At 54.1% G+C, this 57478-nt stretch overlaps 1 protein-coding gene and 2 long non-coding RNA genes across 5 annotated transcripts; 2 read left to right on the plus strand and 1 right to left on the minus strand.

Moving 5' to 3' along the window:
• Window positions 1–1746: 1746 nt before the first annotated feature.
• On the plus strand, window positions 1747–13019 carry LOC124502450 (uncharacterized). Of its 2 annotated transcripts, XR_006959911.1 has the most exons (4): window positions 1747–2816; window positions 3105–3251; window positions 12413–12540; window positions 12888–13019. It is a non-coding gene; the product is annotated as an uncharacterized LOC124502450 (long non-coding RNA). The 2 variants fall into 2 exon arrangements; XR_006959910.1 differs by having other exon boundaries at window positions 1749–2816; window positions 12413–13019.
• An 8502-nt stretch (window positions 13020–21521) lies between these two features.
• Window positions 21522–22239, plus strand: LOC124501673 (uncharacterized). 2 transcript variants are annotated; one of them, XR_006959798.1, is made up of 2 exons: window positions 21522–21713; window positions 21906–22239. It is a non-coding gene; the product is annotated as an uncharacterized LOC124501673 (long non-coding RNA). The 2 variants fall into 2 exon arrangements; XR_006959799.1 differs by having other exon boundaries at window positions 21924–22239.
• Window positions 22240–30027: 7788 nt separating this feature from the next.
• Window positions 30028–42390, minus strand: TXN2 (thioredoxin 2). Its single transcript, XM_047066680.1, has 5 exons — window positions 42308–42390; window positions 41069–41322; window positions 39098–39221; window positions 30748–30868; window positions 30028–30278 (listed from the first exon to the last, which is right to left on the minus strand). Exons 2-4 carry the CDS (start codon window positions 41320–41322, stop codon window positions 30755–30757), a joined length of 492 nt encoding a protein of 163 aa, XP_046922636.1. The 5' UTR covers window positions 42308–42390; the 3' UTR covers window positions 30028–30278; window positions 30748–30754.
• Between the last annotated feature and the right edge of the window lie 15088 nt (window positions 42391–57478).

Raw genomic sequence — 57478 nt, forward strand, 5'->3', positions numbered from 1 at the left:
TGATAAAATTGTGTAAAGCTCCCCACGCACCAGCACACGAGTGCACGTATCACTGGTAAAATCCAGAGAAGCTCTGTGGATCCCACTCATGTTGATTTCCTGGTTTTGATGTTGTACGATAGTTACGCAAGATGTTACCACGGGGGAAGTTAGTTCAAAAATTAAAAGTTGGGGCGCCTGGGTGGCCCAGTCGGCGGAGCGTCCGACTTCGGCTCAGGTCGTGATCTCGCAGTCCTTGAGTTCAAGACCCGCGTCGGGCTCTGTGCGGACAGCTCAGAGCCTGGAGCCTGCTTTGGGTTCTGTGTCTCCCTCTCTCTCTGTTCCTCCCCTGCTCGTACTTTGTCTCTCTCTGTCTCTCAACGATAAATAAACATTGAAAAAAAATTTTTTTTAATTACAAGTTAAGGGGCACCTGGGTGGCTCCGTCGGTTAGGCGTCCGACTCCTGATCTGGACTCAGGTCACGATCTCATGATTCATGAATTTGAGCCCTGTGTTGGGCCCTGCACTGACAGCGTGAGACCCGGCTTAGGATTCTGTCTCTTCCTCTCTCTCCATCCCTTCCCCACCCATGCTCTCTCTCTCTCTCTCAAAATAAATAAACTTAAAAAAAAAAGTAAAAAAAAAAAAAAAAAGCAGGGTGGGGGGCACCTGGCTGGCTTAGTCGGTGGAACGTGAAACTCTCGATCTCCAGGTTGTGAGTTCGAGCCCCACGTTCGGTATAGAGATTACTTAAAAAAAAAAAAAAAATGCTGGACTCCCAGCCTGGAGACCTGGATCCTGGGTTGTCGTTCTGGTTCTTTCCTTAAGTCGCCTTAAGTCGACGGCAAATCCCTGGCCACCACTAGGACTCTACCAGCCCCCCGTGAAACGGGGGTTTTGGCTTGTGTCACAGGTTTTCACAGTTTGATGTTTCACGGCGATACGTTTTGTTCCAAACATCCTGATGGAGACACGATGGGCACTGGTGCTGTGATCCCCCATGGGACTTCTGCCAGCACATGCACCATCTCATTGGAGGGCTCTCCCTGAGCTCAGGGGAGGCCGGAAGTGCCGAGAAAGGAAAGTCCTCTGACGGGAGCTGGTCGTCAAGTGTCCGGGCGCCTTCGCCCCTTGGGCAGAATGGCCGGGCTGTGTGTCTTCTGCACTGGCTCCCAGAGATCCCCAGTGGAAACCCACATGCTTTGTCCTTGTCTTGCCTTCCTTGTCTCACCGTCCCCTCTCCCTGACCTGATTTGCCGGGGAACTTTATCCAAACAAATGACTCGTATTCAAATCATCGTCTCAGAACCTCTGCGAGCCCCGTGTCGGGCTCTGTGCTGACAGCTCGGAGCCTGGAGTCTGCTTTGGGTTCTGTGTCTCCCTCTCTCTCTCTGACTCTTCCCCGTTCATGCTCTGTCTCTCTCGGTCTCAAAAACAAATTAACATTAAAAAAAAAAAAGAAAAGAAAAGGAAGGGAGTCAATAGGGCAGCACAACTAGAGAGGAAACCTCGTGAACCAAGGCCCTAGGAAGGACCCTGAGACGATAACTCGCTGTCCCCATCCTCCGCGCTGACCAAGTCACTTGGTGGCAGTTCTCTCCATATCTTGCCTTTTCACTCAAGACCACGTTCCTGTTTTGACCAAGAAAGTGACCCAAAAAGGACTGTGGTCACTCTCTTATCGGGCCTGTGGTGGGGGTGGAGGACACACGTCAGACCCTTCCCCAGCTGCTGTGGCCCCAAGCCACTTCTCCGGGGAAGACACCCCAGCCCCACTGGAGGCCACCACTGGGTGGGCTCAAACTCTGAGCCAGACGAAGGGATGTGTCCTGAGCAGTGGGCCCAACAGCACCCGGGTAGCCTGGTCCTCCTAGGAGAGAGCACTGGAGAGGGAGTCCAGCGGCCACCTCTGTATCTTTCTGAACTTAGTCTCTTCCACATCCACACACCAGGATCACAGGCAGGAGACGTGCCCGGTCTTCACAGGCCACAAACCGTAACCAGTCGTATCCTTCCAGTGGGGGCGAAGCTCTGTCCTTTTTCCACCGCGTCCCAGCCCTCGGCACAGGGCCTGGTGCGTGTGAGGGGCTCAGTAAACGCCGGCTGGATTAACGAGTTGGCGAGTGAATGAATGAGAGTCTGGGTATGTCGTCTAGTTCAACCATTCAATCCAACGCGGTATCGCGAAGGGCCTACTATGTGCCAGGAGCTGGGCAGGCGACCGAGGAAACTCACAAATAGCAAGACGGGATTTCTTACCCTTCCGAGCTCATGGTGTAAGAGCAGAGCAACCTGTCGTCAGGGCCCGTGTGTGTATTCCTGAGTATCCCCTGTCTACTGAACTTGACTCTCAACCCTGGGTCGCTGCTCAGTGTCTGCAGCAGCTGAACTCTAGGGCAGCCCCACGATCCTTCCTCCTGGCATTCACACCCTTGTGTGATCCCCTCCCCTGGAGTGCAGACAGGGCTACGATTTGCTTCTAACCAACCGACAGTGGCAAACGGGATGGGGTGTACATAGTCACGCATATGTGACTCTGTCATACACCTCCTTCTTGTGAAGAGGCTCCGTCTCCCTTGCTGGCTTTGACGAGGCAGAGAGCCATGCTGGGGAAGGAACGGAGGGAGGCTCACCCCCGACACCCAGCAGGGAGATGAGGCGCTTGGTCTGATCACAGCGAGGAACTGAATTCTGCCAGCAATTGTGGGAGCTTAGAAGTAGACTCTTCCCCGGTCAAGCCTCAGCTGAGACTACAGCTCCAGCCAATACTTTGTCACCTTGTGAGACCCCGGGCTGGTATTTAAGCCGAGCCCATATTCCCGAGCCACAGAAACTGTAAGTTCATAAATATGTGGGGTTTTTTTTTAAGAATTGTTTTTTATTCTTTTTTTTTTAATGTTTATTTTAGAGAAAGAGACAGTGCGAGGGGGGGAGGGGCAGAGAGAGAGAGACAGACAGACAGACAGACAGAATCCAAAGCAGGTTCCAGGCTCCGAGCTGTCAGCACAGAGCCCGACGTGGGGCTCGAACTCAGGAAGCGCGAGATCGTGACCTGAGCCGAGGTCGGTGCTTAACTGACTGAGCCACCCAGGTGCCCCATAAATGCGCGTTGTCACTGTGCAGAAAAAAACCCACTTCGGAATGGAGCCAATGGGAGGAAAGCAGAGGTAGATGTGGACGGAGACAAAGCCTTCGTGATACTGCTCACTTGAGCACCCGGATCCAGCCATGCCTGAAACTGGTCATCTACCCCCTGGACGTTCCACTCATGTGAGTCAATAAATTTTATCTTATTATTTCTCTAAGCCAATTGAGTCCCTTGCAAAAGAGAAAGTCTCGATTAAGACACTCATCTTTACAGGTAAAATTCAGTAACTTCTCTCCTCAAGGAAGCCTTCCCTACCCACACCGGATGGCTTCTGCCCGCTACACCACTCTCCCAACTTACCCTTTGGTTTTATCCTCTTCCGGCGTTCTTTAGCGTCTTGAATGTGAGTTGTGATCCTCGAGCACGGTTTGACGCACTTTATTTATTTATAAAACGTTTAAGTTTATTTATTGAGAGAGAGAGAGAGAGAGAGAGAGGCAGAGACAGAAGGAGGGAGGGAGAATCCCAAGCCTGCTCTGCACTGTCAGTGACACGGGGCTCAAACTCACGAACCATGAGATCATGACCTGGGCCTGCTTGGGGCGCCCCAAGAGAAAGGTTTTTAAAAAGTGCTTCAGGGGTGCCTGGGTGGCTCAGTCGGTCAAGCACGAGTCTCTTGATTTCGGCTCAGGTCATGATACGGCGTGTGTGTTCGAGCCCCACATTGGGCTCTACGCTGCCAGTGTGGAAGCCTGCTTGGAACTCTGTCTTCCTCTCTCTGCTCCTCATGCATTCTCTCTCTCTCTCTCTCTCTCTCTCTCTGTGTCTCAAAATAAGTAAATAAACTAAAAAATAAAAATAAAACAAAACACCTCTCTCTTGTTGGCACATAGTATACACTAAACAAAACTGATCCAAACAAACAAACAAAAAAACGCTTTTAGATCAAAATACAAGGTTGTCAAGAGGCGGATAAAAGGAATGAGGTTCACGACCCTGTACTGGCCCCCACGGTACGCCAGGAACTTTCAAACAGGCTGTCCCAGTAATTCTCCAGAGCTTTACGGCTTCCGGGCACAGACACACAGAAAACCCAGAGAAAGTCTACGAGGTCCAGGTATCCCAGGTGGCCTTTCTGGGCCTTGCCTGCCCGGTCTGTTTCCGTTTGTCTGGGCCTCTTTCTCGAACTCTCATACTTACTGTTTTGTCTCTGGGTGTCTAACTTGCTCTCCCTCTCCTGTTTCTCTCTTTTTCTCTTGCTTCTTTCTCTCTGCATCTGACCCTCTCGCTTCTGTTACTTTCTGTCTCTGGCTCTCTCTCTCTCCACTCCCTCTGCCTCTCTCCCCTCTGCCCTGTCCTTCCTCCTCTCCCTGCCTCCCTCCTCCTTTCCCTGCCCTCTCTCCTCCGGGAGTTCAGGCAAGGACCCAGCTGGCCTCTAGGAGACACAAGACTCCCCGGGGGCCCAGCAGGAAGTGCAGTTTCCCCTCTGACCCGTCAGCTGGCCGCGGGGGACCCAGCTTCCCTCCCACTCTGTCCACTCAGACAGCCTGTGCGGGGATAGAGTATCTCCCTTTTGAGGAGCTCTGAGGACAGCCTTTCCCGGGAGGGTAGAGGGTAGGGGGCTGGGCTGCGGCCTGGTGAGCAGGAAAGGAGAACCCCATGTTCACTGTTCCTGGGTGTTAGCACTGCAAAGGTTGGGGGCCGATGGAGAGAAGTGTCAAAGGCCACAGTCCAGTTCCAGAAAGACAGAAGGACACAGGGCAAGGAGCTGGGGGACGGGGGTTGGCAAGAACTGAAGTTCGGGGGGAAAGAGAGAGGTCTCTGCAGAGGCAGGGGCTTCTGGCCAGCCAGGGAGGATAAGGAACCACCCCCGTGGATTTGCACAGCCATTAATATATTTTTACATCCCCTGGGCGACCCTTAGGAGAGGCCCTGTGGTTCACCAGCATCCAGGGGTCAGAGTCAGAGGCCTGGTTTCTGATTCCATTTCCACCCTGCCGCACGCGTGACCTTGGACATGTCACGTGACCCCTCCCAGCCCGTCTCATCATGTATGAAATAGGGGTAAAAGGCCTGCTTATTGCAGGGGTGCAGAAAGGATGGGGGACTAAAGGCCCTGGAGACAGGAGAGGAGCCAGCACAGGACCAGGAGCCTGGCTTCAAACCGCGCACGCGGATTATCTCACAGCTGCGGGGGCCGGAAGTCGAGCACTGACCTCACTGCACAACATCAAGGTGTCAGCAGGGCTCTGTTCCTACGGAGGCTCTGAGGGGGGGACGGCACTTTCCAGCTTCTGGAGGCTGCTCACACTCCTTGGCTCACGGCCCCTCCCTCCGTTTCTCCGACCATCCTCTGTTGCAGCCGCTTCTCCCTCTCCCCCTCCGTTAAGGGATTACACCGGGTAATCCAGGATAATCTCCCTGTTTTAAGGTCAACTAATGCGACTTGAATGCCCCTTTGCAGGAAGCCTAACTATTTACAGGTTCCAGGGATTAGGTCATCTGGATGACCATCTTCGGGGGGCCATTTGGCTGTTTACCATGGGCTTTAACATGCCCCATCTCATTTTAATCTCCCCAACAACCCAGGGCGGGGAGGGGGGGGGGAGTAGTGTTGTGAACCCGTTTTACAGATAAAGAGATTGAGGTCAAGACCACACCAACATGAAGTTAGTGCTCTGGAGGGACATGCAGAGGGTTTAGATGTGAGCTCTACCTTCTTGGGGATTTTTAATCTAGGGGAGTGGAGGGGGCAGGGTGCACCGCACCCAAAAGCAGAGAAGGGAGTGCGGGAGAGACAGGGGAAGGGGTGGGAGGAATGGCTTCTTGGTGGCCCATTAGGATCTCGCCCCCCTTGACCTGTCCTGCTCTCCCTCCCTCAACAATAAATTCATATGGAGAGCCTCCTCAGTGCCAGGCTGGGCTGGGCATCGGGCGGAGACTCACAGGAATTAGGCAGGGCCCTCCTCTGGGCAGCTCTGAAGACAGGAGCCCAGCCTCCAGGGCGGGAAGCCCCAGGAATTTGTTCTCCCACATTCCTGCCCCAGGGCCTAAGGACTGGGTCTCAGCTCACCAGCCCCCAGATGGCTCTGTGCGGACTTGAGTGGCCGTGGGACAGCACATCAGAGGGCGCTGGCAGAAGGAGCTGGGAGCCCGGGAGGGGTGTCTGGGTTCAGACTTCATTTTGCTCCTCTGGGTCTGCCCCTGTGCTAAGGGAGAAGAATGGCCCCTGGCCTCTCGACTCAGGAATGCGGAGCATTTCTTAGCACCACTAAGAAGGAAGGGGTCAAGGCCTCCTATCCCAGGCTCTAGAAGGATCCAAATTGTTTGCTAAAACCACAGCCCAGGAGAGGTCTGAGGGGAGATGGAAGTCTGAACTGGGGGCAGATATCCTGGCTCTGATTACCCTATGGGGAGGAGGGGCCTGCTCTTAAAAAGGAAAGTTACCCAAGGGGTGGATGGAGGGAGGGAGGCAGGAACAGAACTCTCCCTCCCACGGCCCCCCTGCAGCGGCTCCCAAGGGGTGTGAACCAGGCATGTGGGTGGGCTTCCCCCCTCCCCCCAGGCACCCACCTCCCGGCCCTGCCCCCCTTCCCTCCTGTTCTGTGTTCTCAGATGTTGTCAAATGCCTGTTGGCGAGGCCTGGTCTCCTCTGATTTGTTCAGTGACTATTAGGTGCCAGACAGCTCGCCAGCATCCCCAGGGAGGGACAGAGTGCCCCAGGAGGGGTGGGCCTCCTGCTGTGTCCCCAGGCCCGGGGTGTGATCTCACAGCCTGGCCTTTCTCTTCCAGGCCCTGTAGGCCTGCTTTCTCCCCATCCCCCCGGAAACCTCACCCTCCTCCCAGCCGCGTTCCAGGCCTTGTTCTTCCCCGCAGCCCCTCCCTAGCTCTGCCGCCCGCCCCCCAACTCCTGTGGGGACCGCACCCTATCTCCACCCATCCCTGGAGACCTGGGCCCGACAGACCCCAGCTGAGGGGCACCCGACCTTCTAGACGCTTTCTGAGCTGGCTCTCCTCTGCCCACCATGACCCCATTCTGAGTGGTCTCCCACATACAGACCCCAGAGGTCAATCTCCCTTGGGTCCTGTTGGCCTCGGGGCTCAACCAGAGGAAGGGAACCAGTAGGGCACATATATCCTGAACGATTGGTTGACTGATTGTAAGGAACTCACGACTGATTGACTGTAAGGCAAGGCAAGTCGGAAATCTGCAAGGCAGGCCTTCAGGAAGGGCAGGCAGAACTTCCCCCAGCTCCCCGGCCTGAACTCACCCACACCTGGAAAGTTCCTTTTGCCCATTTAAGGTAATGTATTCACAGGTGTCCGGGATTAGGATGTGGCCTTCACTGGGAGGCCAGTATTCTGCCCACCACAGCCCCTCCACACACACACACACACACACACACATGGCCACCACCCTGCCCATTCCTTCATGAGCTGTTTTCTAGGTGGTCAACAGACCGGCCCGAGCCTGGGGGGGGCCTGGGGACACAGAGGCCGCTGTCTAAGCTGAGGCAGCCACAGAAACAGATGGATGGGATATAGTGACTTGATCGGGGTCAGATCTGAGAAGGGACGAAGGGAAGGCGGTACTCAGGGATAAGAGTGTCCTGTGGGGGGCCATCCCCACAGGGATCGGTGGGGACACTGCTGGGCCATGGTTAGGAATGGCATGCTCTCTGCAGTCAGATTTACTGTGACCTTCATGGCAGGAAGAGAGGGAATCATGATTTTATATACATATATAAAATCCTCCCGGGGCGGGGGTGGGGGTGGGGGGTGGAATCACGTTATATTAAAACAAACACAGATCTGCTAGGGAGTGGAATGCAAAATTCACAAGGTTCCTTAAGAAAACAATGGAGGCTTGAAGGAACCGTTGGGCGGGCCTCCGGTTCAGTTCTCGGAGCCGCCTTCCAGCTTCCCGCTTCGGCTCCCGGAGGGTGGCGGCTGTGCCGGGCGCTGTGGCGGGTTTGAGAAGCTGGCAGGGCGGAGCTCGGGTCGGACCAGCTACCGGGGATGTGTACCCGGACCCGGGAGGAGAGAGGCCCAGCCAGCTTCTCCCCGGCCAGGCTGGCGCACACCTGAGCATGGGCGGAGCCAAGTGGAGGCCTAGGCCCCGCCTCCCCCCTTCTCTCCCCCACCCTCCCCCACCTCCCGCCTTCTCCAAGTGTCCCAGTCTCGGTCTCTCTCCGACAGCTAGGTGCTAGGGACACAAGGGAGAGCCAGGTGGCCTGGAAAAGCAGACCCTGGGGGCGAAGCCAGGCTCTGACCATTGAAGCCGAGTGGACCGGGGGCAAGTCAGATTAGGGTAACTCCGTGCCCTGGTTCCTGGTCAAAGGGCATAGGCTTGGGGAAAATCCTGCCCTAAGTGACAAAGCCCCAGTTACTTAACCTCCTGCTGCAATTAACCACATCCGCAGCCCTTCGAGAAAGATCTCCAGGAAAGCAGCTACTGGGCCGGCCCATTCACCAGGGTCCCCAGTGTCACCTACAGGGTCTAGCATACGGTGGGAACACCAGAAGTACCCCCTTTCTTCCTTCCTCCCAACGATGCATATTAATTAGTCTCCAGTGAGGTGGGCAGGCACCAGGCTGAGACTTAGACGTGACTTCACTTTACAGCTGAGGAAAGGGAGACTCAGAGAGGTTAAGTGACTTGCCCAAGGTCACACAGCAGGTAACTACTTGTCCCTGGAGTCCCTAGTTCTTCCGCCTGACTTTTTCCACTTGACCGCAGCGTCGAAGCGTGGAAGTTTGGAGGCAAGGAAGGGGAGGTGCCCAGAGGCAGGGGACAAGCCTGGAGAAACAGGCGGGGCAGGCTCATGGCCATCATCAAAGGTCAAGGAAGGGACCAGTGAGAGTTTGGCCTTCATCCTGTGGACCACAGGGATCAGAAGTCTGTTCCCGCTTTGGGACCTTGTAAAACCAAAGTGGGCTCAGGGAGAGGGCTCATCACAAGTACTCCGCTTTCTCACCTGAAAAAACTGGCACAAATATATCGATAAGTGTTCATAATCCCGGTGCAAAGGATTTGAGCCTTAGCGTCAGACACATCTGGGTTGGGGCGCCCGGGTGGCTCAGTCGGTTAAGCATCAGACTTCGACTCAGGTCATGATCTCGCGGTTCGTGGGTTCGAGCCCCGCGTCGGGCTCTGTGCTGACAGCCCAGAGCCTGGAGCCTGTTTCGGATTCTGTGTCTCCCTCTCTCTCTGCGCCTCCCCCGCTCACACTCTGTCTCTTTCTCAAAAATAAATAAAACATAAAAAAAATTAAAAAACAAGCAACAACAACAACAAAACATATCTGGGTTAAAACCCCAGCATTGTCACTTCACGGTTGGGGGATCTTGGCGAATGATGAGATTAGTTACCTTTTCCGGGCCTTAGTGTCCAGCTGTGGGGACAGGACTGCTCTGACTCATCATGCAGGACCACTATAGGACTCAAAAGGGACAAGTTGGTTGAACACCCAACACAGTGTAGGTACCCGACAGTGACAGCTATTATTATTATTATTATTATTATTGTTACGATTAGCCAGGTGTTGTGGAGATTGGACCCATACTGGCAACCCCCCTGCCAGGGAGCAGGGCTCCCCAGGGTTTTGTGGGCCCCCCTCTCCCCACAGAACTTGGAGCCCTTGGTTTCTGGCTTCCCAAGTGTCTGTGCATGTTCCAAAAGCTTAGGCTTACAACTCATGACCCCCGTGAGTATGTCACGCTAAGCAGCCTGAGAAAAAAAACCGTCTGGAGACGGGAGACGGAAATGGCCTAGCCCCATGCTGCCCCGACTGGCTGTGTGATCTTGTGTGAGTCATTTCCCTCTCTGGGCCTCAGACAAGGGGAGGTGGATCAGATGACTCAGAGAGGCTTTCATTTCTCATCTTGGCAATGGGGGCCTGGGGATGGAAATCTAGTGCTGGACCTTCAAATTCCAGGGGGTGGATGCCCACCAGGTCCCAGGTGTCCGATTCCTGAAGCTTTCAAAGACTTTAAAAAAAATTTTTTTTTAACGTTTATTTGTTATTGAGAGACAGAGAGACACAGAGCATGAGCAGGGGAGGGGTTGAGAGAGGGGCAGACACAGAATCCAAAGCAGGCTCCAGGCTCTGAGCTGTCCGCACACAGCCCGACGCGGGGTTCGAACTCACGAACTGCGAGATCATGACCTGGGCCGGAGTCGGTCGCTTAACCAACTGAGCCACCCAGGTGCCCCCCAAAGACTTAATTATAAGGAATCCCCATGAAATACTGCAAGATTGGGCAAACGAAACCACGGGATGCCTGGTTAAATGTGAATTTCAGATTAGAAAACAAGTAGGGTTTTGGTTTTTGTGTTTTAGGATAAGTATGTCCCAAATGTTGCATGAGACAAACTTCTACTAAAAAGTTAATTTTTCTTGATCGGAAGTTCAAATAATTCAAGTTCAACCGAGAGTCCTGTACTTTATCTGGCAACCCTAAACACAGACAAATTAAAAAAAAAAAAAAAAAGAGGAAGCTTTTTAGGTGCCGATATGACATGCTCTCAAGGACACGTGAAGGGAAAAAGGAAAGTGAGGAAAAGTGTGGCTACTATGCGTCCCTGTATGAGAAAGGGAAGAAAAGAAAAGAATGCAGAAGCCCCTGGAAACACAGGCCTTCTGGGGAGAGGAACTGGATGGCAGGAAGGGGAAGAGGAAAGACTTTTCACTGTGTCCCCTTGGCACCTTTTGAATTTTGTGCCATGTGAATTTTTTATCCAGGAAAAAAAAAAACCCCACATAATAATAATAAATAAATAAGTAACATAATCCGGCAGTTTTGCTCCGACCCTGCTCCCCGCACCCTTGACCTCCTGCATTCTAGAAATACTCTAGGGCTTGTGTTACCCTTATCAAAATTCCTTTAGGCCTTTGGACTCGTCTCAGCCTGTCGTCAGCATCCCCCAGCCTGCAGGGGTGGGGTGAGTCACAGCCACCCCCAGCCAGCTGTTTGCCATCTGCCTTCCTGAGGCAGAGCCCCTTCCAGATGTGTCTCCTCCCCCCCCATCCCTGCAAAGACTGGCCTCTCTCTTCATCTCTCTCTTTCTTCTGTCTCTCCCCTTAGACCATAATCCCAGCGGATTCAACCCCCCCATTGGGTGTGCCAGTCACTGTTCTAAGAACGAATCTGAAAGGGAGGGATGGCTGGAGCCAGGGGAGAAGGGTGGGAGGACCAGTTGTAGGTGTGTTGCAAGGAGGTGGCGTCTGGGAAGGCTTCCTGGAGGAGATGGCACCTTGAAAGAAAAATACTCTCCTGGGGGCAGCCGGGTGGCTCGGGTCGATTAGGTGTCTGACTCTCGATTTCGGCTCAGGTCATCATCTCACGGCTCATGGGTTCGAGCCCCACGTGGGGTTCTGTGATGACAGTGCGGAGCCTGCTTGGGGTTCTCTCTCTCCCTCTCTCCCTGCCCCTCCCCTGCTTGCTGTCTGTCTCTCTCTCTCTCTCGAAATAACCTGGGCAAAGCCAAGGTCGCTGGAAATGTATCAGCAGGTCTTTCTTGAGCACAACAGTACGTAGAGCTCAGTGCTTGGTGCGAGGCTGAAGGCAGGGCGAGGAGGCACAAACACAGGGCCCTTCCCTCATGCGGGGGAGAACATGGCACATCTCATAGGAGGCTGTGGGAACAAGTCAGCGGGATGCCTTCGCTGCCACATCCAGGAGGACAGGCAGGGCAGCCAAGGGATCCAGGGGAGGGTTACCAAGCTGGGGTGGGAAGGGCCTTTGCACATCTCACTCATCCTCCAGGCAAGGCCACAGGCCCAGAGAGGGACAGGGAACCGGGCAGGTCACACAGTAAGTCAGCTGCAAAGCCAGGACCAGACCCCGGGCTCCTGACTGCCAGTCCGGGGCTCTCTACACAACCAGAGCTCAGGGCTCAGGCTCGCATCAGAGAAGCCTTCCAGAAGCAGGGATGCTAGGCACTCTGACCCCGGTCATCCCCTCTGGCAGGTGGTCCCAGGAAGGGACCTGCCTACTTTGTAAGGTGGGGCGACTCTGCCCGGTTGGGCTCAGCTCACGGCAACCTGCCAGAGAAATCTAGAGAGCAAAGGGCCACCTGCTCAAGGTTATCGCAGTGGAACCCTGTGCAGGCATCATCCCCGTTTCCAGGAAAGAAAATGATGGCTTAGGGAAATGAAATGATTTACCCAAGGTCGCTAGGCAGCGAGGATCATGACCTAGCCATAGCAGCGCCCCGTACTGTTTCCACAACCATTCTGCCTGCATTTGGGAAGTCCGTAGCCCTCCCACCCAAACGCGCACATGATGCCTGACCAGGTGAAATCCCACCGTGAACTCTCTTCCTTCCTGTTTACCACAGGCACCCCCCGAAAAGGAGCACGTAACCCCCGACGGCGCTATCGGCCATGTCTACTCGAGTATAAGTTGGTTATCAGAGCCTCAGACTGGGGCTGAACGCAGGGCCCTGCCCAGAATGACACACGACAGGTGAAGAGAGAGAGGTCCCCGGGCTTGGGCTGTGCCCTGGGAGTGGCTGGGGAGAGCTTCCCCCGGAGCGCTTGGGCGCCGGGCCCCCGTGTCCAGGTGGCATTGTGGGGGCGGTGCCCAAGGGTGGAGGTGCACGGTGATGTAGAAAGAACACCAGCCCCGCTCAGGTTCCGACCTGCGCTCTACCTTCTCCTACCTGCACGGGCTGAGCCTCCCACTCACCTCCCTGAGCCTCACAACCACGCCTGTGCCTCAGGGCCACCTTGTGTCCACGGGGCAGGTGCGGGTGCTTGAGATGCTCCATCCCAGGGTTCTCATGCTTAAGGGGGCATTGGCATCCTTTGCAGGGCCCCCGAAAACTCAGACTGCACGGCCCCACCCCAGACCTTCTGCTTTCGTTTGGGGGAAACTAACTACTAACTAACTAACTACTAACTAACTACTAACTACCTACTAACTACCTACTAACTACTAACTAACTACTAACTATGAACTAACTACTAACTAACTAACCACTAACTACTAACTACTAACTAACTAACTACTACTAACTAACTACTAACTACTAACTACTAACTAACTACTAACTACTAACTAACTACTAACTAACTACTAACTAACTGCCCTGACAAGTTCCGTGGTTCTGCTGCTGCTTGTGCTGGTACCGCTTCTCTATAAAAAGCAGGTGATCGTGGGGCGCCTGGGGGGGCTCAGTCGGTTAAGCGGCCGACTTCGGCTCGGGTCACGATCTCGCGGTCCGTGAGTTCGAGCCCCGCGTCGGGCTCTGTGCTGACCTCTCGGAGCCTGGAGCCTGTTTCAGATTCTGTGTCTCCCTCTCTCTCTCTCTGACCCTCCCCCGTCCAGGCTCTGTCTCTCTCTGTCTCAAAAATAAATAAACGTTAAAAAAAAATTAAAAAAAAAAAAGCAGGTGATCGCTATGAAAGCCTAGAGATGGGGGCGGGGGGGCGGTGATACAGAGCAGAGCCTCGGAAAGACAAGTACAAACTTGACATTTTGCAGGGATTTCACGCCCCCGTCGTCAGGGTTGGACAGAGGGTGCCCGGAAGGATGAGAAGAGGGGGGATATAGGGCCAAGGTCAGGGAGCGGGATGCTGGGCTCTCTGCAACGACTGCTTCTGGGAATGTCAAAGTCTTCCTCTAAGCGCCCCGTGGCAACTGCTGGGCACTGTGCCCAACGCCTCTCACGAATTGTCTCACATAATAGGTCTCCCCACAGGTCTCTGAGGTGGGTTATCGACACCCCATGTTACGGGTACAGGAACCTGTGGCAGACGGAATAACGGCCCCCAGGGGTGTCCACATTCCAAGCCCCAGAAGCTATGACCATTCCCTAACATGGCAGGAGGGACTTTGTAGATGTGGTTTTGATATGGCTCTCCAGGTGGGGACACTATCCTGGATTATCCAAGTTAGCCCGGAGTAATCACAAAGGCCCCAATAACAGAGAAGTAGAAGGTCAAGGTCTCCATCTAGTCAGGCTGCTAAAACCAAACCCCACACACTGTGTGGCTTGTAAACGACAGGAATTTTTTTTTTCCCCCTCACAGTTCTGAAGGCAGGAAGTCTAAGATCAAGGTGCTGGCACTTTCACTTTCTGCTACGGTTCCTCTTCCGCATTCACAGCTGACACTTTCTCCAGGTGTCCTCACCTGGTGGGAGGGACGGAGCCAGGGAGCTCTCCGGAGCCTCTTTTATAAGGGCTCTGATCCGGTTAGTGAGGGCTCTGCCTTCCTGACCTAAGCGCCTTGCAAAGGCCCCGCCTCCAGAAGCCGTCATCTTTGGGGGTTGGTATTACAACGTATGATTTTGAGGGGGACAGAAACTGCAGACCACAGCAGAGAGTCAGAAAGGAGGTGGGACAGAAGCAGAGATCGGGGTGATGAGGGTGGGACTGCCAGCCAGGTGTGGGGATGGCCTCCAGGAGCCTGAAAAAGGCAAGGAAATTGATTCACTCGGAGCCTCCAGAGAGACTACAACTCTGCTGATGCTTTGATTTTCGCTTTTTTTTTTTCCCTTTCATGTTTGTTTATTTTTGAGAGCCAGAGAGAGAGGGAACGAGCAGGGGAGGGGCCGAGAGACAGGGAATAGAGGATCCGAAGCGGGCTCTAGCTAACAGCCCACTGTTTGATGCGGGACTCGAACTCACGCACCATGAGATCATGACCTGAGCCGAAGTCAGACACAACGGGCCGAGCCACCCAGGCGCCCCCAACGCTTAGATGTTAGCTCCATCAGATGCATTGTGAATTTCTGACCTCCGTGAGTGCGAGATAACAAATTTGGCCTATTTTAGGCCACAAACTTTGTGGTCACTGGTTATGGGAGTCATAGAAAATTCGAACCAGAGGCTCAGAAGGGTACAGTGATAAGATCGAAACGTAGTCTTTCTGTCTACAGGAACTGTGCTCAGACTCCTAACCACAAAGTTGACTCAACAGCCAACTGGGGTCGGGAACTGAAGACACCAATACCATTCTCTCCCCCTCCCACCCCACCCCCACCATGGCGAAGAAATGACCCTGGGAGTGAGCAGAGGGGAATTCTGCTGGTTTTAAGTGTTGGAATTGTTATGGGAAAGGGGTGGGGTTGGGGCCGGGCACAGCAAAAGGTTTCCCTATCATGGGACTCCAGTTGATGAGAATTGGCTGCCCCGAGCTCTGTGCATCCTGAGGCTGAGCCCAGGCTCCCGGGGGAAAGTGTGCTGTGGTCGATTGGTAATGCCTGACGTGGCCTTGCCGTGGCTAATTAGCAGTGTATGCTGATCAGGATTAGATCGGTTCCCTAGGGCTGGCCCTGGGTCTGACTTATCTTTTTATTCCCAGGGCCTAGCAATGTGCCCGAAACAAAGCAAACACTCAGTCAGTGTTTGAAGGAGGGAGGGAAAGCGGGAAGAAGCGGGGAGGGGAAGCAGGGGAAGAGGAATTTATTCTCAGGAGGCCAGAATGAGGGCCGGTGGGTAGAATCCAGGGTGGAGAGCTTCTGACTCCCCTCCTTGTTCTGTTCATAGCAATCCCTTCCTTTGGGGGGATCCACCCCTGCCTCGTTCCACCTGGTGATGGCAGAACGGCCCGTCACAAGGTCCTGCCCCTCCTCTCCAGGGGCAGGCCTGTGACTCAAACCAGGCAAGACAATCTGAACCCCAATGAGAAACACGGGGGCAGGGGTGCGGGGGAGAGAGCGTCTGATGGCCACATCCTGGAAAGGTGGTCCACGAACTCAACCCGTGGAGAGGAAGTGGGCCAGAACCCTGGTCTGAGACTCCCGGGGCTGAGCTCAGACGCTCCTAACCTTAAAGTCATCTCTTTCAAGACGGCCAGCCAGAAGGCCCAGAAGCCACCGGGCAAGAAACACCCCCAGGAGATGCGGGCACCCGGCCTTTCCGGCTTTGCAGAGGCGTGGCCAATGTGTCTCAATAACCACCTCCACCTCCATTTTTATTCTGCTGAGTTATGCAGAGTCAGTTTCTGTGGCTTGAAACTGAAGAATCCCAGCCTCGTACAGTCTTTCTAGAAGGAAGAGCCGGCCAAGAACCATTGCTGTCCTGCTAGGGAAAGTCTCTTTAGTTGGAGACTTGAGAAAAGAGAAGTTGGTGTTCCCCCAGATTCCTGTGTTGAAGCCCGCATGGGATGGGATGGGATGGGATGGGACGGGATGGGAGGTGGGGCCTTCGGGAGGCGAGCCCCCATGATGGGATTAGTGTCCCCTGAACAAGAGGGGGAACGCTAATGATGATACGAGAAGACAGCCATGTGTAAACCAGGAAGAGGGCCTCAGCAAGGCCCCAAAATTGCTGGCACCTTGATCTTGGACTTCCAGCCCTCCAGTCTGTGGAATTCTGTACAGCAGCCTGCCCTAAGGCACAGGGGCTGGGAGGCTGTCCGGTGGGGACGTTGTGGAGGCAGTTGGGGAGTGAATGGGAGGGAGGGTCCAGAGACCTGTCGCCTCAGTGAGCGTGAGTTAGATTCCTTCCCTTCAGGCGTGGCGCCTGACTGAGTCCCTTTGCTCCCTGAGCCTCAGGGAGGTCATGAATATTATTTATCTGATAGGTTCCCCATGGGGCACATAGAGATAATGCAGATGAAGCCCAAGGTTACCCAAGCAGGCCAGCAGGGCACTGGGGCTTGAACCCAGGCACTTTCCTTTGAGAACCCCAGATCTTACCCAGTACTCATGCTGCCTCCCCTAGGGAGAGAAGTCCAAATCCCTCCCACTGTAAGCTCTCTTGATCGCAGATACAGGGTCTGAAATCCCGCCCTAAGAAGCATGTGGGTCCAGTTAGGAGACGCCCACATGGAAAAGGAGAGTGAACTGAGAAGGCAAATCATGTGTATGCACGAGCCCAAGGAGCCAGCAAGCCCAGGGGAAGGAGGGCCCCTCTGCCTGGATTTCAGACCATATCCAATGTCTCCAGAAAGAAAGGACTCGAAGCCACTATCCTAATCCTGAGGCCCCCAGGGGGGGAAACAGCAAGTTCCAGGAAGAAGACAGGTTCCCACAGGCTTTATCCTCCCCTGTCACTGCTCTAGGCAGCTCAGGCTTGGGGACAGGAGGGAGAGAGGGTGTTCTCTTATCTCATGCTGGGGGAGGGAGGGCCCTCCTCCAACACACGAGAGGAGAAGGCAGGCAGCTCAGGCTCAGAGCAGGAAGGGCTCTGAGACCCCCTGTGGTCCTGTCCCCTCCTTATAGGGCAGTGCCTCGGCCGGGGTCCACAGAAAGAGGGTGGCAGGATCACAGCAAGGACGCAGGTCCCCCAGGCGGGGGGCCTTGCAAGCACACAGCCCAGCTTCTCCCAGGCAGGACATTTCCCCCAAGCCCCTTCCCCAGCCCCCCTCCCCCTTCCACAGACTCTCCACCTGCAACAGTGAAAAGAAAGAGCCCTGGATTTGGAGCCCGGAGACCCGAATCTCAGTACTCACTCTGACACTGACTCCTATGGAGGAAACTCAGCTGAGTCTCCTCCCCGCTCTGGGCCTCAGTTTCCAGAAAAATAAAACTAGAGGGTTGGACTCCATCTCGAAGGTCTCCTCTGGCTCTAGTGTCCTGAGGGCCAAGGATCTTGAGTTGGGGCCACGCCCCTGCCCCAGGGGAACTAGATGCCAAGTGGAGACTTCTGTCTTTTTTTTTTTTTAAGTTTATTTTATTTATTTTGGGGGGGGCATGAGTGGGGGAGGGGCAGCGAGAAGGGAGAGAGAGAATCCCAAGCAGGCTCCATGCTGTCAGCGCAGAGCCCCGATGCGGGGCTCGAACTCGCACACCGTGGGATCATGACCTGGGCTGAAACCACGAGTCGGACGCTTAACTGACTGAGTCACCCGGGGTGCCCTGCCAAGTGGAGACTTCTGAGGGTAGGGGTACGGGTCGGGGTTTGGGGGACCCACCCCACCCTCTTGGGCTGCTTTACAAGTGAAAAGAGCCGTGTTGGGGTGCCTGGGTGGCTCCGTCGGCTAAGTGACTGACTTCAGCTCAGGTCATGATCTCGCGGTCCGTGAGTTCGAGCCCCGCATCGGGCCCTGTGCTGACGGCTCGGAACCTGGAGCCTGCTTCGGATTCTGTGTCTCCCTCTCTCTCTGCCCCTCCTCTGCTCTCACGCGCTCTCAAAAATAAATAAGCATTTAAAAAAAAAAGGGGGAAGAGAGAACAAAGAAAGTGGCTGTGGAATGGACTCAGGATGCTGAGCGTTTAAGTTCTTTGTGCATCAACAAGGGCCTCCCAGCCACTGCCAGGCCCTTTGGAAGGACGCTTGGGTCAATGGGTTTCAACGCGCAGGTCAAAGTGCAGGGAGCTCTTGAAATTAATTTGGTGAGTCAGACTCAGAATTTCATAATGGGGACGAGGATAAGAACGATGGGAAAAGAGCAGAGTGAGTGTCGGGTAGTAAACGGTCTCGTGAAATGCTTGCTCGGATTTTGTGTTTTGTGCCAGGTCGCGATGTAATGTGTGCCTTCGTGCTGGTCGCAGTCAGAAAACCTTGAAAAGCCGCTGCCTCAGACGACGTGCCCTTTGTTCGCCAGCAGGGGCAAGACAGCTGGCAGGGAAGGAGCTTCCTGTCTGCCTGGGCTCCCTGCTCACACACCCGGACCAAAGGCTCGGGCCACACCCAGCTGGGGGCCCCCACCCCAGCAACCGCACAGCGCCCGTCACACCTCTCCGTCCTCCAGGTTCCCTCTTCTTTCAGCCTCACGCCCAACCCTGCCTTCACTCCGGGAGGCCCTGTCGAAATGACACTTCCTCTGGCCATCAACCCACAGGGGGCCAGGCAGGCTGTCCCCTTCCGCTGTCGGCCGTCCCACAGTCTGCTGGAGCGCAGCGCTCTCACCCTGTCAGTCAACTGCTCCACCATCAGCGGCTTGGCACACTCTGATTCACTGGGCGGATGGAACTGTTCGCTTAAAATGAATGAACGAATGATTGATTGAAGGTTGACTTGCTCTGGGGCGGGGGTCCTGGTGCGGAGGCTCGCTGCTTTAATCGTCATCCAAGGATTGCTGTGTACCTACTAGGCATCACGCACGCAAGCGACCGGGGACACTAGACCGACCAGAATAGGATGGCTTCCCTCGAGGAGCTCACGGTCCGGTGAAAGAGACAGGCATGTGAATTACCACCTAGATAAGAGCCCCAGATGAAGACATTGGCGAGAGGACCCCACCTTGCTGGGAACACTGTATCACAACTCCCCCACTAGCCAGTGAACTCCAGGAGAGATGGCTGGACCCTGCCTGCATTGCACATCACCACTGTGGAGCTCTCTTTCTGGTGTCGCATACTAACGCATTCAATATTTACTTAATGAATATTCAGGAAGCTGCAAATGGTGCATGTTGACCTGAGAGGAAAGTGGGAGGAAAGTGCTAGGAAGAGGTGCTGAGCAGTCTGTGGGGCCCCGGACCGCGGAAGGCACGTCAGCCCTGCTAAGGTCTGGGTCTTTCTCCTGCAGGCACTGGGGAAGCCAGGGAGGAGTTTCAGCGGTCTAGAAAATTCCTTTGGCTCTGGTGTGCCGGGTGGGTGCCTGTGGCCCAGGAGGGCAGCTGAGAAAGCAAATGCAGAAGTAACCCAGGCGAGGAGACTTGAGTCTAGGGGCAGCCGGCTGGGGCGCGCTGGCGTGGAGGCATTTGCGTGCTGCAGATGCGTGCTACGACGCGAGGACACTGGCCAGTCAGGCTCTGAGATCCCACCTCCTCCGGCCACACCGTCCCCTGCTGGGGCAGGGTCCAGTCCCCAGGAGGTTCCTGCCAAACGTCAGCCACTGCTAGCAAACTCAAGAGCTTTGCCTTGGCGCTCTTTGTACCCTTATCTTATTCTTCTCGTTAAAAATCAGCTCCTGTTTTGGGTGCCTGGGTGGCTCGGTTGGTTAGGCGACCGACATCGGCTCAGGTCATGATCTCCCGGTTTGTGAGTTCGAGCCCCGCGTCGGGCTCTGTGCTGACAGCTCGGAGCCTGGAGCCTGCTTCGGATTCTGTGTCTCCCCCTCCCCCCCGCCCCCCGTCGTGCAGCTCACACTCTTGTCTCTCAACGATAAATAAACGTTAAAAAAATTTATAAAATTTTTTTAAAAAATCAGCTCCTGTTTCAACGCACTTATTTACGAACATTACATGAATCTATGAAGGGTCTATGCCCTTGTGTGTATTTCTGCACATTTTCATACTAAAAAACATTAAAGTGAATATTATGTCACCACCATGTATGGAAAGCCAAGTGCCATAAACAGTAATTCTACACTCTCAATGGAAACTCTGAAGTCCCCAAAACAAAGCCATGTTATGAAACTTACCCAGCTCCTATCTCCCGCTCCTGTCTTCCAGTCTCAGGCCTGTCTCTCCTTTGCTAAGGGGTGTGAGAGACATTCTAACCAAAGGCATTCTCCTTGCCCCTAACCAGGATTCAGGAAATGTGAGAAATAAGAATCTCAGGGTTTAAGGTTTATCTATTCATTTTGGGACAGAGACAGCGTGTGTGAACAGGGGAGGGGAGAGAGAGAGACAGAGAGAGAGAGAGGGAGGGAAAATCCCACGCAGGCTCAGTGCTGTCAGGGAAGAGCCCTACACAGGCCTGGACCCCACAAACCATGAGATCACGACCGAAGCTGAAATCAAGTCGTAGGCGCACCCAAATGACCCACCCAGACGCCCCAATACCTGCGTGTTTTTAAAAACTGCTCCTAAGCCCCCTAACACTGGCAAAAAAAAAGACCAGGACCGAGGCTGAACTTCTGGCCGTTTGGGTCTCAACATCTGAGAAGCAGCCCTTTGGGGTGTTATCACCTCCCCCAAAACCTGCTGAAAACTGCTCACTTATATGAACACATTTGATGCTCAACCCCAACCCCGAGCAAGCAGCCATTATATATCCCCACTTTACAGATGAGAAAACCGAGGCACAGGAGAACTGCTGAACTTGCCCACAGCCCACCAAGGCCAGTATGCAACCTAGTAAATGGAATCTGAGTCCTGTGGTTGCTGTCTTAGCTCTTACTAAGCCACACCGCGCAGGTTGACTGGGCGGTTAACTTTGTCAGAGTTGAGTTCAATGCCAGGCGTTTAGCAGGCGCCCGGCGGGCTGGGGAGTCCCGAAGAGGGGCCGATTTTCCTCCCACCCCCACCCCGGCTTGCGCCTAGCCCAGCGCCGCCTCCCCCCACCCCAACTTTCCGGGCCCCCCAACCCGGGGCGCCTCGCCGCGCGGGGACTCGGTTCCGGCACGGCTGGCTGGGAACCGCGCAGGTGCGCGGGCAGGGCGACGCTTCTGGGTACGAAGGCGCAGGCTGGCGCGGCCTTGGACGAGTGCCCCCGGCGGGCGGGCCTAGGCGCGGAGCGGGCGGACGCAGGTGACGACAAGCGGCCCAGACGGGAGCGCGGCGCCGCTCTCACCTTATAAGGCCAGGCTCCGCGCGGCGGGGCGGGGCCGGGCGCGGCAGGGGCGGGGCGTCCCATCCTGCCGGCCCCGCCCAGAGGCCCGACTACCTCGGGGTAGACTTTTCTTGCTCGGGCGAGGTCCCTCCAGGGATGCCCCTAGGTCCCCCGAGGCCCTTTGGGGTTCCCCGCCGCGCACCTCTCGGCTGAGACCCGCCCTACAGGGGCTGAACTTGACCGCCTCGCCTTGTGGCTGTGGGCGGGTTTCCATCTTCCCTCCACTGGCGGCAGGTGTGCAGGAGGTAGGCAGCTGGGGGAGGAGGACCTTTAGCGACTGCGATCTGGAGCGCTCAGACCTTGCGCTCAGATAAGTCAGCCCACTGGTCACCTGGCCTCCACTCTTGTCTCCCTACAGACGTCCTCTCTACTCCACAGCCCCTGCAGGGTAAGTATGAACCTGCAGGGTAAGTATGAACCCTTCACTCAATACGCAGGCCTCGGTGAACTTGCAGGTACCTGGAGGCATCATGCTGGTCCCTGCTTCCCAACGTTTGCACCTGCTGCTCTCTCCTGGAAAGCTGTTTCCCTCGGCACACACAGAGACATGAACCCTTCCTTCAAGAAGATTCCTCTTAATGTCCTCTCCCTGGCTTCTCTACCTTCCTGAGCCTCAATTTCTTCACGTACAAAACGGGGATAGAATCATCTTCACCTCACCGGGTTATTGCGGGGGGTCCAATGAGCTCATAATGTTCAAGGCGATGCTTGGCACATAGTAGCTGCTCATGAAAAGTTGTTGCCGAACAAATTCCTCTTTCTGCGTTTCAATTAACGCCTGCATGCGCTCTGAGTTCCGTGAGGGCTGGGCTCTTCTTTTCCACCCTTGCACATCCAGTGCCTGGCACGTAGTAGGTGCTGATTAGCGTGGGGCAGGGAACGGGTGAATAATAGGCAGCGGGAGGTGGGGGAGGGAGGAGGAGATCCCTCACGGGGGGGGGGCACCGCTAACAGTGAGAAAATAACTCCACATCTGCTGGGAGGTAACACATTCCACCTTTTCCTCCACAATCTTCTGGGAGCTTCATGAGAGGGATGTTGGTTGGCTATTGACCTCACTTCCCAGCTAAACTTCCGAGGCATGCAGAGGGGAAGTGACTTAGCCACGGTGACACAATGAGTGGCAGAGTCGAGATGTGACCCACTTTTAGCCCTCACTTCGGATCAAATTCCAAACCCAGGTCTCTGAGGACCACCCCCCCCTTCTCGTGGGACATCCCATTGTCCCCCAAGCTTTTTAGTGAATCTCCTGAGGAGACAACGCTCTCCAGCCGGAAGTTCCGGGCAGCTAAAAAAGAAAAAAAAAAAATGACTCTCTTTCTTACTTCCCAAAAGCCAGACCCCCAGCACAAGGGGGGTGGGGGACGAGAGCATCAGAAGGGCACCGATCCGGGGCTAGGAGTTCAGTTCGCTTTGACACAGGCTCATGGCCACGCCTGTGCCCGGAGATGGAGAAGGCCAACCCCGCCCTCTAGCGCTCCTGCTCCTGGGGGATGACAGGATGCTCACACACAGCGACAGGCTGGTTGACGGACAGCTGGAGAAGGGAGGGATGACTCAGTGGGGGTTCTGAAGGACCTCCTCCTGATTCAGCCACTCCTCGCCGGCCCCTACCTCCTCCCCTTGCCGGGCCTGGCTTCCTCTCTGAACCCGGGGGTGGAAACTGGTCTCTGGGGGCTTCTGGCCCTGAGGTTCATGACATGGGGAGAGCAGAGTTCTGGGAAACGCGGCCTCCAGAGAGGAGGCAGCAGAGGCCAAGCCCGCCTGAGTGATGAGGGCGGGAGCCTGGGCCTCATGTGCACAAACAGCTTCACCTTCCCAGGCTGCCCGGCCCTGCCGGCCTCATCCTCCTGGGCCGCTGTCCAGAGAAGCCAGTTCTCTGCCTGGTCCCCCGAGTCCGTGGGGGCTAAACCAGGAGAGGGGGTGCCCGGGCCTGCCCCCCACCCCCAGCGTCCCCCAGGCCTTTGCTGGGGAAGAGACTTGCTCTTGTGGCCTGAGCCCTGCAGCCCTGAATTTGGCCTGGCTGTGCCTCAGCGGTCAGGGCCAGCACTGAGCAAACACCAGGCCCTCTGGGCAGCCGGGCCCACCGCGGCCACTGTTCTGTGTAGTCATTCCTGAGCTGGCCGTGGAAGGAAGGAGGGTCTCTCCTGGGTCCAGGGACTGAGCAGGGGGAAGGGACCCCTGGGGGACTATTTCCTGCCTTCATCACCTCTTTTAGAAATAGTTGACCCCCAGGCAAGGGCCTCTGCCCTCTCTGGGCTTTCATTTTCCTCTCCCCATCCAGATGCGATGGCCCTTCCTCCCTTCTCTCAACACCACCAGGCCCCCATTAGATGGAAAAGCGAATATGGGAAAGAACACGGGAGTCATGAATATGCTTGCTTCGTGGGGAGGGAGGGCGCGGGTGGCTCAGAGACTCAGTGATGCCTCCGGTGACAGAGGTGCTGAGGCCCCGCCAGGCCTCCTTGGTGTGGAGAGGGGGACCCTGGCAATGGGGTCTGGGCCGTGGAATAAGGATGGGGACCAGACCAGGAACAGGGCCTTGGCATAGAACAACTCCTTGGTAAGGTTATATACTTCATTCATTCATTCATTCATTCACGTTGCAGATTCCTGTGCTCCTCCTCTGTGCCTGGCCCCGTGGGAAGGGGGACATGGAAGGGACATAGAAGGGACATGGAAGGGACATGGAAGGCTGCTCAAGGAAGAGGTGCAGTAGAATGGGTTGGACAGGGCTCTGGTCACAGGAAGGACATTCTCCTTTTTCTTTCTTTCTTCCTTTCTTTTTATTTTATTTTTTTTAATGCTTCTTTTAGAGAGAGAGAGACAGAGACGGAGAGAGAGAGAGACAGAGTGTGAGCCAGGGAGGTGCAGAGAAAGAGAGACACACACACAGAATCCAGAAGCAGGCTCTAGGCTCTGGGCTGTCCACACGGAGCCCCACAAGGAGCTCGAACTCAGGGACTGTGACATCATGACCTGAGCCGAAGTCAGACACTTAACCGACTGAGCCAGCCAGGCGCCCAGCAAGGGCATTTTCTTAAAGTCCAGGATCGGCTGCATCCAAATCACTAGGGCTTTAAAAATGCACATCCCCAGGTCCCACCCCAGACCCAGGACCCGTCCTAGATGCATAACCACAACCTGATCCTCATATGAAGGGCTCACGTTCTCAGGAACGCCAGAATTGGGGGCCTAGAAATTTCTGTATAATAATAATAATAATAATAATTATTATTATTATTTTTCTTGGAGTATAACTGGTGCCAGAAACTTTCTAAGGCAGATGTGGCTGGACAAAAAGGGGGCTGGAGGTGGGGCAGGTCTGCTGACATTTCTGTGGCTCAGTCTCCCCTCCCCCAAAGTAAACCGGCAGGTAGGAGGTGCGGGTGCACGGAGGGAACCCGGCTCACGTTTCAGCCCTGGGGACAGGCCTCCCAGGCCCTCAGCAACAGCAAGAGGCTCCCTCTGCCCTGGGGATCCCGCACCTATAAAATTGAAAACAAGAGAGAAGCTCTACACTCAAACTCGTTCATTCCAGTCTCGTTAATAATGGACGGAAATTCTAGCCGGAAAATAGCTAAGTGTGGGACAGTGGGGGAAAGGCTAATGATGTGACTTGAGCTGAGGGACTTCCGGGGGTCTGGGTTGCAGGAATGCAGTGAGTTGCCGCTCTGAGGTCCTGGTAAGGATCTAGGGGACAGTGAAGAGTGGGGCGCCCAGTCAGACTGTGGGGTCCACATCCTGGCTCTGCACCCTCCTAGCTGTGTGACCTGGGATCGTAACTAAAGCCCTCTGTGCCTCAATTTCCCCCTTACAAACTGGAACCTACCCCCTAGGGTTATGTGAGCATTGAAGGAGTTAATAGCTGTGTTTAGGACAGGGCCTGGAACCTCCATGCTGTCCATTATTATTAAACTATGTAATGGGCTTTTATGGGCTGAGTGTGTCCCCTCCAAAGGTCACCTGTTGAAGCTCTAACCCCCAGGACCTTAGGATGTGACTATATTTGGAGATGGGTCTTTACAGAGGTGATAAAGTTCAAATGAGGCCGTTAGGGCGGGCCGCAGCCCATTTGGACTGGTGTCCTTACAAGAAAGGGAAATTTGGACAAAGAGACCCGAGGAATCTATGGGCACAAAGACGACGTGAGGGCACAGCGGGAAGGTGGCCATCTGCAAGGCCCCACCCGGCCCCGTGCATCCCAGCCTCCCTCCTTGGACCGATCAGGTACCTTCCCACCTCCGTACCTTTGCACATGCTACCCCCTCTGCTCCTCCCACTGCTCTCTCTTCAGGCTAACTTCTCTTCCGTTCTTCCAGACAAAACCTGTCTGAATGTCCCCTCCTCCCCACGAGGATGTGCAGTCAGTCCACACCTTGTCTTCCTGACATGCATGTTCTGGGGCCTCCACACCAGGCCGAGCGAGGCGCTCACAGACGCCAGCGGGCTGAGGTCGGAGCGGGGGAGGCTGGGACTGGAGAGACTATTCCGGCCTCAGGAGTAGATCCTGAGGAAAGGGAATCTTCTGCCTCTGGCCAGGGGTTGGTGGTGGTGGTGGGGGGGGGGGGGAGGCAGATAAAAGAGAGAGGCTCAAAATCCCACTCTCGGCATAAGACGAGGGATCCTTTGGTCCTCCTGGGGACAGCGGTGTGGCAGAGGGGGAGGATGGGGATTAGGCCAGGCCACCCCGGGGCCCATTTCCTAGGGTATGTCTCTGGGTCTCAGTTTCCTTCTATGTGAAATGGGAACAACCGTAAGGATCAGTGCTGGACTGCCTCCTTGCTGGGAGGTTGAGGAAGGCTGTGGAGGAGAGAGAGCCAGCTCCTTGCCTGGGGCTACTCAGAAGGCAGGCGGCGGCGGGGGACCAGCTCACCCCCAATTAATAGTTGGCAGCCGCGTGCAGTGGGGGGTGGGGGTGGGGGCTGCTTAGAGGCAGGAGCCAGAGGGGAGGCCCGGAGCGCAGGGGACCAGACTCAGGGCGAATTCCAGTGGGCATTCTCCGAGGGTGAGGTCACCACCTCCAGCTCCTCGGGGCTGCCCGAGCCACAGGCACCGCTGAGCCAGCGCTGGAGCAGGAGGGGGGTGGCGGCAGGGTGGGGGCCAGGACAGGGAGCCAAATGCCCACAGCCTAATGCGAGGACGGGCCCCACCCACGGTGAGGTGCTGGGTCCTTATCTCAGGAAACCTGGTGCTTCCTGTTTAAGATGGAACTGGGGGTGGGGGGTGGGGGGGTGCGCGGCAGGGGTGGGGCAGGGGTGGGGCGGGGGGAGTGGGAAGGCAAAGCCACGGACACTTTCTGGGCTCCAGCTAGGGACTTCTACATGCCTCACTCACCGTGACCTCATTCTGGAGTGGTGGTTACCGGCCCAGCTTGCAGATGGCGCCACTGAGGCTCAAAACGGTGCCGCACCTTGTCCCCAAGGGAAAGCAGTAGAGCCAATGGCTAAGGACCCAGAGACTTGGGGATCAGACACGCCCGAGTTCAGAGCCGAGCCCCGACACCTGTTGAGGCTCAAGTGCTCTGGGCCTCGCCTTCCTCGTCGGTAAAGTGGTGACAGAAGACCGGGCGTCCCGGGGTCGTGGAGAAGGGCTCAGTGACGTGACGCACGCTAATGTGCCCTCAGAGAGAGCCAGCCACCGTCGCCTCACTGTACTGATGTCACAGCTGGGCATCAGAACGGGGCGGCGAGGCGCCCCAGGCCACGCGACTAGTAGGTGGGCAGGGTCAGGACTTGAACCCAGATCTGATTCTTCCTGCCCTCCTTACACCCCTGCGGGGTGGCCGCTGCCAGCCCTCGGCTCCCAAGGTGGCTGGAGAGGTGAAGCGCCTTGGAACCACCCGTGGTCCCGGCTTCCGGCGGAGCCACGGAAGCCAGCGCCAGCGCCCGGGGTTCAGGGTCAGGCCTGCGGCCGGTGTTCTAGGCCGCGGAGAGGAACCGGGGCAGCGTGCCTGGAGGCATCCTGCCGGCCACCAAGGCCCCAACATTGTTCTCTGGGCCCTTCCAGGTCAGGGCCCACACATCAGGGATTTCCGGCGGCCTGGCCAGAACTGCCTTCACCTTCCGGAGAAACTTTCCCCGGGGGGTCTGGGGCAGGGGCTGAGCCCCTCGCCCCGGGCAGGGACTGCCGGGAAGGGCAGCGGCAGCACGGCCAACATCCCCTTGACCCGACTGGTCCCGGCCCCAGAGACTGGCCTCCTCAGAGCCACGGCGTGCTCCCCACCTCTCCCGAAGCCGAGGCAAGGGAAGGCTGTGACTCATTTTCATGTTAGGGCTGGCCGAGGTCGGGGCCCTTGGCCTCACGTCCCTATCGCAAATGGGCTGTGACCTGGGTAAGTCACCCTCCCGGTGCCCCTCTGAGGGAGACTTCCGGGGTGGCCCGCAGCCCCTTGCTCTGCGAGCTTCTGGAGGGCACGGTCGGTTTCCTTCCCCATCCAAATGCTTCCGAGACCCGCTGGCGCGCTCTGATGGCGCGCCCTCCTGCTGGCTCAGCCATTCCACGGCCATCACTCCGGCCTCAGTCTCCTCCTCTGAGAAATGGGGAGAACTCCGGCCTGGCAGGGAGCGCAGGGGATCGTAGCGGAGAACACGTGGACAGCACGACAAACGAGCTTCCGTCCCTGACTTCAGGCATCGGGAGGATGCGTGTATAGATGCCGCCCCTGGGATGTCTGGGGGGCCCCAAATGCACGTGGCCGTGCCCGCCTTCCCGGAGGGCGTGTGTGCTTCTGAGGGCGGGCGCCGGTCCCCCCTGCCCCGCAGCGGGACCACCGGGCCCTGTAGCTGCACCGCCAATCCCCGGAGCCCGGGAGCCCGAGGAGGCGCCCAGAAGGGCAAGAGCGGGGCCATGATGCAAAGCCAGCAGCGTCCCGGTGAGGTCAGCGCTGTGGAATGAGTCAAATGGGATCACCCTGAGGGTTCTGTGCTCGCAGCCAGTGACTCATGGCCTGAACAGCCGCACCGGCACAGCCTGCCAGCCTGGGATGGCCGAGGCCACCGGCTCACCTCCCGCCGCTGCACACCTTTTAAGGAGAGGGAGCTCGGGGCAGCGCAGAGGCCTTGCCCCCAGGCCCCGAGGCCTTCGCCAGCCTTTCACACCTGCCGGGGGTGGAGAGGCCGGACCCCCACCCGGGTTCACAAGTGGCATCATCACTTTTTAGACATGACCTTGGGTAAGTCAATTTCTCTGAATTGGCTTTTGCACTTGTAATTTGGGAATAATGCTTGCCTCACAAGAGAGGAATGGAGTGAGGTAACGAGTGTGGAAACTGCTTGGCAGAGGGCGCCTTTTAAGGAGTGGCAGCGGGGCACGCGGGGAGGGGCCCGGGCGCGGGAGTCACGGCGCCCCGACCCTGAACTCCGAGCCCTGCCTGCCCCCACCTTACTCACCGGGCGTCTGTGCAAGTTATTCAGTGTCTGCATCAGCGCCTCTTCTGTAAAGTGAGCCGCCGCCCGGCCCGTCTGCCCCGTGGGCTGTGCGACTCAGATCATACGCTACATTCTGGAGGATGACAGGAGAGGTACAGGTGCAGCCTGCCCTGCCTCGATCCCTGGCCCAGGGGCCCGTGGGCTTCGTGATCTTGGACAAGGGCCTCAACCTCTGAGTCGGTCCCACGTGTAAAAGGGAATGTTGACGAGGACGCTAACCCTGTGCGGCCACCGTGGGGTCAGGAGCCCAGAACGAGGCCCGGCGCCCCGTGAGCGCCCTCCGGGCACTGGCTGCTACTGCCCATTGCCCCGCGGCCCTTGGCCTCCCTCCGCTACCGCCAGGTGCTGGTTTATCTGGCCTCCGCACGCCTGTGACAGGTCCCGGTCTGTGGTTTTGGCCGCTCCCGGGGCGGCCCGGCTCTCCTGCCTCCGCCACAGCGGCCTTCCCCAGGCGGTGCTCAGGCGGTTTCGATAGGAACACGAGAGCCATCGAGGGCAAAGCACACAGGAGTGGTCACGGCACCCCAGGGCCGAGGGCAAGGGTATCCCCGGTGTTGAGTGCCCACGGCTCCCAGGATGCCGGCACCTTGGCTGGGCAACTGAGCCTAAGGGCTGTTTGGCCCCAGAAGGGAGATAGAGGGCGGGCGTTCTGGGCTGGCACCTTGCTCCGCGGGCCAAGGGGAGCCGGGAACAGGAAGGGGCGGAGAGGCTGGCCGAGGCGGAGGAGGTCCTGTGGCACACGCAGGGAACAGCCAGCCCAGCTCCCTCAGGGGGCCAGGCTTGCCGCGGGAGTGGCCCTGTGCCCGCTGGCAGAGAAGGAAGCGCTAGAAGCATCCAGGGGATCGGCTGTAAGAGCCCAGGCTTCAGAGGCAACCACGCCTGGGTACAAACCCGGGCTCTGCGCCCTACGAGCCCGTGTCCTTATCTGCATAACGGGACAGGAAGCGCCCTCTTGCCTTGTGTGTGAAGGTGGCACCGGGACAGCGGCCACGACTGACAGCACTGTTAGTAACAGGAGAGGCTGGCCAAGGGCAAGAGGGTGGCGGAGAGTCAGAGGAAGCAGGGACAGCAGGCCAGCCTGGGAAGGGGACATAAGTGCTCCTGGAGCCCAGACAGAACAGAAGCTGTCGACAGAGCAAACCCTGGCTTTATTGGTCCGGTTTGTTCACAGTGAGGCTTCCAGAGGCAGGGGCCTGACTCTCCCCTCCCTCTGCCCAGTGCATGTTCTCCGCCCTCGTGCCTGGGAAGGAAGGAAGGTGGCTCTTTGGTGGGGGGGGGGGGGGGGGGGGCGGTGGCTACAGGGTAATTTAGTGTGGGGCCCAGGGTCTGTTCTTCACAGCAGGAGGTAGAAGGGATCACATAAAGTTCTTTATTACAGACCTACAAAAAATGAGAGAATTGTATATTACTCTCACTTGTTTGGGTTTCTTTTTTCCTTCTATTTTACAAAACAGCAGCAGGGAAGAAAAACTGCAGGAGGCAGATGGGCCGGGCACCGGGGTGCAGATCGGAAGGGGCCAGGGACACGCGGCCGCCATTGGCCCGGTGCACCGCGGGCTGGCTGGCCTGGGGCTCTCTCCAGCATCCTGGGGGAACTGAGGCGAGCCCTGGTGGGAGCAGACAAGAGAGAGTGGGTGGGAAGACGGCTGTCCCCAGGTCAGTGGCAGTCGGCCGGCCCGGAAGCCCCGGAGGCTCCCAGGGTTTGGGGGCCTGGTCTCCAAAGCACGGGTCCACAGGGGCTGGACAGAAGGGAGGAGGCAGGAAGGGCCAGCACAGAAGGTCTGAGCTGTAGCGGGGGCCCTCCTGGAACCCCGGGGCCCAGGTGGGCAAGGGCCACCAGGATTCTTCCCTGCGTGTCAGCCAATCAGCTTCTTCAGGAAGGCCTCCAGCTGGTCCTCGTCCTTGATGCCCACGAACTTGTCCACCACATCCCCGTTCTTGATGGCCAGCACGGTCGGCACGGCGGACACCTGGGTGCAGGAGACAAGGGGAGGTGAACTCCTCTCGACCGCCACTCCCAAGCCTTTGTGGAGAAGGCCGGTGGCTCCCGCGGGGCACTGACGGCCCAGGCGGCGGGCGCGGCCCCTCCTCTTGGTGCAGGGGTCCTGACGGGCCTGGAGGTCCACCCGCCGGGGAGACTTTTCCACTGCGGGCTCCCCGCGGTCCCTTTCCTCCCCCAACCGCACGACTGACTCACTGGCCCAGTGGTTTGGCTGCAATGACAGGAGAGATGAAAATAACCCGTCCGTGCAGCTGCAGGCCGGGGCTGGGGGCGGGGCGTGGCTGAGGAGCCCGGAGAAGCTTCCCGAGGAGGGAAGACCCAGAGACTGGGGTCCGTGGCCTGGCTTGGCCCCTCGCGGGTAGGCCGCGCCACCTCCACGGCCCCGGTGCCCCCTTCTGTCAAACGGGGACCAAAGGATCTCCCTTGAAGGTTTAGGACAAACGATCCAGATGCAAAGCTGAGTGGTCAGGAGCTCAGGCTCTGGATGCGGCCACTCTGGGGGAGCCACTTCATCACTGTCTCCGTGTCCTCATTGGCAAAACGGAGCCACCGGCGGCACTCGTGCTGGGCTTGGGGGCTGCGTGGGATCATGCACATGGCGCCCTGCGCCTGGCAGGCACATCGAGTGTTAGGACCTGGCAGAGGGCCTGGTATGCAGTGGCGCTCAACAAACGGTGGCTGCAGAGAGCATGGCAGAAAAGTCTAACGCAGGAGCCACGTCGGCTCGCTGCCGTGGCCGGTTAGCAGGGTCTAGAAACTCACGGACTCCTACTGGACGGCGTGGGAGGAGGGGCTCGGCTACACACGATCCGATGTTTACTTATTAGGGGGGTCGGGGGCAACATTCTTGGCCTGTGAAGCATTTTCTCAAGTTCCCTCGGGGGACCTGTGCAGATTACACGGCATGTCAATGAGGCCCGCTGCACTCTGGCATCTAGCATTTTCTGCCGCCTGGGCTCCCTGCCTGACGTTTGTAGACGTTTTTTTAAAAAATGGATACACAGAACAAGATAAACAGACTTTTCTTACACATGTTAACTACAAAGTAACAACAGCAATTTACACAAACACACCCCGTCTTCGGGATTCTGAGCGCATCCTGCCCGTGAGTCATCTCGGGAAACCAGACTTCGGGGTTAGAACGTTCACACCGTGCGCGGGTCGCTTACAACAGAACCGCAGGCCACGGCGGCCCGAGCTCATACCTCGGGCGGTGCTACCACTCGCTCCCGACTGTGTGGCAGGCCCTGACCTCCGCTAACTGGCTCTGGGTGGACAAACGCGGCAGGTAATACGACAAAGTCCCTGTTCCGGTTAGTCCCTCCCGGCCCTTTTGAGGGCTGTCCTGGGGCTGATGCGGTGGCAGCTGATATGCTCCTCAGACCCATCCGGCAGGGGGCTGACCACGTGTGCCACTGCCCGTGGCCCGACCACTGGCTCCCGTCCTTGTCGTTCACGACTGTGGCAGGGGAGGCGGCACGAAGTACAAAGGTCCGGAATGTGGCTCTTATGGTCTCCAGGCACAGGCAGGGCCCAGAGAAACTTGCTCCGGCCGGGCCGCACAACCAGTCGTTTGGGGTGTGCACGCATGGAACACGTAGGCTCCATCCCCAGACTGGAGCCTAACGCAGGGCCTCCAGTCACGACCCTGGGATCAACACCTGAGCGGAGATCAAGAGTCAGATGCTTAACCGACTGAGCCGCCCAGGTGCCCCAAACGATTTAATTTTAACTTAATTTAATTTAAAATATATATTTCTAAACGTTTGCTTATTTTTGAGAGAGGGTGAGCAGGAGAGGGACAGAGAGAGGGGGACAGAGGAGGATCTGAAGTGGGCTCCGTGCGGACAGCAAAGAGCCTGACGGCGGGGCTCAAACTCACGAACTGCTGGATCGTGACCTGAGCTGAGGTCGGAACGCTCAATGACTGAGCCACCCAGGCGCCCCAAGATTTTATCTTAAGTAATCTCTACACCCAACGTGGGGGCTTGAACTCATAACCCCAGAGACCAAAAGTTCCACACTACACCGACTGAGCCAGCCACGCACCCCCAGAGCTGTGGTCTTATGCGCCCTCTAGTGGCCTGTGAGGGCAGCTAGGGTGCCTCAAATCCAGCCATTCAACTGAGGCACCAGGCTCAAGCACTCACTAACTGGATCCCCTCCCCTCCCGTTTCTCCAACCGATACAAAAGCTGTGTGTCAGGGGCTAAGTGTGGCTCAGTGGGCTAAGCATCTGACTCCTCGTTTCGGCTTAGGTCATGATCTCTCGGTTTGAGCGTTCAAGCCCCGCATCGGGCTCTGTGCTGGCAGCTCAGAGCCTGCTTAGGATTCTGTCTCCTGCTCGCTGCCTCTCCCCTGCCCGCGTGTACCCTCTCACTCTCTAAATAAACAAATAAGCTGTGTGTCATTGTACGAGAAGTAGTCTGATTGCTTTCGCGTGTCCTCTCGGGACGACGCTCACTGTGGGGCCTGGAGGGGGACTCAGTTTTCAAGAACTTCACGAGTCCCACCACGATCACACCTGTGTGTTCACACGCGTGCACGCACGCGCACAGCCACACTGCGGTCAGGCGTACCGCAGACAGTCCGAGGCCTGGTCATTACTGACCAAGGGCATTCTTCCAAGCGTGAGTCCAAATCGCACAGGCGCGCAGAGCAACGGGCTTGCGGGAAGCCGGTTTTTCCGGGACACTGCTGTGGTACCTGGGGTGTGATGGGACTTCCCTCCCCTGAGGTGGCTTTGCGGATCCGGAGTTTGGCTCACAAATCAGGAGGGGCTGGTGCTTGTAAACCCGGCCTTACATGGAAGTGCACAGGTCCTTGGCACACGCCTGTAGAATGTGATCCAAGTGCAAGAGGGGCCGTGGCGGACCAAGAATGCTGCTTCCCTCCCAACTCTGGCAGCTCTGAAGGGACCGAGGGGCCAGGAGAGAGATGAACAGACGTGCGAAGACGCACTGCTTCTCCTCCTGCTCTGTGACACCACCGGGAGCCTTCCAGGCTGGACCCGATGCCCTGAGAATTCAGGGTAGGGTGGGGTGTGTGTGTGTGTGTGTGTGTGTGTGTGTGTGTGTGTGTGGTGCATCCCCACCAACCTGCAGCCTAGTGGCTCGCCCTGTGCGACTGAGCTCAGTGTCCCTGCTCAGTCTCCCCCTTCTCCCCCCCAACCTCCTCCATCTGTGAGGACCTATTGAGGGACAGACACAGCGCTAGATGTCACAGGAGGCTGGCCACCTCCTCCTCAGCTAACTGCGGAACTGACGCAAAGGAAAAGACCACTGTCACCGAGGCTGCTACCTACTGGGGGCTCCTTTAAGGGTCAGGAATGACACCAACCGCTTGCGTAGGCTACCTCTTAAGTTCTTGCCTCGAGGTGGGGTCGCTTTGAAGAGGAGAAGACAGAGGCACAAGCGATGAATGAGGAAGGGCGGGAGCTGGGATCTGTCGCGGGATCTGACTTTGCTGTCTGTGATCAAGATGAGCCATCCCTTGGCCTAAGAGCTACCGGGTCCCAGCAGGGCGAGGATGAACGGGCAGCTGGGCAGCCTCCAGCCTGGGAAGCTCCCGGTGGTGTCACACTCTACGTTTCAAATGAGAAGCCTTTGGACACGGGAGGGTTCTGGGACAAAGCTATTATTGAAAAACTCAAATCCAACTCTATGACGTTCTGGAAAAGGCAAAACTATGGGGACAGTAAAAAAGATCAGTGGTTGTCAGGGGCACCAGGGGAGGAGGAAAAAAAAGGAAAAGGTGGAACCCAAGGGGATTTGTAAGACGGTGACGCTATTCCACACACAACTGTAATGGCGGATGCGAGTACATTGTCAAGACCCACGAGATGGACACCATCTGGTGGGACCCCTGCATGCCCCTAGAAGGTCAGCACAGGACTTTCCAACTTTTGCGTCTCGATGTTTGTTTCCACGCTGCTGGCAGTGCTCACCTAGAAGCTGGTCGGAAGAGCAGAATCTTGGGCTCTTCCTACACCTACTGAATCAGAATCTGCTTTTTTTTTTTTCTTTTTTTTTTTTAATTTTTTTTTTCAACGTTTATTTATTTTTGGGACAGAGAGAGACAGAGCATGAACGGGGGAGGGGCAGAGAGAGAGGGAGACACAGAATCGGAAACAGGCTCCAGGCTCTGAGCCATCAGCCCAGAGCCCGACGCGGGGCTCGAACTCACGGACCGTGAGATCGTGACCTGGCTGAAGTCGGACGCTTAACCGACTGCGCCACCCAGGCGCCCCAAGAATCAGAATCTGCTTTTAAGCAACATCCCAGATCGTATTCATGTTTGCGAAGCACTGATTTAGAAGACTTGCAAAGCGGGGAGACACGGTAACGATCGCTTCTAGCTACATATTCGTAATAATGTGAAATAGCAATACTCAGTGAACTATGAGGTTATACGAAACATTAAAAGGAAAAATAATTCAAATGAAACCTTCGAGTTTAAAACACCACCCAAAATGGTGGCAGTGGTTGTATCTGGGGCAGTAAGACGACAGCTGACTTTCCCCGATTAACTACTTGGCTGTTTTCCTAATGCTTTTAAAGGGCCTTCTCCATACGAGGAGAAAATAAAAGAACAACAGCTCCAAGTGTGAAGCCAGAGGAAAGCATAACTCTCTGCCCCCAGTAGCTGGCAAGGTCTGTACGGAATGCCCAGCCAGGCAGCAGGGACGAGGAGACGGAGAGCAGAGGGCTTTTCGTCTGGCCAAGCCAGGGCAGTGCACGATCGGGTGGTGGTGGTGTGGGGGGGTACCCTAAAACTACCGAAGCCCCGAGTCTTTCCCTTCCCTGTCCTTTGGGAGACCGTGGGGGTCCAGGGTGGTCAGCTGAGCGAAGCAGAAGTGTGGTGCCTGAGGGAGGAGACTTGCCCCGAGGGCATGTGCTGGGCACGAGGGGAGGTTCAGGAAAGCCTGGAGAGAGGGACCAAATTCCCTGAAAACAATTCTTTTCCCCTTTTTTTTAAATTTTTTTTTTCAACGTTTTATTTATTTTTGGGACAGAGAGAGACAGAGCATGAACAGGGGAGGCGCAGAGAGAGAGGGAGACACAGAATCGGAAGCAGGCTCCAGGCTCTGAGCCATCAGCCCAGAGCCCGACGCGGGGCTCGAACTCACAGACCGCGAGATCGTGACCTGGCTGAGGTCGGACGCTTAACCGACTGCGCCACCCAGGCGCCCCTCCCCTTTTTTTTAAAGTAGGCTCCAAGCCTGACGTGGAACTTGAACTCAGGACCCTGAGATTAAGAGCCACATGCTCTGTGGACTGAGCAGCCAGGCGCCCCTCCCTGAACACCATTTAAAGCAGTTTCTACCACATGTTCATCCAACACTCGGAAAAGGAGGAAGCTGTCCCAGGAGGTACCCTGGATCTCTCAGCTGAAACGTCTTCGTCCTCTGGCTCTCCTCCAAAAGAACAGGTGTGAAGGAAGGAAGGAAAGGGGGTCAGGAAAGTCCCTGTTGGAGCTTCCTCAGCCCTGCAGTGACCTCTGCCCAGGGCTTGGCAAAACAAGGAGGCTGGGACCAGCTGATGTGACCCACGAGATCTGGGCAGTGGACAGAGGGAGGAGCGAGAAGGTCCTACAAGAGGACCCAAGTCCACATACACTTTCCAGGCTTGACCACAGGACCTCAGTGCCCAGCCCTAACCACCAGGCTCCTTGGAATGCAGGTGGGGGTGGTCTTGGGAACCTCACCACCCGGGGGGGCCCCCTGTTGGCGGGAACCGGATTATTCTTCTTCACATCTGTACCGGTTAACCACGGTTCCTGGAACATGGCTGGCGCTCAGGGCATGTCTGCTAAAAAGTCCTACTGGCTGAGGCTGATTGGCATGGCGGCAGGAGTTAGCCGAAGACATCTTATGCCCCCCCCCTCGCCCTGGGAACGTCCTGGGAGCTCCAGCCCTCAGCTCACCCCCACAGCTGCCACGGGCCTTGGGGGAGGGATGGACAAGTAGGAGAAAGGTAGGGGCATCTGAATGGCCAGTAAGTACCCCCTTGACTGAACGCTCAGTGACAGAGCTTTCAAACACAGCAACTTGGGATGCCTGGCTGGCTCGGTCAGTAGAGCATGCCACTCTTGATCTCAGGGTTGGGAGTTCGGGCCCCAAATAGGGATGTCGTTTACTTAAAAAAAAAAAAAAAAAAAAGACAAAACAGAACATCAAAGTAGTAACTCATCCCTCTCCCCTGCGCCAGCCCTCGTAAGGCACCCTCAGTCACTCAGCACCACAGGCAGTCCTACACCCCCTCACTCATCTGCAGTGACCATCGGTGGCTTTGCCTGCCCGGCATCTATTTCCTTTCCCTCTGGTTGGGGCAGCCTGATTTCCTGGTGGGGGGATCACTGCCACCCCAGTGCAGCAGGCAGCCAGCCTATGCGCACCCCCGTCCCCTTGGGGACTGGCTGGAGGCGGCATCTCTACTTGAGCTGGGCTCGGGTGGGGGTGGGGGGCCGCTGAGCCTGGACTTACAAACTCGATCAGCACCCCTTCCCGTCTGGCCACAGTCAACTCCCCCAGTGGCCTGTGCTCTCACTCTCTGCTCAGTTCCCCACGCTGGCCATCCAGCCGCAGTACATCTCTCCCCTTTCTCCAGCTGTTGTGGTCTCCGAGGCCCAGAAGATGCCCCCACACCCCACTCATTTCCTGCTCCGGGCACACAGGCACTGCTATTCTGTGAGCAAACTGTGCTCACCCTGACCCCAGGGCCTTTGCATTTGATGTCTGCTCTGCCTCAGATTACTCTTCCAAAGAGCTGCTTGCTTCATTTCCTTCCTCCCTCCAGGTCTTTGCTCGGATGTCAGCTTCTCAGAGACCTTCCCTAACCCACCCTTTTATTTACTTATTTCTATTTTTATTTATTTTTTAAAAAGTAAGCTCCACACCTGACATGGGGCTTGGACTCATGACCCTAGGATCAAGGGTCACATATTCTATCGAGCCAGGTGCCCCCACACCCTTTCAAAAATGAAACCCTCCCATGGGGCGCCTGGGTGGCTCAGCCGGTTAAGCGTCCGACTTCAGCTCAGGTCATGATCTCACAGCTTGTGGGTTCGAGCCCCGCGTTGGGCTCTGTGCTGATAGATGGCAGCCTGGAGCCTGCTTTGGATTTTGTGTCTCCCTCTCTCCCTGCCCCTCCCCCACTCACACTCTGTCTCAGATGAGTAAACATTAAAAAAAAGAGAAACCCTCCCCAGCCCCATGTTCAGCCCCACCTCATTTTCTTGATTTGTTTCCACAGCACTTATTACCTAAAGCAGGGTGACCATAGGCCAGACCCAGCCTGCTGCCTGTTTGTGTAAATAAAGTTTTACTGGCCTACAAGTATGCCCATTTGTTTATACACTGTCCCTGGCTGCTTTCAATGGCAGTTGAGTTTTTGCAATAGAGGCCAATGCCCTGTAAAGCCTCAAGTATGTTCCACCTGGTCCTTTAGAGAAAAAGTGTGCCGATCCTGTTTTTTTTGGGGGGGAGGGGGTTAGCTTTGTTCATTGTCATATCGACAACCAAGTAACAGCACCTGGCATTTAAGAGACTCTGAACACACATCTGTTAAATGCACACAGAGACCAACCAAATGCATTAGACTACCCTGTCTCAGTGTGTGCTGTGCTCTTGGCCTTTCTTCTCTGTGCATCCTTCATGGCCCCAGTCAGAGGTCCCCCAAAACGGAAGCATTCCCTCCCCCGACCGCAACAATCAGTCCCTTCTTCCTTTGTGCACCTCTGCTGTCAGCACCTCTCACCGTATGCTGAAATGACCTGTCTACCTGTTGTTCTCTTGCCAGACTAGACTAGGGGTGCTGGACACAAGGTGTTCATCTTCTTTGTGCCAGAATCACGGATGCCCGGCTCACTGCGGGGCTCCCGAATGACGGCTGACGGAATATGTGCGTGGATGAAAACATGAACGAAGGAGTGCGTCAGTGCCCCAAGACTCAGACAATAACCTGGTGTTTTGGATCATACACTCCGCTTCCTAAAGGTGGGCTAGACAGACAAGCGGCTCAGAGGGTCAACAGAGTCACATCTGCAAAGGGCTCTGAATTCCCGAGAGCTCTAGGAAAAACCGAGACACTTCTTCCTGGCTGCCTGGTGGTCCCCAAGATGTGTCCCGCACCTGCTATCCTAGGGCCCAAGCACCCCTCACACCAGCTGCACTGTGGCAATCCCCTGCCGATTCATACCTCATATTCTAGGGCGAGGTCTGTGTGGTCGTCAATATCCACCTTGGCCATCACCACTTTTCCATGCTGCTTGGCCACCACCTTCTCTAACCTTGGCCCCAGGATCTTGCACGGGCCACACCACCTCAGAAGGGGAGAAAGGAAGCATCCAGTCACAACAGTGCTCAGCAATCGATTTACTGCCTCCCCAGAAACTTCCCTTGACCCACATCTTTCTGAGAGGCCTTTTGCCCTTATTAGCTCTGTTTACAGTGTTTGAACATTAACTTGTAATGTCAACAGGTCAAATGATAAAGCCAGAACTCTGCAGCGGGGGAATTTCCAGGGGTCCCGGGCTTCTAAATCACAGTCTTCATCGGAAGACTCTTATAAGGGTTATTTCAATAGATATAAGAGAATTGCACTGTCACAGAAAAAAATATGAGATGTGAAGTTAAAAGGTTTGGGTTCCAACAAAGACTCCTCACCTATCAGCTCACTGTTCTGGGGCCTCGGTTTCCTCTTTTGAGAAAGAGAGATCATGTCTCTCCAAGCAGCGACGAGAAATCTACTAAGGCAACATGAATAAACATACTCTATAAGCTGCAGGGTTACTCTAGATGCTTCACAGACCCACAACTACAGGGAGGACAGACCAGTGGCTGGGGAGCTTCTACAACATGCTAGTCACTGCGCCAGGGCGTTCTCAGCTTTTACCGCCCAGAACCCTCAGCCCCACAAAGGAAAAGAACACGTCTTCCAAGAAACTGAGGAGCACACAAGTTAAGGAACATGTGCGTGGTCCCAGATCTGGCAAGCGGGACACAGGAACTGCAACCCGAGGTTGTGTTCCAAATGTCTTCCTTCAGCCCTGGTTATCCTGGGATCCCTCAGGCCCCGTGTCAAGTGCTAGCACGGTACCGATCACAGCTCTTCCCCTTTGGGTGGTGAGCTCTTCGGGAACAGGCTGTCATCTCCGGAGCACTACGGACAGTGCCAGGCGCTGAATGAACAAGCTCACTGTCTTACTTCCTCGTCGAAGGAAATGAGGCATCATCCCATTTATCACTCATTTGGGAAGTCCTCTCTGGAATGCTCACTATACAGGGGAGGTAGAAAGCTCCGCCTTCCACGAACCCCTGGCTGATGACCCCTATTTTATGCTCAGCCTTGAAAACGCTTTCCCTTCGGGGATTTCAATTAAGGAACTCACAACACCTAAAAACCCAGTCTGCAAGAGCTTATCTCCTATTGTAAGAAGAAAGGGAGGCACAAGGAGGTCACACGGCCTGACCAAGGCAATGTGGTGAGTCGTCCAAGGCCATGTGGTGAGTCAGAGAGAGTGGGAAAGAAGGCAAAACAATCTGTCTGACGTTTGTCCGGAAGGCCTCCCAGCTTGTAACTCAGGCTATGCCAGGTCTGTCCAGTTCTTTGGTAGCCAGGTGGCTGCTTAGGACCCAAAGTCTGGAAATGAGAAGGCCAAGCTAACAATTAGAAGGCTAGAGGCATTTAAGGATCCCTAAAACACACTTGTACAGCACTGAAAAGAAAACCCTGCCCATCCCCTGCGTGCTGGGATATCACTGTGGGGACACTGATAACTTTTTGCCAGCCCTTCCCAGTTTGGGCGGCAAGATGTTAAACATCAACCTATCCGCAGGGCCAGGAATTGATATACACCACAAACCAGATGATGTGATGGTCCCTATTTTTCCTGCTTTGGTCCAAGCTGAAGGGGACTCAGCCATTTGGGCAGCGAGATACAGAACATGAGTGTTTCTCAGCACCAATGACAGGGAGCTTTGAAGACTGTTTACTAGTGTGTGTCTTACCAGACTGCACTCAATCTTTGATGGCAGGGACTGGGTCTTACCAGCCTTTGTAAGGAGACTACATCTGAGAAGCATCGAACGTGGCACTGAGACACAGCAGATACTCAGTAAATACCTGACCGAGCAACACCCCAGTCTTCTGCCAACCCCTGGGACTCACTGTGCGTGAAAATCCACAACCACTGGTGTTTCACTGTTGACAACTCGGTCTTGAAAGTCAGGTCCATCCTGGATATTAAAGGTCGTTGTGCAGACTCTGGTGGTGTATATTGACCGGGCTTGGCTGGGTGTTACTGTGAGGTCACCAGGACTGCACTGCACGGCCCTGGAGGTGAGGGGTGCCCACCGACCCTGAGGCGGTTTCCTGGAGATGATGGAGGCCAGGAACCTCCTCAGGAGAAGTCGCTGAGCCATCTGTGAGGGAAAGAGGCAGGAACAGTTCGAGAAGTCAACACCGCAGGAAAAGAAAGGTATTTGGGGAGAATGGGGGGGGGGGGGCTCAACATTCAGGGCCGGAAGAATTCCAGGAAATGATATGTAAGATTTCTAGAGGAGGGGGTGCCTGGGTGGCTCAGTGTTTAAGTGACCAACTCTCTTGGTTGCCACTCAGGTCATGATCTCATGGTTCATGGGTTCAAGCTCTGACAGGTTCCAGGCTGACAGTGCTGAGCCTGCTTGGGATTCTTTTTCTCTGCCCCTTCCCTGCTCGCGCGCGCACGCGCGCTCTCTCTCTCAAAATAAATAAACTTAAAAAAAAAAGATTTCTAGAATAGAGGTTAAGTGAAGAATGAGAATCAAAAAGCAGGAGTCACATAACGCAACTCGGAAATTGGGCTGATGACAAAAGAGAAATCAGGATATTCAGAATTATAACAGAAGGGAGGGAGGAACATATATTCGTGGAGAACCTGCCAAGGGCCAAGGGGGCCTTAGTTCTCCCAGATCACCCAGGAGGAAGTTTCTACAGTACTGCTCACACTACAGATAGGGAGTCCGAAGCTCAGGTAAATTGTGACACGCCCAAAGTAACCTATTAAATGAGAGTCAACACTGGAACCCAAGGCCGTCTGCAGATTCTTTATTACTCATTTTAATGAGTGTTCTAACGGGAAATTAAGGCACAAGGGAGTTATCAAAGGATCAGAAAAGAGGAATCGCAACAATTCAAGGTGGGGGGAACCAAGAGGTTCCGGACCCGGAGTGTGTCGGGGGGAATAAAAAAGAAGGGACATGCGTTGAGGGACTGGGGAATCGGACGCCGCCGGGGATTCCGGCCCTCCGGAGGACAGGTCCCCCCGCCCGGGGCCTTCGCCCGGTCGGCCGCCGGCCAGCGCAGGAACAGACCCGGAGCTTGCCTCCGCCGCGACACCACCTAGAGCCACCCCCACGAGCCTCCTACCTCCCTGCAGCGCGAGCGGAGGGATGCACGGCCCGGCCCTCCCCGTCAGTCAAGGGCACTCCTGCCGTCACTTCCTCGGGGGAGGGCCTTTCGAGCATCACTTCCGGCGACAGACAACCTGGAGGACTGCTCTCCGCAACTCGAGGGCGGCTTGGATTTTCCACCAATGGGGATGACGGACGACGGCACAGCGGAAGGGGTGGAGCCTCAGTTAGGGACCGGAAGAGATGTGTTCTCGGGGAGAGACAACGGAAGAGGGGGCTGGTCCTTGGGAGGGAAAACCGGGAGAAGGGGCGGGCCCTCGGGGGAGTGACCGGAAGAGAGGGCGGGTCCTTGAGGAAAGACCGGAAGAGGGGTGGCCCTCGGGGAGGGGCCGGAAAAAGGCAGGCGGGCCCTCGAGGAGGGTCCGGAAGAAGAGGAAGAGGAAGGAGGTGGGAGCTTGAGGGAGTTACCCAAGGGCGAAAGGGCGGGAGGGAGGTGTGGTTCCGGGTTTTGCAGACTCCTCCACCCGCCACCCCTTTGCCTCAGTGTCTTCCGAAAATTACAGGTGCGGGAGATTCTTTTCCTCCTTTTTACAGATGAGGCAGCTAAGCTCCTTGAAGGCGGAAGTGCCGGTTAGGGGCAAAAGACCCCGACTGGGAGTAAAGAGGACGCTTTGTGGCCCTTGTCTGTCACACGCAACTGTACCCGCTTGTGGTTTTGGACAAGTCACCCTGGCCCGGGGGGCTTCGGTTTCCCAGTACGTGACATGAAAGGCTGGCGTGGTTCAAGCCTGTCTCCGGAGTTGCTGGGGAACTGGGCTTGGACAAGATGTCAGGTGGTGGTGGTACTCGGCCTGCTTTTGAGGCCCCGGGTAAGGTGTGGGGACCCGTGAACTTGTTTGAGCCTGGGCCTACCTTTCGCACCCACCGTCGCTGGCCTGGACAACAGGCGCTAAGTATCTGTGTGGCCCAGGCTGGAGTCACAGCCATCTCTTGTCTCCCCCCGCCCCCTCTCCCTTACATTACAACCACTCGTGGCCTGGCGGGTCTATGAATACATCACTGCCTTTTCCCTCCTCCTTGCCTTATGCTTAATTTAAATGCTCTTTTCTCTCTCCCCTTGGCGGAACACCTACTCATCACTTCTCTGAGCAGCAGTAATTGTTTCCTTCTCTGTAGTGCTTTGTTCGAAACTCTTATGTAACACATTGTGGGTGTCTGCCTCTCCCCCTAGACTTTATGCTTCCTGAGAGTAGGAATTTGTAGCTTTTATTTGACTCCATATGCCCACCAATCTGATACAGTGCCTGACTCCGAGGATGTTCGATAGATGTTTATTAAACACTGTCTTTGGATATCTCAGGGAGCGGTTTATAGAAAGGTTACGTGACTTGTCCAAGGTCACAAGGCAGGTAAATTGGCACAGCCCCTTCTTACACCTCCGTTTCAGTCTAGTCCAGCCACTGGGAATCCCATACAGCTCCAGACTGTGCTTAAATGTCACTCCCGTCCCTGGATTTTGTAGTTGCTCTATGACCGGAAGGCGCTGTCCTCTACTCTCCAAGGGAGAGACTAGGCATCATCTCTGGAGATCCCTTCCTGAGCTTCCTCTAGCGGGGGAGATGCCCTTCTTCGACCTTCCACAGCCCCTGTGCCTCTGTACATCAGCCACCACACTCAGCACTCTGTATTGTTACTGTTTTGTCTCCACTGCATTTATTACTAGTACAGAAAGATGTTAAAAAGAAAAAAAAAATTCGGGACACCCTGCTGGCTCAGCTGGAGGAGCAGGTGACTCTAGATCACAGGGTTGTGAGATAGAGATGGGTATAGAGATTACTTAAAAATAAAAAATCTAAAACAAAATTCATTCTTAGTTTTCCAATGGCTCTCAGCCTTCCCTCTTGCCCACACAGCTCCTGACCCATTTCCTCAGGGCCAGTTCAAAGCCGAACGTGTTCACTCCCAGTTTCACAGAAAACAGCCAGTGCCCGGGATGTGGGGGGAGATGACAGGAGGGTGACAGTACCGTCCAGGTTCCACCCACAGGCAGGCCGGGTGGAGATTCACAGAATTCAGACTGTGAAAGGGTCTGAATTCACAGAATTCAGAAAGGGCTGGTGGCCTCACAGTGATGCAGTCTAACTAAAGTGGGCTGGAGAGGAGATGGGTAGACCGTCAGAGGCTTTGGAGGACATCTCGTGGGCTTGTGTCAAACCCAGAAAAACCAACACCAGAAGGATGGAGAGGCCAGGGAAGCAGTCTTGTGGAAAGTTTCACAATCCTCCCACGTTGGGAGGTGTGGAAAGTCTAGAAGGCACCAAGAACCTCTGATTTTGGCAGAAAAACTTACTCTGGTGTTGGGAAGTCCGCAAAGATACCATGGACACTGAGCAAAGCTACGAGGGGGATGCACAGTTCCCCAAAGTGCAGCGATCACAGACCAGAGCGGTGGGGATCGGGCTGCTGGTGCGGAAACTACAAAATATTGTCTGTTCTTTGTTCCTCACTCCTCACTGTACTGTCAGCTCCCAGAGGGTCCATCTGTCTCTCCATGGCTTATCTCCGGGCCTGGTGCATGATAGCAGGTGCTCCGTGATTATCTGTCCCATGAACAGACAGCAGGAGCACAAATCACACCTTCTTACCCCAAATCCCATTGTCTCCACCATATCACGTGGCTCCATTATACCCTTCCCAAATCGCTGCCATGTTTTTTTTGTGTGTTTCCCCTTCGTCTTGGCCATAGTACGCTGTTTGTTCTCTGTGCAGTTGACAGGTTCGCTCCCTCACTCCCCTGGCGTGCACGTCCTCTGGGGTGGGTGAGGGAATCTTTGGAATAGGCCTACAACCCCTGGCCATCACCAGCTGTGTCAGCCTTCCACTTTAAATAGATTGTCCACCACAGGCAGGGGGCCAGGTGAGAGCCACGGGCAGGCGTGGCCCTCCCTGCCCTGTCTGATCTCTCGCTTTTGCCTCTGCCCGTGCCCAGGGCTGGAGCCAACAGTGGTAATCCACGGTGGGAGCACCTGAGGTCAGCATCCCTTGGTGCAGCTGTGTTTGCTAGTTCCAGATGCCGTCTGGCTGGGGAGCTTCCCCCTTGTCCGTTTTCACTTCTGTTGTTTCTGTAGCTCCAGCACTTTCTCTTCCAGTCGCCTGCTAATCCTATTCCTCCTTTCCGCTGCATTTTCTGAAAGGCCAATGTCCCTGCTCAGTTCACATTTTGAATTCCGAAGGAAGACCAGTCCTGTTTATCCTCATCCCACAGTGTCTTCACCTCTTGGCCTCAGGCTTCTCATCTGAGAAATGGGAAGAATTATGCCTTCCCCATAGGGGGCCGGGAGATTGCAGGAAAGACTGGAACAGTTGTTGGTGTTAGGTCTAGGTCTGTGTGTCCTAGGGTTGTGATATACAATGTGTTTCTTACTGTGGGTCATGGTCAGAGGGTTTGAAAGCTGTTGATATACTGAAGAGTTACCCAACACCTGATGCTGTTCTAAGCACCTTACACGTATCAACTCAATCCTACAACCCTGTGAGCCCCCGTCTGTGTCCCCTAATGAGGCACATGGGGGCTAAGTGGTTTGTCTAGGGTCCACCAAACAATAGGAGATAGATAGAAGCTTACAAGTGCTATATTGCCCCTAGCAAGGATCTGATCTGACTCAAGACTGCTTCTTCTTCCCACCCACCAATCCCTACAGACCAGCCAGTTAGTCTAGACCATCGAAATGCAACATGGGGCTCTAACCCAGCTGGTGGCCGAGCGGGGCAGCAACGGTTCTCAGCAGCCGTTGTCAGCAGAAGTGTCCACACGGTGGCAGTGTGGTTCACACAGTCTCCTCAGCGGACCAGGCAAGCTGGGCACGGCCCTGACGCACCAGCTCCCTCGGGTCCACTGGGCAGGGGACAGGTGTGGGAGACAGGTGCATCTCAGTGACCACATGTCCGAGGATTTCATAGCTGGAGGGAGGCACTTAAGAAAAAAGTCAACGAAGAGAGAGGTAGCGGGCCACAGTCTAAGCTCATAGAGTTTTCAAGAGGTGTTTCTCCTTGAGTATCTTTGTTTTCAGTTTCCATCTTGATGATAATTTGTGTGTTTTTTATTCAAAAAATTTTTAAACGTTTATTCATTTTCGAGAGACAGACAGAGCATGAGCGGGGGAGGGGCAGAGAGAAAGAGAGGGAGACACAGAATCCAAAGCAGGTTCCAGGCTCTGGGCTGTTAGCACAGAGCCTGACGCGGGGCTCGAACTCATGAACCATGAAATCATGAACTTAGCAGAAGCCGTATGCCTAACCGACTGAGCCACCCAGGTGCCCCCATTTTACAGGTATTCTAGAGTCCAGGGCCTGGTCCAGTTGTTCTCAGCCACCACAAGAGTCCACTGATGTGTATGTAAAGCAGAGAGCCCACCGTTGCGGGCTGAACGTTTGTGTCCTCCCCGAATTCATATGTTGAAGCCTTAACCCCCAGTGTGATGGTGTTTGGAGGTGGGGCCTTTGAGGGATAATTAAATTTAGATCAAGTCATGAGAGTCGGGTCCCCATGATGGGACCTGTGTCCTTACACTTACAAGAAGAGGAAGAGAGACCGGAGCTCGCTCACTCTCTGTCTCTCTCTCTGCCATGTGAGAACATGAGTAGGTAGCAAGAAGGTGGCCATGTACAAGTCAGAAAGAGGGCTTCCCCCAGGAACTGAATCCACCGGCCCCTTGGTCTTGGATTTCCAGCCTCCATAACTATGAGACCTAAATGTCTGTTGTGTAAGCCACTCAGTCTGTGGTATTTTGTTATGGCACCAGAGCTGACTGAGACACCCGCCAAGAGTAAGAAGATACATATTTTTTTCTTCTTTTGAGCCAGGATACGATGCTATAAAAATAGTCTTTGGATTTAATAAAAATCCTAACTCTATGATACTTATATATATATTTTTAAAATTTTTAAACATTTATTTTTTTTGAGAGAGACAAAGACAGTGAGTGGGGGAGGGGCAGAGAGAGGGAGACACAGAATCGGAAGCAGGCTCCAGGCTCTGAGCTGTCAGCACAGAGCCTGACATGGGGCTCGAACCCACGGACCACGAGGTCATAATAACGTGAGCTGAAGTCGGGCGCTTAACCAACTGAGCTACCCAGGCGCCCCTAGACCTTGTTTCTTTAAATGTGTAGAATGAGTATAAAATTGAAATCTTATACAATTGTAAGCATTAAAATGCCAACATTGTTGGGGCGCCTGGGTGGCTCAGTCAGTTGAGTGTCTAACTTTAGCTCAGGTCATGATCTTGCGGTTCGTGGGTTTCAGCCTGCGTGGGGCTCTATGCTGACAGCTTGGAGCCTGGAGCCTGCTTCGGATTCTGTGTCTCCCTCTCCTTCTACCCCTCAATCGCTTTCTCTCTCTCTCTCTCTCTCTCTCTCTCTCAAAAATAAACAAACGTTAAAAAAACCCTGAATCATTGTTTTAAAACAATGCCAATATTCTTGGCACATAGTAGGCCCACACTGTGTGCATAGTAGGCACGCACACTAAAGGACATTTCAGAGAGGATGCGTTTGGCTGTAAGAAACAGAATGCTTACCCAAAAGTGGCTTAAATGGTAGGGATTTATTACCCTATAAAATGAGAAGTCTGAATGTAGGTAGTTTCAGGTGATTAATTCAGGATTCAGTGATGTTAGGGCACCGGGTCAGCTTTTCTGCAACTTTCTTGGCCTTCTCCCACCTCCAGCGTGGTTCTCCTGACTGCAAGCGTCATATCCTTCCATCAAATCCTCCCAAAGCAAGTGGGTTTCTCATCCCCCGTGATGTGGCTTTTAAAAATCAGGCAGGACAATCTTTCCCTGAAACCCTCCTTACTTCTGCCTGACCAGTAGTGGATGACACGGCCTCTTCTAAACCAGTAACTGGCCAAGGGATATGGATTAGACTCATGGCAGGGTTCACTCTCTGGAGCTGGGCCCACCTTCCCTGAGCTCTTCTAGCTGTATACACTCCGAACAAAATCAGGAAGCTGCTAGCCTGCAAGCAGTGAGGGAATGGCTACTGGGAAGGTAGCTGGTGTTATCATAATTAGCTGAAGTTGCTGGAAACTTCTAGAAAGCAGTAAAATAAAGTACACCTAGTATCAGCAAATGAGTTCAGACCACTCAGTGGTTCAGGTGATGGGAAGGTCAGGAGAGAGGAAAGCCGGGGGCAGAACTTTATGGAAGGGTAGGGTGGTGGAGACTGTGGTCTTACACAGTAATAAAATTTTACATCGAGCCCCGGCTTTTTAGCTGTAGACTGCATTTCCCAACCTCTCTGGCCGTGTAACTAGGTTGGGGGAATGGAAGTCATTTGTTCAACTTCCAGGCTGTTCCTTTAAAGTAAGGGTCAGCACACTTTTTCTTTAAATGTCCAGATGATAAATACTTTAGGCTTTGCAGGCCCTAAGGTCTCTGCTGCAACGCCTCAGCTCTGTTGTTGAAAACGCAAAAGCAGAAACGGGCAAATGCGTAGATGAATAAGCATGTCTGGGTCTCAATACAACTTTATTTACACAAACAGGCAGTAGGCCAGATTTGGCCCATGGGTTACTACCAACCTCTGCTTTGCCAGCCTCTGCTTTAAAAGGATGGGGCATGGGGCCACCTGGCTGGCTCAGCCAGGGGAGTGTGCGACTCCTGATTTGGGGGTCGTGAGTTCAAGCTCCATGTTGGGTGTAGAGATTACTTAAAATAAATAAGTAACTAAAAAACAATAAATAAAAGGATGGGGGCACGCCATCCCTTTCTCTCTAGTTGGAATGTGGGTGTGTCGGCTGGAGCTGGAGTAACTACTTTGGATCACGGTGTTCAAGTCCTTTGTTGAAATGGTGGAGAAAAATGGTAGGAGTTTGAGACCCTCACTCTGTGGAGCCACGTACCCGCTCTGCACTGCTCATGGTGACTGTTGCGTTAGGGGAGGACTAAGCGCATCCTTTGTCCGTCACTCGTGGTTTGGGTCTTGCAATGGCCACCATATTAATAGCTTACTTAGCTCCCTTATTTCAGAGGCCCTAAGGGGCCATCAGATACACATTGCGCAATCATTTCACGTGTCACTAAGAAACAAGACCACCGCTGTGCCTCCTATTAAGCTTTGTTTCTCCACTCCAGATCCACTCTGCCATATTGTGCTTTGTGATGACAGCACTGGAGACCTGTGAACTACACCGCGCCTTTGCCTGCTGGCCAGCTTCCGCCACTCAGGGTCATTGGAGGGAAACAAGAAGGCGGGAGGAGGGAGAAGGGACTTGCTCCTTCCTCTTTGCTTCCCGTTCTTACTACTGTCCGGAGCACTGGCTCCTCTCCCAGGCGGCAGCCCTTGGTTCCAGCCTCCAGCTTTCCTCGGGACCTCAGAACTGGATTCATCATATGCCTCGAGAGGTACCGACACTGGGCAAGTCGTGCCTCCTTTTCAGAGGTCTGGGTTCCGGCCCGAGGTGGCAGGGATGGTGCTGGGTTTGCACATATTATCCCTGAGTTATCTCTGTGTTCCCTTTGCCTTTTTGGTCCTCAATGCCTATATTATAAATTATCTCTCTCTCTCCATATATATACATATATATATACATATATATGTATATATATAAAGTTTTATTTATTTTTGAGAGAGAGAGAGAGAGCAAGCATGAGCAGGGGAGGGGCAGAGAGAGAGGGAGACACAGAATCCGAAGCAGGCTCTAGGCTCTGAAGCTGTCAGCACAGAGCCCGACGCAGGGCTCGAACCCATGAACCGTGAGATCTTGACCTGAGCCAAAGCCGGATGCTTAACCAGCTGAGCCACCCAGGTGTCCCCAACAAATTCTCTATATTAATTGTCCTCATCTGAAATGCATTGTGTAGCTTGTTTTTCTGATTGCCCCCGGAATACTGAAACAATTTTTCTCATCACTTACAGTCCTTAGTTTATGCTTATTGAAAGAGTTCTTTTTGACTGATTGATTGATTTTTAAAGATCTTATTTATTTTTTTAAGTTTACTTATTGATTTTGAGAGAAAGAGAGAGAGTGCACAGAAGGGGCAGAGAGAGGGAGAGAAAGAGAATCTCAAGCAGGCTCCATGCTGTCAACGCAGAGCCCGATGTGGGGACTCTAACCCACAAACCGTGGGATAATGCCCTGAGCCAAAGTTAGATGCTTAACTGACTGAGCCACCCAGGTGCCCCTTTAAAGATTTTATTTTTAAGTAATCTCTACATGCAACCTGGGACTTGAACTTACTACCCCAAGATCAAGAGTCCCATGCTTTACCTACTGAGCCAGCCAGATGCCCCTCCTTTTGATTTATTTAAAGAAAATTTAATATATGTCTTGTGTACACATAAAAAAAAAACTAGTGAATATATTTGATAAGAAATTTCTTTTTAAAAAATGTTTGTTTTTTTATTTATGAGAGAGAGAGAGAGTGAGTGCATGAGAAGGGCAGGGAGAGGGAGACAAAGAGTCCCAAGCAGGCTCCACCCGCTGTCACGAACTGTGAGATCATGACCTGGGCCGAGACCAAGAGTCTGGCCGCTCAACTGACTGAGCCACCCAGGCACCCCAATGGAACTTTCAGTACAAAGATATGATGGATGAAATCACTGGTTACTGGTGGTTGTACTCAATCTCCAGCCCCTCTCTCCTTCCCCGGAGGTGAGAGGGTGGGGCTAAAAGTTCCAGTCCTCCGATCACCTGGATGGTTCCCCCAGCAACCAGCTCCCATCCTTAGGGGTTTTCCAAAAGTCCCCACATAAACAGAAACTCCAGGGTGGCTCATAGGGCCTTGGTTTGAATAGCAAAAGATACCTTTATCGCTCCTGTCACTTAGGAAATTCCAAGGGTTTTAGGAGCTCTGTGCCAGAAATGGAGATGAAAACCAAATATATTTTTCTTATTTTAAGTCACAGTATCACAGGTGGAAATGGAAGTAGATCAGGGCAAGGAGTTTACGTAATCCCTCAGCCCCGCTCTACTTTCTGTGTCCTGAGGACTCTTACTGCTTAAGTGTATGGTCTGTTTTCTCTGTTGGACTATGAACGCCATGAGGAAAGGGATTCTGATTCTTTTATTCTCCATTTTAGCCCTAGATGCCCAGTAAAAGTTTTTTTTTTTAAAGATTTTATTACTTTATTGCTTAAAAAAAATATTTTATTTGTAAGTAATCCCTACACCCAATATGGGGCTGGAACTCACAACCCTGAGATCAAGAGTTGCATGCTCCGCTTAGCCCTGAGCCTGAACATGGTTGGCACTCAGCAGATGTGTGTTAAAAGACAGAGAGAGAAAGAAGAATGGAGTGAGAGGTCCTTCAGTTTTGGTGTATGAATGGAAGTCCCTTAACCCTGTCCCCAAGAATGGCCCTCTTTGAGGCTTGGGTTAGTCAGGATTCTTCCGCGTTACAGTGGGCAGTTAGGTTCAAACAAGATACCTGGAGGCCAGCAAGGAGGAAGTTGTGGCCAGCTGTCAGGGCCCTGTCCCGGCAGCATGCCGCAAGAAGCCAGATCAAACCAGACAGGCCCAAGATGGCGGGCGGGCGCCATAACAGGAAACCTCTGACCATATTAGGAAGAAGAAGTGCGAAACCCTGTTTCTCTGCTGCAAGTAATGAATATTTTGCCCCCTGGTTCCCAACTGCCGACAAAAGATAGGAACCCAAACCCCAGGGACACAGCTGCCTTTCTCTCTCTTGAGCTTGCTGGAGCTCACATCTCAATAGCGTACTTTTCCTTTTAATAAACCTTCCTGCTTGTGTTGCGTGTCCGTTGTGCTGCGTGTCTGTCTTTGAATTCTTCTTGTGACAAGACCAAGAACCTTTGGCGACTTTTGGGAGGGGCTGGGTCGAGGCCCCATGGCCGCTCGGTCTCCACAGTTCACCCAGCAAGGTCAGGAACCAACTCAAACCAGCTCACGAAAAGGGACTTATTAGCTCACATAACTGGCATGTTCAGGGATGCAGCTAGCTTAGGTACAGTGGGATCAGTACCCAAATAATGTTGCAGAGCTCTGTGGGCTTTCCATTGCTTGTTTTGATTTCCTCATCATGTTGATTTCATTCTCCATGTCGTGGGAGAGATGCCTACTACCAGTCACAAGAAGTCCAGCTTTGGGTTGACAGTCTGAAAATAGGAAAGTCCCTCTTCCTCCCAGTGTCCATCCCTCAGGTCTCAGGAAAGACTCTGATTGGACCTGTTTGGGTCACATGTCCGACTGTAGGGCAGTCTCCGATTGGCCAGCCTGCATTATGTGTCTGACTACCCCTCACCCCCACTCCCTGACTCCACTGTGATGGGTGGTCCCATAGAGTTGGGTGGACATTGAGTGGGTTCTCCAAAGGAAGGCGTGTGGATCACAAACGTGCAGGTAGTGAGGGCTCTTTGACTCAAGTCCAATAATCCTTCCATTTGCCATATCCCTTCTTGATCAATTCATGCCTGACAAAGTTGGGAAGACTTTGATGCTGGAGGAGAGTCCTTTGATCAAAAAAAGTTGTGCTGGGCCAGTTTTGTTTTGCCTAGGTGAAAGTCCCTTTCAAGTGCAGAGCGTTTGATCTCAGTGGAATACTGGGTTGTCTTGCTGATGCACACAAATGTACGCTAGTTAGCAGGCTACCTGTGGTTTTACTGAGGCAAAGACGGACATCAGACTCCTGAGTTTCCACCAGTTAGTTTCAGGCAACCACATAACAAGGGCTGAGTCTCCATGGACTCGCTTCCTTTATTTAACTGGCTCGTGCTTCTCTTTCTTTCACTTTTATTTATTTTCTTACAATTATTTTTTAAAGTATTTATTTATTTACTTATTTTTATTTATTTAATCTCTACACCCAATGTGGGGCTCGAACTCGTGACCTTGTGATCAAGAGTTGCATGCTCTTCTGCCTGAGCCAGCCGGGCGCCCTTCACTTTTCTTTTTCATTGATCCCTCAGCATATGCATATTAAATGGTGCAATACCATAGCTATATTTTACCAAGAGTTTTTCGATGAGTGTGCTTTGTAATTATCTTTGTAATTACAAAAAGCTTATTAACAATTGCTATTACAGGGGCGCCTGGGTGGCTCAGTCGGTTGAGCGTCCGACTTTGGCTCAGGTCGTGATCTCACAGCTCGTGAGATCGAGCCCTGCATTGGGCTCTGTGCTGACGGCTCGGAGCCTGGAGCCTGCTTCGGATTCCGTGTCTCCCTCTCTCTCTGCCCCAAACCCACTCGCATTCTGTCTCTGTCTCTCTCAAAAATAAATAAACAAACCACAGTTGCTATTACAAATATCGTATCTGCTCTTATAATTGTACCTTCACTGCAGCCACCTTATAGCCACCCTGGGGTGACTATCCCTGTTATCTATTGCTGTGCAACAAACCACCCCAAAACTTAGTGGCGTAGCACAGGGATCATTTTCCTCCCAAGTATGACATTTGGGTGGGGCTCGGCAGGGATAGCTCATCTCCGCTCCACATGGGGAGCCCAGCTGGGACTGGAGGATCTATTTCCAAGATGGCGCACCCATATGGCACAAGTTGGTCCTGGCTATTAGCTGGAAGCTCGGCTAGATGCTTCAATTCGTCTTTACGTGGGCCTCTCTCAGTATGCTGGCTGGGTTCCTAGAGAAGTAGTGGAGGTTGCCAGTCTCCGAGGGCCTGTGCCCAGAAATTGGTGGGGCATCACTGCCACCATGTTCTTTTGGTCCAAAAAGTCCCAGAAGCCACCCTAGTTCAAGGGGAGGGAGCAGAGACCTCACATCTTGATAGGAATTGTCATAAAGTCTTTGGCCATCTTTAACCTACCACAGTGCTTCATAGCACAGGCTTCTGGGCACCTTTTCCTTTCCTGATAGACTGACTTATTTAAAACTTAAACATGGCTGGTGTTAAGGAGCTCATCTCATACATTTTTGTAGTTTCTTTCTTTCTTCTTTCTTTCTTTCTTTCTTTCTTTCTTTCTTTCTTTCTTTCTTTAGTTTATTCATTTTTGAGAGAGAGAGAGAAAGAGCAGGGCAGGGGGAACAGACAGAGAGGGGGACAGAGGATCCGAAGCGGGCTCTGCGCTGACAGCAGAGACCCTGGTGAGGGACTTGAACTCAAGAATCGCGACATCATGACTGAAGTCGGAAGCCTAACCAACTGAGCCACCCAGGTGCCTCCGTAGTTGCTTCATTTTTAAACTACAACGACAGACTACCACACACTGAAATTTCAAGATAGATTGCATTGCCATTAATTTTTTTCTGGTGGCGAGACTCTTCTGCGTCTAATGAATGTATAATAATTTGGAACGACCCGAGAGACTGGTCTGAGACGGTGACATCTCAAAGAGAATGAAAAAAACAAACAAACAGGTGACAGACTTCTGAAACATTTTGCACGGAGCACTAAACTCGGGGCCTTCTCCAGAAGAGCAGGCGAATCAGTTTTACTTATGCAGAACTGAGAAAGGAGCGAGACAGGATATTCTGCTGGTCTTTTCTTCCCTGCTTAAATACATCTGTTACATGCTGTTTTTTTATTTCAGGGTTGATGGATTGGTCGTGTGATGTACTTGGATTAAATACTTGGGCTAAAGCATCTCATACATTTGCCCATCAGCTTCACTCTGTGGCAGATTTACATCCCGTCTGGGGTGCCAGATTGAATTAAATGCTTCTTTAAAGCCTGCAGTCTGACAGAAGCCTTGCCCCAGTCAGCATTTTTACTGTATTAAAAAAATAAGCATCTGCAGGGAAATGATGCAGCCTACGGTTTCTTTTCTCGGGAAGAATCCAATTTGGCTCTTGGGGATGATGTTGTAGTTGGCCAGAGAACTGAGGATCCTAACTGAGGTTGAAGCCTGGAGAAAGGTGGACAGTCTAGACTCCAGGTTCCCATCTGAACCATCCCGCCCCGCCTGTATCACGGGACGTCTGGTTGATGGAGTGGCTGAATACTGTTTTCGAGGGTATGTTTTGTGCAACCGGCACTTTGACACTTCTCTGCCATCCCGTGGGACCACACACCCTTCACCGTGTCTTAGGTTTGAAGGATTGTTTGCTCTCTTAATGTCTTGTCACCCAGTGTTCATGAGAAGGAAGCCCGCAGGTGATGAGATGGCTGCTTTCATGACAATATTTAGAGGACGGCTGGAAGGAGGTGGATTTTCGAAGCAAATCACCTGTGTAATTGTTCTCAGCCTGAGAATGGAGGCTAGGATAGGAATATCTACCCCTTAGGGTTGTGGCAACAGTTAACGCAGGTAAAAGCTGGTTAGTGCATGTGTTAGTTATCTATCGCTGTGTAACAAAACGCCCCCCTCACAAAACCCCCCACAAAAACTTAGCAGCTTAAAACAACAGGCATTACGTCAAAGTTTCTGTGGGTCAGGAATCTGGGAGTGGTTTAGGTGGGGGGTTCTGACTCAGGGTGTCTCATGAGGCTGCGTTCAAGGTGGTGGCCAGCACTGTGGTCATCCAAGGGCTGGGTGGGAGTAGGTCTGCTTCTAGGCTTACGCACATGGCTCTTGGCAGATCTCAGTTCCTTACGTGGACCTCTCCATCCGTGCCTGGATGGCCTGAGCCAGCGACTCGAGAGGGAGAGAGAGAGAGAGAGAAGAGCCTCTTGGCGGGTGAATGCTCTAGTCTTTTTATAACCTGAGCAAGTGACGAAACAGAGAGAGAGAGAGAGAGAGAGAGAGAGCGCACGAGAGAGAAAGAAAAGTCTCTTGGTGGGTGAATGCTACAGTCTTTTTATAACGTAACCTTGAAAATTACATCCTGTCACTTCTTTTTCTAAATGTATTTATTTTGAGAGAGAGAGAGAGAAAGAGCGAGCGCACGAGCAGGGGAGGGGCAGAGAGAGAATCCCAAGCAGGCCCCGAGCTATCATTGCAGAGTCCGATGCTGGGCTCGGTCTCACGAACCCAGAGATCATGACCTGAGCCAAGATCAAGAGTCGGAGGCTTAACCGACTGAGCCACCCAGGTGTCCCAACGTCCTGTCACCTCTGCTCTATTTGCTGGAAGTGAATCACTCAGTTCCACTCACACTCAGCAGGAGGGGAATTAGTCCATCTCTCTGAGGATGTATCAAAGAGTTTGTGAACCTGTCTTTGAAACCACCACGGCACAGTTTTGGGGACGCAGTCAGTACTCAATAAATGACTAGAAGTTGGAATTGGTTTAGCAGACAAAGTCACGTCTTGGTGACTCAATTGGCTACGCCCTCACTTTCATCAGACCAAAGGACTTGGGGGCTCTACAGTGGATTGGAGATTACACCCAGGGAACCTCCACAAGAAAACGAGGATTTTTCTCTTTCCTTTTCTATCGCTTGGGGAGGGAGGATGCTCCCAGAGATCTTCTCTCTTGTGCTGGGTCAGTCAGTCCAAACACTGAAGGACAGGAATACACATCACTTAAAATTCCCTTCTCTAGACTGGGCATGTCTAGTCCCTTGACACTGGGTGCAGGGGCTTCTCAACTTGGAAGAGGGATAAAACCATGGGCACCCCCGGGACCAGGGGCAGAGCATGTCCCCTGGGAGGGTCACCACCGCCCCCCCCCATCTTCTCACCCCTAGTAATTTTAAATCCCAAAAGCAGAGATGATTTTTTATTTTTTAAAAAATGAGAGAGAGAGAGAGCGTGAGAGAGAATCCCAGGCAGGCTCTGCATTGCCAGCTCAGAACCCAACGCGGGGCTCAATCCCGTGACCCGTGAAATCGCGACCTGCGCTGACATCGAGAGCCGGCTGCTTAACCAACTGAGCCACTCAGGCATCCCCCCAGAGATGATTAAAAAGAAAGAATTTATTTCACTATAGAGTGTAACCACAAATTTGGACAAAAGAGAAAAGAAAAAAAAAAAAGCCTCCACAAGCCTAATACCACTACTGTTGACATTTTGTGATCTGTCCTTGCCAGAGTCTCCCCTGTGGGTGGCTTTCTAGTTTTATATAGTTCTAAGTAGTTCACAACTGTAATTTCATGTCCTGCTTCTTTTCGCTGGACTTTGTCACACGTGTATCTTTACCGCATGGTCTTCACCTCTGGGCGTTTTTGAGAGCTGTGTAGTATTTTGTTGGGTGAATAGTTTGCTTGACTAGTCCTTTTTCTCACTGGCACAGAGCCCAACGCGGGGCTTGAACTCACGAACTGTGATTTCAGGACGTGAGCCGAGATCAGGAGTCGGGATGCTTAACTGACTGGAGCCACTCAGGCGC

Source organism: Lynx rufus, unplaced genomic scaffold, assembly GCF_022079265.1.
Source record: "Lynx rufus isolate CCGP_SWC_20201006 ecotype Redwood Valley unplaced genomic scaffold, mLynRuf1.p SCAF_7, whole genome shotgun sequence".
NCBI lineage: Eukaryota > Metazoa > Chordata > Mammalia > Carnivora > Felidae > Lynx > Lynx rufus.

Coding starts and splice junctions, on each gene's coding strand:
- TXN2 (XM_047066680.1), bottom strand. CDS start 41,322: ATGGCTCAGCGACTTCTCCTGAGGAGGTTCCTGGCCTCCATCATCTCC. Junction 39,222..41,068: donor GTTGTGGATTTTCACGCACA/GTGAGTCCCAGG, acceptor TCCCCTTCTGAG/GTGGTGTGGCCCGTGCAAGA. Junction 30,869..39,097: donor ACCTCGCCCTAGAATATGAG/GTATGAATCGGC, acceptor TCCTGCACCCAG/GTGTCCGCCGTGCCGACCGT.